Source organism: Lolium perenne, chromosome 3 (assembly GCF_019359855.2).
Source record: "Lolium perenne isolate Kyuss_39 chromosome 3, Kyuss_2.0, whole genome shotgun sequence".
NCBI lineage: Eukaryota > Viridiplantae > Streptophyta > Magnoliopsida > Poales > Poaceae > Lolium > Lolium perenne.
In genome coordinates, this window is record NC_067246.2 from 10,584,500 (window position 1) to 10,656,588 (window position 72,089).

A 72,089-nucleotide genomic window follows, 5' to 3' on the forward strand; every position below is an offset into this window, starting at 1 on the left:
CGTGATTGCAGGGTTGCTTGAGAGGGATATCTTTGACCTCTTCCTCCCTGAGTTCGATAAACCTTGGGTGATTCACTTAAGGGAAACTTGTTGCTGTTCTACAAACCTCTGCTCTTGGAGGCCCAACACTGTCTACAAGAATGGAAGCGTGCGTAGACATCAAGCTATTTTCTGGCGCCGTTGCCGGGAAGGTAAGGTAAAAGGTATTCACATCCTCCGACTACTAAGTTATTTCTTAGCATTGTTGCCGGTGTGTGAGTGCTCGAAGCTATTTCCTTTAGATCCTGCAATTGCATCTTTTTGTTTCTTGTTTACACTAGTTAGGCATAATGGAAAACAACAAAAAAATTAGTGAGCTTTTTAATCTATTTCCTGAGTTAAGGCATGGATTGTTTGATGCGAAAATTAAAAAACCTGTGGAACCTTATTTGCATGCTAGTAGCAATGTTATTAGTATGGACGCAATTACTGCTAATGCTATGGAGAAGTCTAAGCGTGGGGAAGCTAGTTTTTATGATCTTTTTAGCTTCCCATCTTTAGGGGAGAAAATTTGCTCTGATAATACTTTATCTCCCATATGCGATAACTCTAATGATGCTTGTGATATTTTAAATCCACCTACTGCAAGTACTGCTTTCAAGATACCCATGAAAATTATTGAACGTGTTATGGATAACCGCTATGAAGGGGATGGAACTGTCCACCCTGGAGATCATTTATTGTTTTTGCATGAATTATGCGGGTTATTCGAGTGTGCAGGTATCTCTATGGATGAAGTGAGGAAGAAACTATTCTCTATTTCGTTGTCTGGTAAAGCGGCGCATTGGTGTAAATTGCTGAAGAATAGTCATTCTCTTGGTTGGGAGGAAATTGTACCTCTCTTTTATTCTAAATTTTATCCTCCTCATGAAGTGCATACTGATAGAAATTACATTTATAACTTTTATCCTCGTGATGGAGAGAGTATTTCCCAAGCATGGGGGAGATTGAAGTCACTAATGCTCAAATGTCCCATTCATGAGCTCCCCCGTAATGTTATTATTAATAATTTTTATGCAAGGCTTTCAGGACACCACAAGGACTATCTAGATGCCTGTTTGGAGGGATCTTTCACAAGCAAGGAGGTTGAAGCTAGGTGGGATCTTCTTGAAAGAATTCAGGAGAATACTGAAGATTGGGAGAACGACAAAGGTAAAGAATAAGGTATAAATTATGATTATGAATGCATTGAAACTTTTATGGATACTGGTAAATTTCGAAATATGAGTGCTACTTATGGTCTTGACTCTCAAGTTGCTGCAAATCTTTATAAAGCTTTTGCCTCTCATTTTGAATTGCCTAGGAAGAATTTTGATAAGTATCATGAACCTTTTAAAGATGCTTGCATGAAGGATGAAATTGTTGATAATGATTGCAATGAACATGCTCAAACTCCTAAGAATGCTATTTCCTATAAACATGTTAATTTTTGTGGAATGCATAGACCTTGTGGAATTAATCAAATCGAAGATGAATATTGTATCCATCATAGGAATGGAAAAACTAGAAAGTGGTCTAGGGCTCTAGATGATCTTGGTAAAAAAGTTTGTGCCCTCTATCCTTTTATTTGTGAACTTTGCCATAGAGTGGGACATTTTAATTTTCAATGCTCCTCCAATGATAATTCGAACCCCATGAGTGCTGCGAATTTGTATTGTGATGATGAAATTACTCCTAATCAGCATGATGAACTTACTTTATTTTTGTGGTGTGAAGAGTTATCAAGAAAAATCTCTTTGTTACATGTGAGTGATCTTGATATTGAGGATGTCCTGCATGGGTGTTTTTCTTATTGCATTGATAATTTCCATACAAATACTTACATACAAAATATTTTAGAAGATGACACTTTGCCAAAATATGATAGGACCTCTATGTGTTTTGAACTCATTAATGAAAAGGAGGAATCCTCCCAAGTTTCTTCTATTGTTTTTGGAAATAAAACAGGTTATGTGGAGAAGCCTCTCATCAAGCCTCTCCCTCCTAAAGAAAGGCACGAGGAGAAGGAAGAGAAGAAGGAGAAGAAGAAGGGAACGAAGAAGAAGAAGAAGAAGAAGAAGAAGAGGAATAAAAAGAAAGAGGTAACAGCATATCCTCGCGTGTATGAGATAACGATAGGTAACCGTAAGTATGTTGCTCCTGATGATTATTATGATAATGAATCTGAGTACAATGATCTTCCTATGCCCTTTACCTACATTAGTTATCATGATTTGAAAGAGCACACTACTTTTGATATTGAAAATCTCTGGGAAACTAATTCTGAAAATGATGATGTTAATAATTGCCAAAGTATCAGTACTATCCATACTTCCTCCCATAATGATATAGAAAGCTCTAAGCTTGGGGATGAGGTGTTTGAAAATCCTTTTGCTACTAATCATTATATGTTTGATACATCTCCTTCTAGTAACAATGATGGTATGGTCACAGATGAACATACTGTGAAAGATAACTATTCTATTTCTTATGATTACACTATGCCTCCAACCTTTGATGATTATTATAAAGAATGCTATGATATAGGTTATAATTACCCTTATGAAACTTGTCATAGTTATGATAGGATTGCCAAAAACAATTCCCTTAGTATGCAACTTGTTTACCATGTTCAAATTCTTGATAATAATCTTGCTCCAATTACTATTAATGAGAAGAACTCTTCTTATGCCAAAATTAATGATACTTTTATGCATATGAACCATGATAAGAATGTTTTAAGTGATGGGTATATTGTGGATTTCATCAATGATGCTACTGAAAGTTATTATGAGAGAGGGAAATATGGTTATATGCATCTTAATAATATTAAGTTTCCCCTCTTTATGTTGAGAATCTTGAAGTTACTCGTGTTTTATCTTCCTATGATTGTCACTTTGTTCTTCATGAATTCATTTGTGTACAAGATTCCTCTTCATAGGAAGTGGGTTAGGCTTAAATTTGTTTTGAATTTGCTTTTTGATGCTCTCTTTTGCTTCAACTCTTATTTCTTGCGAGTGCATCATTAAAATTACTGAGCCCATCTTAATGGCTATAAAGAAAGCACTTCTTGGCAGATAACCCATGTTTTTTATTTTACTACAGCACTTTTGTTTTATATTTGAGTCTTGGAAGTTGTTACTACTGTAGCAACCTCTCCTTATCTTTATTTTATTGCATTGTTGTGCCAAGTTAAGTCTCTAATAGAAGGTTGATACTAGATTTGGATTGCTGCGCAGAAACAGATTTCTTGCTGTCACGAATTTGAGTAGTATTCTCTGTAGGAAACTCAGAAAAATCTGCCAATTTACGTGAGTGATCCTCAGATATGTACGCAACTTTCATTAGTTTTGAGTTTTCTCATCTGAGCAAGTTTAGTGCCCCAGAAAAATTCGTCTTTACGGACTGTTCTGTTTTGACAGATTCTGCCTTTTATTTCACATTGCCTGTTTTGCTATGTTTGATGGATTTCTTTGTTCCATTAACTTTTAGTAGCTTTGTGCAATGTCCACAAGTGTTAAGAATGATTGTGTCACCTCTGAACATGTGAATTTTTGATTATGCACTAACCCTCTAATGAGTTTGTTTCGAGTTTGGTGTGGAGGAAGTTTTCAAGGGTCGAGAGAGGAGGATGATATATGATCAAGAAGAGTGAAAAGTCTAAGCTTGGGGATGCCCCCGTGGTTCATCCCTGCATATTTCAAGAAGACTCAAGCATCTAAGCTTCGGGATGCCCAAAGCATCCCCTTATTCATCAACAATTTATCAGGTTCTTCTATTGAAACTATATTTTTATTCGGTCACATCTTATGTACTTTACTTGGAGCGTCTGTGTGCTTCTATTTTCGTTTTGTTATTTTCGTCCTCTGAATAAATTCATGCTTGTGTGGGAGAGAGACACGCTCCGCTCGTTCATATGAACACATGTGTTCTTAGCTTTACTTTTAATGTTCATGGCGAAGGTTGAAACTGCTTCGTTCATTGTTATTTGGTTGGAAACAGAAAATGCCTCATATTGTCTTGAATAATTTGATACTTGGCAATTGTTTTGAGATCTCAAGTATATCATGATTAAGCTCATGCACCATGTAGTTTAAACCTATTAGTGGAGAACTACCGTAGAGCTTTTTGAAATTGGTTTGCATGATTGGTCTCTCTAAGGTCTAGATATTTTCTGGTAAAAGTGTTTGAACAACTAGGAAGACAGTGTAGAGTCTTATAATGCTTTCAATATGTTCTTATGTAAGTTTTGTTGTACCGGTTCATACTTGAGTTTGCTTCAAACAACCTTGCTAGCCTAAGCCTTGTATTGAGAGGCAATACTTCTCGTGCATCCAAAATACTTGAGCCAAAAACTATGCCATTCGTGTCCACCATACCTACCTACTACATGGTATTTTCTGTCATTCCAAGTATATACTTTGTGTGCTACCTTTAAACAATTCAAAATGCTTCTTAATTTGTGTCAATGTTTTATAGCTCATGAGGAAGTATGTGGTGTTTGATCTTTCAATCTTGTTGGGCAACTTTCACCAATGGACTAGTGGCTTCATCCGCTTATCCAATAATTTTGCAAAAAGAGCTGGCAATGGGGTTCCCAGTTCCAAATTAATTAACCTTAATAGACACTCCTCCATGGTATGTGATTGATGGAAGGCACCCGAGGATTTGTTTAGCCATGGCTTGAGAAAGCAAAGGTGGGGAGGAGTGTCATCTCTAAATAAAACTAAAATAAATAGACACTCCTTCATGGTATGTGATTGTTGGAAGGCACCCGAGGATTCGGTTAGCCATGGTTTGTGAAAGCAAAGGTTGGAAGGAGTGTCACCCAAAAATAAAAAATTCATGGGAGCCGCTCTTTGAAGGTCTGTCTGGCAAGGGGGTTAGAGTGCCCACTACCATTCGTTGACAACAACAAACACCTCTCAAAACTTCACTTTTATGCTCTCTATATGATTTCAAAACTTGAAAAGCTCTAGCACATGATTTTATCCCTGCTTCCCTCTGCGAAGGGTCATTCTTCTACTTTATGTTGAGTCAGTTTACCTACTTTCTTCCATCTTAGAAGCAAACACTTGTGTCAACTGTGCATTGATTCCTACATACTTGCTTATTTTCATTCATCATATTACTTTGTGTTGACAATTATCCATGAGATATACATGTTGAAGGTTGAAAGCAACTGCTGAAACTTGTATCTTCCTTTGTGTTGCTTCAATGCCTTTACTTTGAATTTATTGCTTTATGAGTTAACTCTTATGCAAGACTTTTGATGCTTGTCTTGAAAGTACTATTCATGAAAAGTTTTGCTATATGTTATCTATTTGTTAGCAACTATAGATCATTGCCTTGAGTCACTTCATTCATCTCATATGCTTTACAATAGTATGATCAAGATTATGTAAGTAGCATGTCACTACAGAAATTATTCTTTTTATCGTTTACCTACTCGAGGGCGAGTAGGAACTAAGCTTGGGGATGCTGATACGTCTCCAATGTATCCATAATTTCTGATGTTTCATGCTTGTTTTATGACAATACCTACATGTTTTATACACACTTTATGTCATTATTATGCATTTTCCGGAACTAACCTATTGACAAGATGCCGAAGTGCTAGTTCCTGTTTTCTGCTCTTTTTGGTTTCAGAAATCCTAGTAAGGAAATATTCTCGGAATTGGACGAAATCAACGCCCAGTATCTTATTTTTCCACGAAGCTTCCAGAACACCGGAGAGAGACCAGAGAGGAGCCAGGGGGCCCCACACGCCAGGGCGGCGCGGCCAAGGCCCTTGGCGCGCCCCTCTATGGTGTGGCCCCACCAAGGCCCCTCCGAGGCTGCCTTTCCGCCTACTTAAGGACTCCGTCGCGAAAACCCTAGAGGAATAAGCCATGGTACGAGAAAAGTTCCAGAGCCACCGCCATCGCGAAGCCAAGATTCGGGGGACAGAAGTCTCTGTTCCGGCACGCCGCCGGGACGGGGAAGTGCCCCCGGAAGGCATCTCCATCGACACCACCGCCATCTTCATCGCCGCTGCTGCTTCCCATGATGAGGAGGGAGTAGTTCTCCCCCGAGGCTGAGGGCTCTACCGTAGCTATGTGGTTCATCTCTCTCTTTGTGATCTAGTTGAATATCATCTATGTGCTACTCTAGTGATGTTATTAAAGTAGTCTATTCCTCCTCCATGATGTAACGTTGACAGTGTGTGCATCATGTAGTACTTGGTATAAGCTATGATTGTGATCTCTTGTAGATTATGAAGTTAACTATTACTATGATAGTATTGATGTGATCTATTCCTCCTTTCATAGCCTGATGGTGACGGTGTGCATGCTATGTTAGTACTCGGTATAATTGCAATGGTCTATCATGCACTCTAAGGTTACTTAAATATGAACTCCGAATGTTGTGGAGCTTGTTAACTCTGGTATTGAGGTGCTCTTGTAGCCCTACACAATGAATGGTGTTTGTTATCCAACAAGAGAGTGTAGAGTAGTTTCAGTTATGTGATCAATGTTGTAATATCCCAGGTATTGGGGTTACAAAAATAGAGGAAACGGATGTGTGCATTGCATTCATGCATAGAAAATCTGGGGAATTTTCGGGCTTTAAAGTAAAACAGTCACCGTAACTAAAGTTTCACTTGACCTTGGTGGAATTGAAGTAGTTCATCAAGTCAAGCGCTATAAACCTCAATGTGACTTTGATAAAACCTTGTTTTGGGTAGAGATGATTTGATCTAAGGGGTTAGATCAAATGGAACTAATAATCAACACAACAACACTTTACTCAATGATCAATTGCTTGATCTTATAAAAGATCATAATATGGAATTCCCTGACATAACATATGAACATACAATTAATTGGAAATCAAGTAACAATATCTGGAGAAACTATTCTTCACTTATCTTTTCCATGTCTTAAACTAATCCATGATCCTACCATGAACCTCATGGTATTCATTCTACTCCAAACTTGGAAACATGACAAGGAGATCAACCCAAGAAATATATATTCTTCTCTATTCCAAATAGTTAAGCATCAAACCTAGAGAGGTGAGAGTTCTATTATAATTATTAGAGAAGCATTAACAAACCTTGAGCTAAACCTTGGATATACATCCAAGCATTTAAATCATCATCTTTAAAGAAGAACCCCAGGATATTATTCAAGTCCATCCCAAATGAGAGAGACCATTCATACTAATCCTAGCTTTATCTACTTAAGAATCAAAGACAACCATTGAATTAAAATATTTGGTTATAAACCATTTCACCATGGAGTGGTGAGATAACCTACTATCACATGGAATAATACCATATCCATGAATTAATAAAGTAAGGAGGAGATTAATTCAACCAAGATAGCCAAGTGGAGTTTTAGACTTGATATCTATTGAGATATAGTGAATACACCATAAACCCTAGAATAAACCATTCCTTTATAAGAGAGCCCAAGCTAAGGTGTTACACTCAAGAAAGTTAAAGCCAACACTTGAATGTGAGGGAGAGAACTACCCATATACCCAGATGATAATAACAACATTATTTAAGTGGAACCCTACTGGTATAAGTAGATCCCATTTCCACATTAAATTATAGGGAGATCACCAGTAAGAAACTCTAGACTTATATCCCAACCTTAACTTGTGAACCACTTGGTGATCACAATTAGAATCCTATCATATCTATATTTCATAAATTAATGAACCTAAGAAAACCTTAGAGTTAAACTCTATATTTTATATGGTGAGAAACCAATCACCCATAAAACCAAAGTTAACTATAAAAAGAACCATAACCACTTAAGTTACTTCAACAATAGATTAAGGATAATAACAATAGAAGTCTATTAGTAAAAGATAACACCAATTCTCAGATCCTTAGTAACTAGAGGAACACATGGAATACTAAGCAAGTAACCATCTTATCATGGTTAGGGGAGATTAACCCTAGCACATGCAATATGGTGTCATTTTATCTCTATAACCTAGAATTATAACTCAACCCTAGTTTGAGTATCACTTGGGTGATCACAAATAAAACCAGACCATAATTAAGATTCACACCAAGTGCCATTAAGTAACTATAATTAGAACTTCAGAATTGCACTTTAATTAAATCCTATGCTTAATTATGGAGTATAAGATGAACCTAGTCTAAACCCTACAACTTAAACCTATATGGTGGTGAATAACCACCTATCATTATATTTAAGACCAAACCATGATGAGAGTAGAATTACCCTAGGTATTTCAAGGTGTTATTGAAAATAACTCTAGTGCTACTTTTGAAATAGGGTTATACTAAAACCTACAAGACCTTAACAAATAGATGCTCACATAAAATGTTATGCAAGTAATCAAGTTATCAAATATGAAGTCAAGTCCTTAGAAATATTTAGCAGATGAAATCATGACATTAAATCACTTCTTATTAGGAATCCATAAGCAAATATTACTTTCAAATTATTTCTTACAAAGAAATACTAAACAAAACTCTACCTATCACTAAGTAACAAAACTATTATTTTAGAAAACAAATTGAATGTTTCCAATGATAATACTCAGCTTCATGTCCATATGGAAGTTTAATCCAAATATCAATACTAATTAATAAACCAATGTTATAGTATTTTATTAAAGTTGCTAATACATCACGAAATACTTTGTGGAACCCTGGACTGATATTTGTATGAATTATAGTGAGCAAGATCTGAAATAGAAAATAAATCAAATTTGAATTTTTAAAGCAGAATTCAAAACAGAAAATAAGAAAGAAAACAGAAAACAAAATAAAAGAAAGAAGCTTACCTGGACCTTACCAGTCGGCGCAGCCCAGCAACGAAGCCCAGCCCAAGACTAAAGCCAACCCAAACTCGTACCGATCGGTTGAGGAAGAAAAACGAACCCCTCTTCTTCCCCAACGTCGACAACGCACGGAGGCCACTGAGACACCGTGTTCCTCTTCTCCTCGCCGCTGGCAAGCTCTGCTCGATCGAATTTGTGACTAAGCACGCGCCCAGGCACCGTATAAATACCCCAAGACGAACCCCTGGCTCGATTTCTTCCTCCTTTGCTCCATTTCTTCCTAGCCGGAAAACCTACCTCATCGGTCTCGTTCGTCGCCGTCGATTGGAGAACCTCCGAGCCACACCGTGAAGCCCTGGAGCACCGCCAGACCTCCAGCAACCTCCTCGCGGAGGCACGCTTGCCGGGAAGACTCGTGGTCCTCGAATTGCAACCTCAGTTCCCCGCCGGTCATCTTCAATCGCCGCCATTCACCGTCGACACAGACCACCCCAAGCCTCGCCAAGCCCTCCATCAACTCCAGGTTGCTCTCGCGCATCTCCAGCACCTATTTAATTGCTTCAGAATCAATTGTATCGCAGTCCCGTTTAGCTCGCCGGAGTTGGCCGCCGCAGAGGGTTTCGTCGGAGTAGTTCCGGCGACCAAAACTTGGTAGCGTTGCTACCATCTAACTCGGCGGGTAGTGGGGGTTCGGAAAAACAACTTTGTGCATCCTCTGGTACTCGATTTTGTCATCGACGGTGATCACCGGAGTTACTCCGGCGATGCCGACGTGGCCAGTGGATCCCAGGCAGAAAGTTTGACTAGTCCACGCCAACGTGCCTGCCACGCTGGAACTTGGTCCCAGTAGTCAGTGACCACGGGTAGGGTTAGTTGGGTGTGTTTAGTCTTTTAGGTTTAATTCAAATCTCATAAACTATCTGAAACTTTGCAAATATCTAGAAAATTCATACTTACTCAGAAATATACAAATGAGATATTAAAATGTTCCTAAAAATAAACTCTACCTAATAAAAATATAAAATGAAAATTTTATTTTTAATGAAAATTCAATTATTTAATACTTGTTATTTAAGTTTTTATTTTTAATTCTAAATTCACTTAAATTCAATAATTAGTAAAAATTTCTAAAAGTAAATAAAACCAGTAAATAAATAAAGAAAACATTAAGACTAATTTTCTTTATTTGTTATTTTGTTAAATCATTATTAGAAAGATTTAAACCCTAATTAATAATTACCTTAAATATTAATTATTTAAAAATAATAAAATGCCAAATTCAATATTATTTTTATCCCCTAGTTATTAATAACTTCAACTTTAAATTGAAGTTATTAATCATAGAACTACATGATAAATATCAAACCCTAATTCCACATTGAATGATAGTACAACCCTATCATTTCATGTGTAATTCTAAAACCCTAATTCAAATTGGAACCCTAGCTCCACTAATTCTTTTGAACCCTAATTTACTTCTAAGACCTAAACCCTAGATCCTCTTATGTAATCATGGTGTTCTAATTTTCATACATAGAACCATAATAGCAATTACATACTTGCCATGCCACATAAAATTGTAGGAGCCCTATTATCAATAATTTGGTAGTCCATGTAGGCCTACCTATCCAACCTAGATGATCAAATAGGACCAACCCTAGTTCCTATACTTAGAGGCAACAACTTAAAATATCCATATTTATCAGCACACCAATGTGATGAACATTAGGAGCAATCATACCAAATCTTGAGCATTCCATAACCATACTCCACTAAACATTATTAGTGTTGGATACTTATCCACCATCTTATTTAGGAGCCAAATATTCCTTACTTAATAGAACCAATAGTAAAACCTAAACCACCTCAACCCTAACTGATATACTTCTTATTACTTAAGAAGTATGTTCTTCAAAAGTTATTCTTTTGAAGAAAATAAGGAATCATCATCAACCCTGCTTATAAGGACCTATAAACCCTAGCCAGCTATCACTAGCAAGATAAACCAATCTTGATAGCACCCATGTGTAATTAATTGCTTAGGATGCCTTGGTATAACCCCACCTGGTATTGATGAATCCAACCTTGTTTGGATCCATCTAATATCTACTCCAGAACCAACTGGAACCATAGTTAACCATAGAAACCACCAACCTAATTATCATACTTGTTCTTTATTAAAGAACATGTTCTTCAAAAGTTATTCTTTTAAAGTATATGATAATTAATCATTAACCATGCCATATAGTACTAAAACTGACCACTATTCTTTACTTGTTAACATTATGCCAATTATCATTCTTTGTGTGCTCAATTGATTACTATGCTTTATTATCCACCTGTCCATGATACCAAGTAATCCTACCTAAGTAAGAACCTTGTATGTGAATCACTCTAAAAGTGCAACACACCCTAAACCAATCATTACCACTCACTAATCCTAAATCATCGGGGTTAGGACACGCTTAGAACGATTGCATCTCATTCTTATGCATTATTGCATCCTTGCCAATCTTTTAAACATCGTCCTTACCGGACGATGATGCTATTTCAGAATTTGGAGTTATTACGCATCGAAGACCTTGTCTGCATAATCTTGCAGCCAAGAAAGGCAAGTTCATCACTTGCTCATGTCATTTGAGTATTTTTACCAAATTACTTGCAAAGTATTATGTTTATCACTATTGCATAAAAAACCAAAACCACTATTTTCATAACTATGAATATGACTATGTGGTGGGCAATGGAACCATGGATTGTGTTGATATGGTGGAGGTTCCATTGCAAGGGTTTATATCCATCTAGGATTAAACAACAAATGTCGCCAGTGATTCTTGTGCCGTAATACCCGTGTTAACCATAAGATCTGGAGTGGGACGGAGTAGTCAAAAGTGTTTCCACCTCTCGTACATCAACGGATGCGCTTACCGTAGACACTTGACCCAGGTTGGGCAAGCGGTGGGGTGGGGATCCCATTCTAATTCCCCACGGTAAGTGGTCTATGATGGGTTGCAGCTACCGGCGAAGGAGTTTGGTTAACGAGTCCCAAACTGTTGTCGTGGTCGGGGTCCATCCTTAATTGGTATAAGAGGACCGACGAGGACCCAGGGTCGGGGTATGCAACAAAGGGTGGGTGTGCGAGGTAGCGGAGGAACATGATTGGCTAGACCTTATACCGGGCCTCACACCATAGGAAGTGTGGATGGGGAAATTGCCCGGTTGGCACCAAGGTTAAGATCTCTTATGGGTAAAGCAACACACCTCTGCAGAGTGTAAAGAACCGTGACCTGTCACTCCCTGTTCCGGGATATGGAACTGCGAACGCGGCCGGAAAGGAGCTCCATGAAGTTCTAGTAAACCGGTGAAGGCTGACGGACATAGTTCTTCTGAATAAAAGCAACCTTTTGAAGAAATGATTATGAAAACCTACATTGGTATTAGAATTTCTGGTCTAATACCGTAGCTAGTGCATTAAACACCTCTTTCCTATAATGAACTTGTTGAGTACGCTCGTACTCATCCCACTCTTAAATCCCCTGCTTAGATATGGAGGCATCAAAGGAGGATCTACAGTGCAATTCGAAGACCGAGGAGTCAACAACTACTTCAAGAGACAGGACCAAGTCAGAGGAGTCAAATACCACATCCAGCAAGGAGAAAACCTAGTTTAGCCATAGAAGGGAACTAGCTTCCTAAACCTAGTTCCTACTTAGCTAGAATCTATTCTCAGCCTCTCTAGATAGTAAATACTCTACAAATAGAGTTCGTGATAAGACTAGGCTACGAGTCGTTCTTCTGGAGTTTATTTGCAGATTTACCTCATTGTATAGTAGGAGGCTGTGCTGATCTTATGTAACAGAGTCGATGTTGTAATTCTATAGACATACCTTGGACCCGCATATGTTTCTGTTGTACCACTCTGAGCGATATAATACTAGTGGAACGGTGTTTCATTGGTGTTATATCAGACTTGCATACTACACCATGCAGTGGTATGCCGGGTCACCACAGTTGGTATCAGAGCAAATGCTTTGACCTTAGGATTAAAACCCTTTAAAGGAGACCTATAGGATTGGTAGTGTCTATAGGGAGTTGTCTTAGTTAAACCAAATAGTTCTTATGACTTGAGATGGATATTCACTTGAGAATAATCCTGACACACTTGAGTCAACCTTTCTTATTTATCCTTCCTAAGTGAAGTTAGTTAGCTAATCCCAAATATGTAGCATACATTAAGTCCTTCAAACCATAGATGAGTAGATCACAGTTGGTATACAATACATGGTAGTCCAAAGAGAGGATACAACCATAAGGAAGATATCCTATTGAAAGATGTGTACCAACACCTATTATGGTTAAATAAAAATATTCAGACCTGTAATAGAAGTAATATCAAGTGATGAAGATAATTAAGATATCGTAATAGAAAATATAGACCAAGTTAAGTAATGAGTAAGTAAATTATCCAAACTTGTAAAACAACTGATAGTAAGTGATAAAAACAAGTGATATGAGGTAGTATAGACCATGATGAGTCAATCATGGGGAATAAGGAAGAGTGATTGGAGTAATATATGTCTACTTACATGGTAGAAATAGTAGTCACATATGATTCACTTGAGATTCATTATGTGATGGAATAGAACATCATAAACATTTAGGAGGAGAACAATAAGAAGTCAAGTGCTAAACAAATAGTGCAAGAATTGTGTTCCAAAACAATAAGAAGGGTGCCAGGCACATCATAACCATAGTCTTATGATAGTATAAACACTTAGAAGTATAGGAGATATGTCCTAATAAATAGGTGTTTAGAGTAGACATGATAGAACCTAGACATATTATGTGAGATAGTCTCCAATAAAATGAAAGTTAAGCAGTACTTTCAAAGAAAATTAGGTTAACCTTAACCATCCCAAACCACTTTGTGTCAAGTTTATCTCATTGCAATTGTGCAATTAAGGTAAATGTTGAGACAAATAGTAGAATCCCATACACTCGTGCTAAGTATCACGATATAAACCTACCTTATGTGGTGTTATATACTACACATCAGAGCCTGATGTTTAGAGATGTCTTACTCAACTATTATATTCAGGCTTATGATGATGTGTATTATATACACAAAGCTGAATCTTCTTGGATTTTATTGAATTTTCATTGATTGACTAGATCCATACATGAAGTTTGACTTTGGTATGCAAATGCATGTTGCAATATCAAGTCTTACTTGGTGCTATAGATCTAGAGGGTAATGGTAAACATGTGAGGAAGTGACGAATTCTGGAAGCTTCCAAAGACAAGATAAAGTTGCATCAGAAAAAGGAAGTAAAGTTGTGGGAAGCAACCACAATCCTTGGAAGGAAGTATCAATAAAAACTCATGCTTAGCCTCAACAGAGGAGTACTTTAGTACATAAGAGGCATGAAGGTGAGAAATCTGGTGATTATGGTGAAGCTCAAGAAGATCCATAGTCAACATAGAAGAGGGAATGCATGGGAAATCACTTAGGATACTATAATCATAGTGTCAGCTAGTGGTTTTCTTGCACCAATGAACCCTCGAAAACGGAAGATGACTTATGAAACCATAGAAAATATAAGAAGACCATAGTTGATATCAGAAGACCACAATGGGTATAGGATCAAAACTGCGAGATAAAGCAGAAGATGTCTCGTCCAGTTGATCATAACCTAAAATAGAATCCATTTTTAGATAACAAATAGCCACAATTGGTACCCAGTAGTCCACCATTGGATTATTTGTACCAAGAAGTTGTGAACAAATAAAATTTTGTCAGCCAAATAACAATGACCTATAATCATTTAGTCGAAGGATTCACATTGGAGGTCCACAATTGAGTGGATACACCACAGATATTCTTCGCAGAACCTTAGAAGAGTACAAACCATAAACTAGACCCAGACCAATATTCTAACCATAAGTCTAATGGTTGGAAGAAAAGGAGTTGAAGACCATAAGAAAACTCTAAGGGGTAGAGTAAAGATTGAGTTGGATGTACAATAATTCAATATTTTGAGCAAGATATAAGAAGAAGGTCTGAACTGAAAGGTAGTTCGATCTTATTTTCATAAGATTATTGAACACTACTTTCAGAAGGATGTCCGACCAGAAGCCGAGGTTCATACCTCGAGGAAATAAGAAGTGGACTATAACTTGAGAAAGTGAGTAGTATTTAGTCAGAAGTACGAAAGCTCAAGTAAGTTAAGCATAAAGAAATTGGACGAAGAAAATACCATATACCAAATACAGCTCAAGAAGGCCAAAGACCGAAGGAAATTGACCATACCAGAACTACAGACTAACAGAATGATTCCTTTCATGGAACCTAAATAACCCAAAATAGTTATAGGTATCAACTATAAACCATGATTGGATGGACTAAATGAGTCTAATCCATTCTTAGGGAAATCAACCATCACGATCATTTCCATGTTAAGTACCTTACTTAGTACCATTATTGCAGTTTTGGTAGTAAGGGAAAAACAAAGACCTATTTTATCAAATAGGAGAATGTTATCCAATTAGTCCTCAAATAAGATTGTCAGGACAAGAAGAAGTCCCAATCATTGAATATTCAATGAGAAAGGAAACACGCTTATAATATTGGAGGAAATCATGGAAGTAAAGGAAGTAATAGTTGTTTGATGTCAAACACTAATGGGTTCCAGGAAGAATCTGGACAAGGGATATATTCAATTATATCCAGTGAGATCACTACGGAGTTCTAGAAAAGTTTAAATCTGCATAAGTCAGACCCACACTCCGAAACGTGAGAGATATCAAACTTCGAGGACGAAGTTTAGTTTAAGGGGTAGAGACTGTAATATCCCAGGTATTGGGGTTACAAAAATAGAGGAAACAGATGTGTGCATTGCATTCATGCATAGAAAATCTGGGGAATTTTCGCGCTTTAAAGTAAAACAGTCACCGTAACTAAAGTTTCACTTGACCTTGGTGGAATTGAAGTAGTTCATCAAGTCAAGCGCTATAAACCTCAATGTGACTTTGATAAAACCTTGTTTTGGGTAGAGATGATTTGATCTAAGGGGTTAGATCAAATGGAACTAATAATCAACACAACAACACTTTACTCAATGATCAATTGCTTGATCTTATAAAAGATCATAATATGGAATTCCCTGACATAACATATGAACATACAATTAATTGGAAATCAAGTAACAATATCTGGAGAAACTATTCTTCACTTATCTTTTCCATGTCTTAAACTAATCCATGATCCTACCATGAACCTCATGGTATTCATTCTACTCCAAACTTGGAAACATGACAAGGAGATCAACCCAAGAAATATATATTCTTCTCTATTCCAAATAGTTAAGCATCAAACCTAGAGAGGTGAGAGTTCTATTATAATTATTAGAGAAGCATTAACAAACCTTGAGCTAAACCTTGGATATACATCCAAGCATTTAAATCATCATCTTTAAAGAAGAACCCCAGGATATTATTCAAGTCCATCCCAAATGAGAGAGACCATTCATACTAATCCTAGCTTTATCTACTTAAGAATCAAAGACAACCATTGAATTAAAATATTTGGTTATAAACCATTTCACCATGGAGTGGTGAGATAACCTACTATCACATGGAATAATACCATATCCATGAATTAATAAAGTAAGGAGGAGATTAATTCAACCAAGATAGCCAAGTGGAGTTTTAGACTTGATATCTATTGAGATATAGTGAATACACCATAAACCCTAGAATAAACCATTCCTTTATAAGAGAGCCCAAGCTAAGGTGTTACACTCAAGAAAGTTAAAGCCAACACTTGAATGTGAGGGAGAGAACTACCCATATACCCAGATGATAATAACAACATTATTTAAGTGGAACCCTACTGGTATAAGTAGATCCCATTTCCACATTAAATTATAGGGAGATCACCAGTAAGAAACTCTAGACTTATATCCCAACCTTAACTTGTGAACCACTTGGTGATCACAATTAGAATCCTATCATATCTATATTTCATAAATTAATGAACCTAAGAAAACCTTAGAGTTAAACTCTATATTTTATATGGTGAGAAACCAATCACCCATAAAACCAAAGTTAACTATAAAAAGAACCATAACCACTTAAGTTACTTCAACAATAGATTAAGGATAATAACAATAGAAGTCTATTAGTAAAAGATAACACCAATTCTCAGATCCTTAGTAACTAGAGGAACACATGGAATACTAAGCAAGTAACCATCTTATCATGGTTAGGGGAGATTAACCCTAGCACATGCAATATGGTGTCATTTTATCTCTATAACCTAGAATTATAACTCAACCCTAGTTTGAGTATCACTTGGGTGATCACAAATAAAACCAGACCATAATTAAGATTCACACCAAGTGCCATTAAGTAACTATAATTAGAACTTCAGAATTGCACTTTAATTAAATCCTATGCTTAATTATGGAGTATAAGATGAACCTAGTCTAAACCCTACAACTTAAACCTATATGGTGGTGAATAACCACCTATCATTATATTTAAGACCAAACCATGATGAGAGTAGAATTACCCTAGGTATTTCAAGGTGTTATTGAAAATAACTCTAGTGCTACTTTTGAAATAGGGTTATACTAAAACCTACAAGACCTTAACAAATAGATGCTCACATAAAATGTTATGCAAGTAATCAAGTTATCAAATATGAAGTCAAGTCCTTAGAAATATTTAGCAGATGAAATCATGACATTAAATCACTTCTTATTAGGAATCCATAAGCAAATATTACTTTCAAATTATTTCTTACAAAGAAATACTAAACAAAACTCTACCTATCACTAAGTAACAAAACTATTATTTTAGAAAACAAATTGAATGTTTCCAATGATAATACTCAGCTTCATGTCCATATGGAAGTTTAATCCAAATATCAATACTAATTAATAAACCAATGTTATAGTATTTTATTAAAGTTGCTAATACATCACGAAATACTTTGTGGAACCCTGGACTGATATTTGTATGAATTATAGTGAGCAAGATCTGAAATAGAAAATAAATCAAATTTGAATTTTTAAAGCAGAATTCAAAACAGAAAATAAGAAAGAAAACAGAAAACAAAATAAAAGAAAGAAGCTTACCTGGACCTTACCAGCTTCAGTAGCCCAAAGAACGAAGCTTGACCCAAGACTAAAGCCAACCCAAACTCGTACCGATCGGTTGAGGAAGAAAAACGAACCCCTCTTCTTCCCCAACGTCGACAACGCACGGAGGCCACTGAGACACCGTGTTCCTCTTCTCCTCGCCGCTGGCAAGCTCTGCTCGATCGAATTTGTGACTAAGCACGCGCCCAGGCACCGTATAAATACCCCAAGACGAACCCCTGGCTCGATTTCTTCCTCCTTTGCTCCATTTCTTCCTAGCCGGAAAACCTAGCTCATCGGTCTCGTTCGTCGCCGTCGATTGGAGAACCTCCGAGCCACACCGTGAAGCCCTGGAGCACCGCCAGACCTCCAGCAACCTCCTCGCGGAGGCACGCTTGCCGGGAAGACTCGTGGTCCTCGAATTGCAACCTCAGTTCCCCGCCGGTCATCTTCAATCGCCGCCATTCACCGTCGACACAGACCACCCCAAGCCTCGCCAAGCCCTCCATCAACTCCAGGTTGCTCTCGCGCATCTCCAGCACCTATTTAATTGCTTCAGAATCAATTGTATCGCAGTCCCGTTTAGCTCGCCGGAGTTGGCCGCCGCAGAGGGTTTCGTCGGAGTAGTTCCGGTGACCAAAACTTGGTAGCGTTGCTACCATCTAACTCGGCGGGTAGTGGGGGTTCGGAAAAACAACTTTGTGCATCCTCTGGTACTCGATTTTGTCATCGACGGTGATCACCGGAGTTACTCCGGCGATGCCGACGTGGCCAGTGGATCCCAGGCAGAAAGTTTGACTAGTCCACGCCAACGTGCCTGCCACGCTGGAACTTGGTCCCAGTAGTCAGTGACCACGGGTAGGGTTAGTTGGGTGTGTTTAGTCTTTTAGGTTTAATTCAAATCTCATAAACTATCTGAAACTTTGCAAATATCTAGAAAATTCATACTTACTCAGAAAAATACAAATGAGATATTAAAATGTTCCTAAAAATAAACTCTACCTAATAAAAATATAAAATGAAAATTTTATTTTTAATGAAAATTCAATTATTTAATACTTGTTATTTAAATTTTTATTTTTAATTCTAAATTCACTTAAATTCAATAATTAGTAAAAATTTCTAAAAGTAAATAAAACCAGTAAATAAATAAAGAAAACATTAAGACTAATTTTCTTTATTTGTTATTTTGTTAAATCATTATTAGAAAGATTTAAACCCTAATTAATAATTACCTTAAATATTAATTATTTAAAAATAATAAAATGCCAAATTCAATATTATTTTTATCCCCTAGTTATTAATAACTTCAACTTTAAATTGAAGTTATTAATCATAGAACTACATGATAAATATCAAACCCTAATTCCACATTGAATGATAGTACAACCCTATCATTTCATGTGTAATTCTAAAACCCTAATTCAAATTGGAACCCTAGCTCCACTAATTCTTTTGAACCCTAATTTACTTCTAAGACCTAAACCCTAGATCCTCTTATGTAATCATGGTGTTCTAATTTTCATACATAGAACCATAATAGCAATTACATACTTGCCATGCCACATAAAATTGTAGGAGCCCTATTATCAATAATTTGGTAGTCCATGTAGGCCTACCTATCCAACCTAGATGATCAAATAGGACCAACCCTAGTTCCTATACTTAGAGGCAACAACTTAAAATATCCATATTTATCAGCACACCAATGTGATGAACATTAGGAGCAATCATACCAAATCTTGAGCATTCCATAACCATACTCCACTAAACATTATTAGTGTTGGATACTTATCCACCATCTTATTTAGGAGCCAAATATTCCTTACTTAATAGAACCAATAGTAAAACCTAAACCACCTCAACCCTAACTGATATACTTCTTATTACTTAAGAAGTATGTTCTTCAAAAGTTATTCTTTTGAAGAAAATAAGGAATCATCATCAACCCTGCTTATAAGGACCTATAAACCCTAGCCAGCTATCACTAGCAAGATAAACCAATCTTGATAGCACCCATGTGTAATTAATTGCTTAGGATGCCTTGGTATAACCCCACCTGGTATTGATGAATCCAACCTTGTTTGGATCCATCTAATATCTACTCCAGACCAACCTGGAACCATAGTTAACCATAGAAACCACCAACCTAATTATCATACTTGTTCTTTATTAAAGAACATGTTCTTCAAAAGTTATTCTTTTAAAGTATATGATAATTAATCATTAACCATGCCATATAGTACTAAAACTGACCACTATTCTTTACTTGTTAACATTATGCCAATTATCATTCTTTGTGTGCTCAATTGATTACTATGCTTTATTATCCACCTGTCCATGATACCAAGTAATCCTACCTAAGTAAGAACCTTGTATGTGAATCACTCTAAAAGTGCAACACACCCTAAACCAATCATTACCACTCACTAATCCTAAATCATCGGGGTTAGGACACGCTTAGAACGATTGCATCTCATTCTTATGCATTATTGCATCCTTGCCAATCTTTTAAACATCGTCCTTACCGGACGATGATGCTATTTCAGAATTTGGAGTTATTACGCATCGAAGACCTTGTCTGCATAATCTTGCAGCCAAGAAAGGCAATTTCATCACTTGCTCATGTCATTTGAGTATTTTTACCAAATTACTTGCAAAGTATTATGTTTATCACTATTGCATCAAAAACCAAAACCACTATTTTCATAACTATGAATATGACTATGTGGTGGGCAATGGAACCATGGATTGTGTTGATATGGTGGAGGTTCCATTGCAAGGGTTTATATCCATCTAGGATTAAACAACAAATGTCGCTAGTGATTCTTGTGCCGTAATACCCGTGTTAACCATAAGATCTGGAGTGGGACGGAGTAGTCAAAAGTGTTTCCACCTCTCGTACATCAACGGATGCGCTTACCGTAGACACTTGACCCAGGTTGGGCAAGCGGTGGGGTGGGGATCCCATTCTAATTCCCCACGGTAAGTGGTCTATGATGGGTTGCAGCTACCGGCGAAGGAGTTTGGTTAACGAGTCCCAAACTGTTGTCGTGGTCGGGGTCCATCCTTAATTGGTATAAGAGGACCGACGAGGACCCAGGGTCGGGGTATGCAACAAAGGGTGGGTGTGCGAGGTAGCGGAGGAACATGATTGGCTAGACCTTATACCGGGCCTCACACCATAGGAAGTGTGGACGGGGAAATTGCCCGGTTGGCACCAAGGTTAAGATCTCTTATGGGTAAAGCAACACACCTCTGCAGAGTGTAAAGAACCGTGACCTGTCACTCCCTGTTCCGGGATATGGAACTGCGAACGCGGCCGGAAAGGAGCTCCATGAAGTTCTAGTAAACCGGTGAAGGCTGACGGACATAGTTCTTCTGAATAAAAGCAACCTTTTGAAGAAATGATTATGAAAACCTGCATTGGTATTAGACTTTCTGGTCTAATACCGTAGCTAGTGCATTAAACACCTCTTTCCTATAATGAACTTGTTGAGTACGCTCGTACTCATCCCACTCTTAAATCCCCTGCTTAGATATGGAGGCATCAAAGGAGGATCTACAGTGCAATTCGAAGACCGAGGAGTCAACAACTACTTCAAGAGACAGGACCAAGTCAGAGGAGTCAAATACCACATCCAGCAAGGAGAAAACCTAGTTTAGCCATAGAAGGGAACTAGCTTCCTAAACCTAGTTCCTACTTAGCTAGAATCTATTCTCAGCCTCTCTAGATAGTAAATACTCTACAAATAGAGTTCGTGATAAGACTAGGCTACGAGTCGTTCTTCTGGAGTTTATTTGCAGATTTACCTCATTGTATAGTAGGAGGCTGTGCTGATCTTATGTAACAGAGTCGATGTTGTAATTCTATAGACATACCTTGGACCCGCATATGTTTCTGTTGTACCACTCTGAGCGATATAATACTAGTGGAACGGTGTTTCATTGGTGTTATATCAGACTTGCATACTACACCATGCAGTGGTATGCCGGGTCACCACAAATGTTGAGAGTGTCCACTAGTGAAAGTAGGATCCCTAGGCCTTGTTTCCGAACATCGAATCTCCGTTTATTTACTGTTCCACAGCATGTTTACTCGCTGCCATATTTATTTCAGATTGCTATTACCACTCATATTCATCCATATTACTTGTATTTCACTATCTCTTCGCCGAACTAGTGCACTTATACATCTGACAAGTGTATTAGGTGTGTTGGGGACACAAGAGACTTCTTGTATCGTGATTGCAGGGTTGCTTGAGAGGGATATCTTTGACCTCTTCCTCCCTGAGTTCGATAAACCTTGGGTGATTTACTTAAGGGAAACTTGATGCTGTTCTACAAACCTCTGCTCTTGGAGGCCCAACACTGTCTACAGGAATGGAAGCGTGCGTAGACATCAGCCGCCTTCTCGGGAGAAATCGGTTGGCCATTATGATTGATTTCAACGATGTCGAACCTAGCACCTTCGGTTAACTTTTTGGCTGGGCCTCACTTCGACATTACAGAAGATTGGCTCGATCCGGAGGGCTAAAAAGAAAGAATTCATCGTCAATATATATATATACAAATCAGTTCATGCATCTAGTTAGCAGCAACTTAATTTATATACCTCGGTGGACTTTGTAATAACTAAGGTTCAATCACCAGAGCCATTATCTTCTTCCTCACCGGAGCCATCATCTTCTTTTCGCTCAAGATCCTTCGCTCCCTCACCGGAGTCATTCAGATACGTTGCGGTGACATCGGCATCTCCACCGTCGGCTATGAGGTTCGCCATCAATTCTTCTTGTACTTCGTCTCTGTCAGCGTCCATAGTTTTTGCAACGACTTGCAATTTATAGGAACCATCATATAATCACATATATAGATATTAATTAAGGATAATGCACAGAACAGAGATTGGAGTTACATATATAGTTATTAATTAAGGTTAATGTAGTGCTCAAAGCAGATATTGCAGTTACGTATTAGCTCGGGTCCATTTTTATTTAATCCTAATTCTACACCCGTTTCAAGGAATAAGACGCACGCGTATTTCAAGACGAACTTTGACCATAAAAATTGAGCAATAAAATTTTAATTTTATTATATGTAATTAGCACCGTTGGATTCGTACTGAAAAGCACTTTCTAATGATGCTAATTTCATACAAACAATCTTTATATATTTAAAGTTTTTTTTGGGTCAAACAAAAAGCACGTAAAAAGATGACGCCTTATTCGTTGAAATGGAGATAGTACATCACTATAACCTCTCAACGCTGACCGGCTGCTGAGCCGCGGGCAGTGAACACCCAAAGTCACGGAACAGTCAAAAGATCATAGCTCACGTGAGGTCCCTGCATAACTGACCAGCCGTTCCTATACATGGTGTCTAATACATGCAGGTAACGGCGGACGTGCTCGTCCTCCTCTCTAATGCGGCGATCTACCACCTCCTCGGGGGCTGGCTCCCTCCGCACTGATCGTGGCCCACGCGACCGCCACCAAAGAAGATCCGGGTCGACGATGGGATCCGGATTCCGCACCAAGGTGCGCGCCTCGGAAGGTAACACCTCCCAGTACCAGCCCGACGGAGCACAGTCCCGAACCTCGGTCATCATCATCTGGTCGAGAACATGCCCAGAGCCCAGTCCACGACGCGGACGCGTCATCGTAGCTATGAAAATATAACATACTAAAAATACAATATTTACATACTAAAAATATTTACTAACTATTTCTAACATTTCTAACTATATTTCTAACAAATAATTTAGTAACTATTTCTAACATTACTAACTACATAATAAAAATATTTCTAACAATAATACAAATAAGTACTCAGAAAAATTATTTACTATTTCTAACTATTTCTAACAAAACTATTTCTAACTATTTCTAACAAATTCTATTTCTAACATATAACAAATAACTATTTCTAATATTTTCTAACTAGAAGAGAGAGGAGGGCCCGTGCATGTGGCCACCGGCGCGACGGAGGATAGAGAGGAGGCCGGCTTACCGGCGGGGGCGGCAGTTGGCATCAGCGTCAGCGGCGATCAGAGGCACGACGGTCGGCAACGCGGTCGACGGAGATCAGCTTGGGAGGGTCGGGCGCGTGCAGTGGAAGGAGAGGTCGGTGCATGCGGAGAGAGGTGGCGGGGCTAGCAGGCGGCGGCGGCGCGCAGTGGCAGTCCGCGGCGGTAGGGCGCGCGAGGGATTTGGCCAGCCTAGTGGCGCTGTAAGCCCCTTCTCCGCGCGATTGATCTGCGCGGAGAAGGGAGACGAGCAGTTAAAGGCGAAGACCCTTTGGTCCCGGTGCGTGCCACGAACCGGGACCAAAGGCCCCCCTTTGGTCTGGCATGCACGGGACCAAAGGTCTAATTCTATGTTTCATTTCAAATTATTTCGTTTCCTACCATATTTCAAATCAGAAAATAACATATGGCATATCAAAATATTCAGAAAAGAAATTTCTATGTAAGAAAAGTATAATTTATTCATTATGAACATTTAATTATTTAAATTCCTTATGTTAAGTGTTTGAATATGAATTTGAATAACTTATGTATAATTTTGAATGTGCAAAACTTTCAGCATGAAAAGTGTTTTAATTTAGATAATTAATCTAAAACCATTTTATGTTTTCATAAATAATTATTCTAACTATTCAAACTACTAACCATTTTGCCATTTTGAATTTAAAATGCATTAATTTATATATTGTGCATAATTTCTATTACGATAAAGTTTTCAACATGAAAAGTGTTTGAATTTGGATAATTAATCTAAAAGCATTTAATGTTTGCTGAAATAATTATTGTAACTATTCAAACTATTAACCGTTTTGCCATTTTCAATTTAAAATGCGTTAATTTATATCTTTTTTCATTAATTTATTCGTGGATGACGTTGATGATGATGAGGAGGAGGAGGAAGAAGAGGAAGCCAGAGCTGGTGGTGAGCATATGAGGGACAAAATGATCTATGAGAGGATGTATTTATCGTGGATGACGCCGATGATTATGAGGAGGAAGAATAGGAAGCCAGAGCTGGTGGTGAGCATATGGGGGACAAAATGATCTAGGAGAAGCATGGATTCATTGTGGATGACGCTGATGATGATGAGGAGGAGGAACAAGAGGAAGCCAGAGCTGGTGGTGAGTATATGGACGATGAAGAGGAAGCCTAAGCTGGTGGTGAGCAGAGGAGGAAGAAGAGGAAGCCTAAGCTGGTGGCTTCATCATGGCTGACGCCGATAATGATGAGCTGGTGGCTTCATCCTCGAGCATCTCTGACAATGGCGGCAGCGTCTTCTGGAGTGGCTCTCTTCGGTACGGCCGTGGTGGCATTTGAGCCGGTAGCGCTTGCCGCAGCGCTAGCTGCGGTGGCGGTGCCTTTTTTCTTAACCATCTTGGCAAGGTTCCTTAGAGACTTTGGTGGTTTGGGCGCGGCGGCAATAAGGGCGCAGTAGCAGCAGGTTGCAAGAACGAAGGAAGAAGAAGAAGATGGCAGGGAAGAGTTGAGTAAAATCTCTAGGTCCCCGTTATAAAGGAAAAAAAGTTACTCAAGATTTGGGCCGGTGGATTCGTGCCGTAAAAAATGGGTACAGATCTGGATCAACACGTGTCAAAATAATAAGTAAGCCAAATGACAATTACCTCCACTACACACGGAAATCGAGGAGACGTCTCGGTTAGAGCGCAATGTTTCGTCATTTCCAAAACTGACTACTCAGACATGGGATGGGCCCGTTAGGTCACTTCCCATCAGACTCGCTGCTGCGGTTACAACATCAGTGATGATGTCATCAAAGTTATCGACTCCCTTTGGCGGAGCATCCGAAGAAATCCACAACTTTCGGCTACTCGACTGAGTCTACGCACGGTTGCAAACATCCGTCCCTAGACTCGGGGGCTACTCCTATCGGGAGCATTGGACGCGCACCCGATAAAAACAGCAAGACCATCGATAATCAAGTGTATTTAGAGAAGAACGGATCCGAAGGTTCCAACAAATTCAGGATCGATCCCGGAGACTTGATTTTGCGTAGAGCAACGATGTTTTGCCATCGGCAGTTAACTAGCATAGATTTATCGAGTAAGACTGGACTCGTTACTTTTATCCCTTACGTACAATCGATTGCCTGATTTCACCCGAAGTCTTAGAAGACCCGATATAATGAAAGTATCAGATGATGAACGAAGTTCAGAAAGCTTCGACAGCAAAATCTTCGACTGTACAACTTAAGTCTACGCACGGTTGCAAACAACCGTGCCTAGACTCGGGGGTTACTCCCATCGGGAGCGCTGGACGCGCACCCGATATCGAGCAATTTCGAGCTCATAGTAACCGAGAAGACTCAGTTCTCTTCGACTGATCAAGATATTCGGATGAAGATAACTATAGTTACTGCCCAACGCTTCGCTTCGGGCAGTCCCTCGGGGGGCGACTAATGTGGGCCTCGGGTACCCGACATTAGTCTACCTCCCTTGGCCCAACTAGGGGCCCATGAAGATTGCCCAAGACCAAGGTGGGCCCGTACGTCGGTTGCAACGAAGGAGACCTACCAGGAGACGAATTCTTGATGGACAAGGCAAGAAGGCGTCGATAAAGGAAAGATTAGATTAGATATCGATGTAACCTAGTCAAGTTCGGACAGAACTCTCGGGACCGGGTCTGCTATATAAAGGCCAGGAGAGGGCCCGCCGAACATCAGAAGAACAGTACACAGAACCACCGCAACTTAGAGCACAAACCCTAAAATCCTTGCCTCCCGGCGAGTTGACCATAGCAGCCTATCGGCTACCCCATTGTAACCTGATATATTCGGTAAATCAAGTTCAAACAAGCAGGAAGGGTTTTACCTCATCGAAGGCCCCGAACTTAGGTAAATCTCTCGCCCCGTTTGTTTGGTATCTGATGTCTCGTGCTAGCCTGTAGGATTCCGTCAACCCTAAGCCCCTCATGGTGGGCATTGCCGAAAAGCTCCCTCGTCAGGGGTACCATCGGAGCAGAGCACAAGGAGGGCGAGCTCCGCGCCTTAGCGGCCGGAAGGAGCTGCCCGAGTCCCGGCTGCAGAGCACACCCGTGCAGCATGGAGGCGGAGCTAGGGGAGCGCGGGGGAGGAAACAGTTGCCCCGCGGCCACCGTCTACCAGGGACAGCCTCCTCCCCTTTGACATATTAGATGTGTTTATGAGCGCCTCCACTCTTTAAATGGCAAAAGTGATTGCCTCCACTCTTTAAATGGCAAAAGTGATTTCATATTAACGGCAGAGAGTGGACGAAATGGCAAAACTGGGAAGTACTCTAAGGGACTAGTAAGGGACTAGTGGCAAGATGAAGATTTCAATCGGTCAAATGGCAAAACTGAGACTAAGGTTGGTCATAGTAGCAGAAATGATAAAATCCCCTAATCTTTCCCACCGAGAATTAATGGAATAAACGGGACCTAGAAAAGCTCACATGAAGGTTTGGTGAGACCCAAATCCATTTCCATGCATCATGTTGCATGTGTTGCATAGGGAACATCGAAAACCACGGCTAGCTACCGCTGCTGCTGCATGCATGCATGCCGACACTGCGGCTTTCGCTCACGAGGGACCAGAAGGAATCCTGCGCATTGCCCGTATGGTTAGTAAAATTCGATGGGATGGGAGTTGGGCGAGGATGGATTGACGCGATTATAGGGATGTGATGGGAGTGGGACGCGCGATTAATGGAAAATCCCATCTTACTTGAAATTTTAGGTCATGGGGATGCTGGTGGGGTCGAGCTCGGCTCGCGTAATTGGCGGCGGCTACATGCGATGAACGCCCGTGCACGCTCTGCGTATAGCGCCGCGGTTGTCGGCCATCGTGGATCGCGGCGATCGCCTGCGTGAACAGAAGCACCGCCGCTGAAGCATTGTTGGCGTCCAGGCTGAAGTTCTTTTCGTCCATGCATTGCTCTCAAGCAAACTTTGGCCTGTCCGGCTCGCCCACGGATGCAAGATGAAGCTGGCCGGGACGGTCGGCCATGTTTGATTTGGAGACGAACTGGAGAGGAGATCAACTATGTCTCGAGTATGTCCCGATTGTTTCTCGTACCCGGTTTGGTTTGTGAAGAGAGCAGTCCGAATTCCGAAACCGGGTCTGATTGATTTAGTTTGCTTGGAAATCGCTAAACCTCAGTCGATTTAAGCAAGACATCTAACTCCAAACCCGATCGACTACCCACCGGCCGCGACACGCGATTCGCTCCAGCACGTACTAGTAGAAATCGAAGCAGTCCGTATAGACGTCCGGCCGGCCAGCACCGCCGCATCCAATGGCGTCGTCCCCGTTCACGCCGGCGCCGTCGCGGCAGCAGCGCTCCCCCGACGAGGTCGAGGACATAATCCTCCGGAAGATCCTCCTCGTCACCCTCACGCCACCATCCTCGCCCAACCCCGCCGTCGCCTACCTCGAGCTCACCGCCGCCCAGCTCCTCTCCGAGTCGCGCCCCCTCCTCGCGCTGCGCGACAACGCCGAGCGCATCATCATCGGCCGACTCTCCATCCCGGGCCCGCCCGCAAACTCGCCTCCGCCGTTCGCCTTCCTCGCCGCCGCATTCCGCCGCGCTGCCGACGAGGCGCGCAAGATCACCACCATCCGCGACGCCGGCCTCCAGGCGCGCCTCAAGGCGTCCATCGCCCACACCCGCGCACTCATCCTCTCCTACGCGCGCATCGTCGCCGGCAACCCGCACACCTTCCCGTCGCCCCCCAACGCGCCCCACCCAGCCGCGGAGCTGCTCGTCTTTCTGCTCGCAGAGGCCGCCGACCCGCTCGACCCTACCCCGGCCCCCGGCGCCCCGCCGCCGCCGGGTTTTCTCGACGAGCTCCTGGGGGACGAGGCCATCAAGCAGGCGATGGGCGAGCTCTACGAGCGTCTCAGGCAGACAGTCGACAAGGTGTCAGCGCTTGGCGACTTCCAGCGGCCGCTCCGCGTGCTCAGGCGGCTGGTCGGATTCCCCAGCTGCGCCAAGGCTCTAGTGCACCATCCCAAGTGGATTCCCAAGAATCAAATCATGCTCATCGGGGAAGGGAGGGCCATGGAGCTCTCCAGCTTGCTCGGAGCCTTCTTCCACGTGAGCGCCATCCCCGACCGCGAGTTCGCAAGCCAGCCTGATGTTGGGCAACAGTGTTTCTCCTCGCGCCGGCCAGGTGACTTGGTGTCATCTTTCGCTGCTATCAAGAGTGTCACGAATTGCTTGCAGGATGGACTCACGGATGTTCTTCTGGCGCTGCTTAAAAATCCGGATACTCGAGGCAAGGTCCTTGAGTATCTTGCGGAGGTGATCAACAAAAATGTGGGGAGATCTGGCATGCATGTGGACCCTCTAAAATGCGCTAGCTCCGGTATGTTTGTCAATCTTAGCGCTGTGATGCTCCATCTATGCGAGCCTTTTCTGGATCAAATGGAGTCTAAGAAGGGCAAGATCGATGTCAAGTACCTCTTCTGCAACCACAGGATCAATTTCAAAGATTTGACCGCGATTAATGCCTCTTCGGAACAAGTGTCTTCATGGACAGGGAGCTGGAGCCATGCGCATGCTCAAGAGAATTTCTCATTCATTTGCGAATGTTTCTTCATGACGGCCAGGGTACTCAATATGGGGTTGATGAAAGCTGTAGCGGATTTCAAACACCTCTCTGAAGATCTCGCAAGATATGAAGATGATTTGGAAGCAAACATAGCATTCAGAGAACAATCAGGATGTTCGCCACAGCTTGAGCAAGATATAAAACGTTTGGAGAGGACGGTCGCGGTTTTATCACAAGAGAAGTACTGCTATGAAGCTCAGATACTAACGGACGGTGCGTTTCTTCAGCGTGCGCTGTTTTTCTACAGACTAATGATATTGTGGTCAGTAGATCTTGTTGGTGGATTTAAGATGCCTTTGCCATCACAATGCCCTATGGAGTTTTCTTGCATTCCGGAGCATTTTCTTGACGATGCAATGGATTTACTTGTCCTAACCTCCAGAGTTGATAGTAAAGCTTTGGAAGGATTCCCATTGGATGACTTTCTCAATTTCAACATCATGTTCATGGCCAGTTCTTCTCACATTAAAAATCCTTATCTGAAAGCAAAGATGGTTGAAGTTTTGAACTGTTGGATGCCACGGAGAAGCGGCTTGACATCCACAGCCTTGTTATTTGAGGGGCACCAACTATGTCTTGATTATCTAGTACCAAACCTTCTGAAGCTTTATGTGGACATCGAATTTACTGGCTCCCATACACAATTCTTTGACAAATTTAATATCCGACACAATATTGCTGAGCTTCTGGAATATTTATGGGATGTTCCCAGTCACCGAAATGCTTGGAGACAAATAGCTAAACAAGAGGAGAAGGGTGTATACTTGAACTTTCTGAACTTCCTTATCAACGATAGCATCTATCTTCTCGATGAGAGTTTGAACAAAATTCATGAACTCAAGGAAATAGAGGCTGAAATGGCTAACACTATTGCGTGGAATAGCAGACCCGCTCAAGAAAGGGAGGAGCGTTTGCGTGTATTTCATCAATCAGAGAATATTGTTCGTTTTGATATGAAGCTGGCAAATGAGGATGTTGGGATGCTTGCCTTCACGTCAGAACAAATTCCAGCGCCTTTACTTCTTCCAGAAATGGTGGAAAGGGTGGCAAGCATGCTAAATTACTTCCTCTTGCAACTTGCTGGTCCACAGAGGAAATCACTGACCGTAAAGGATCCCGAGAAGTATGAGTTCAAGCCGAAGCAGCTATTGAAACAGATTGTTACCATCTATGTCCACATAGCAAGGGGTGATAAGGAAGCTATCTTCCCTGCTGCAATCACAAAAGATGGACGATCATACAATGAGCAGTTGTTTGCTACTGCAGCTAATATTTTGTGGAAGATCGGGGCAGATCCACAAAACATACAGGAGTTTACGCAACTCGCCGGTAAGGCAAAAGCTGCAGCCTCTGAGGCCATGGATGCTGAAGCTATCCTTGGGGATATACCAGATGAATTTCTTGATCCAATTCAGTATACTCTCATGGAAGATCCTGTGGTACTACCATCGTCGCGGGTTACAATCGATCGTCCAGTTATTGTCCGGCATTTGCTCAGTGACAGTACTGATCCATTCAACAGGTCCTATCTCACACAAGACATGTTGTTACCAGACACGGATCTTAAGTTGCGCATCCAAGAGTTTATCAGGTGTCAGCAGTTCAGGGCACGGCCGGCTGCGGACTCCGTGATGGAGGAGCCTGATGGCAGTTCAGGCATCAAGTCAATTATCTTGGTTCTCCCCTACTTCAGTCTCTGACTTAATTCTTTGTAAATGTTGTAAACTGATCTCCGCAAATATAAGTTTAGCATACAAATCTAATGACTCGGCAAGAAAAAGAACATGTATTCTCACTGGGTGCATTGGTCTTTGGTTATGGGAAGTCCATTTGTTTTTTTTTTTGTTTTACCCGTTTTTTCTTTGTTTGTGCAACCTTGCAAACCATCTGGTGATGTGGAAGTACGACTGACTGGGTCACTGAATCCAATTTCTAGTCGTGAAAAATACCTCATTTGTACAATTTTATTGTTGTGCGCATATAAGGTACACTGTCATGTGTTAATAAACACAAATAATTTGATATGTGAACAAGGACACATATAAGGTACAGGCCCAAGAGTAGATCATTGCAACAGAGCTTAGTTACTCTGTAGACCTGGGAATTGCAGGTCCGAAATACTGACAAGTGCGTTGCGACTAAGATTTATATGGTGAAGCGTGCAACTGTCGATACTTCACAACTGAGCTAAAATAAGAATAGATAATTTGTTGTTTAATTAGCAACTCTTAGCTTCAGGATATGGCATGTGTGTTTGGTAGACCTACTCTTAGCTTCGATCATTCATCAGGCATCAAGTCGATTATCTTGGTTTTCCCCTACTTGTGCCCCCCGCCTCAATTCTTTGTAAATGTTGTAAAATGATCTCCGCAAATCTAAGTTTAGCATTAAGATCTAACAAATGGCATACTGTTCCATGGAAGTAATATTCTGTCAAACAACATAATTAATTAACCGCCCAAAAAGGGTCTGGACAGGACAAACAAATATATTTATGCCATTGCATGCTCGCCATGAACGATGCTACAAAAACCACCCAATGCCTCTGCATATTTTCCCTTCAAAACCTATCATTTAATCGAACCTCCAAATAATGACATACCCTGCATCATCGTTCCTACTACGGTGAGCCTATCAATCATCATCCAGGTGCCTTAGATCGGTTGAGTGAGCATTTAGTCTCTCCAATGTATGTCCTTCTTTATTTTGTAAACCAACCATTGGCTTCCGGCCACCATAAATAAAGAAAGAACCCCTGCGGCCTTGAAGGCTTTTGGATTGAATAAGCTGGTTGCACAACATAAGCCATGGACACAGTTGTTACAAAACAAAAATAAATGTCGAGTAGTATCTGCTTTGATCACCGGTCCACAATGTTATTACGGGATAAGTGTGTGATTTGATATCTATGTTATTTTTGTTGTCTGTCTTTAAAAAAATACAAGATTGTTTCATGAAAGAAACTGAGATGGCGAGGAGGATTTATAGTAGTTGTAACTATAGACCGGTCTCTCTCATTCAGCTTCCAAAGTGAGTATATGTAGGATTAGATATTCTTTGTGAATAATACTGAGTTTGGCCAAAAGTGCATATGAGTGGGTCTAGAGCAAGCTATACTGAAATTTCCGTACTCAGGACCGACATGAAGTTTCCGCTCCATTCACATCCCTATTTGTTTGTGTTCAAATTAACCTAGAAGCATATAAATCTGCATATTTATGTGGTTCCCAGAAACCTTCTATATTTATTTCTTGACGAAGCCAGTGGAAGCTCCAGTTAACGACCCACATGTATAGGTAACATACAAAAAATATAAATACGATGAATGTGGCTTTACGTGCCACATGTACACAATTATTTTCGCCCAGAGTGTTCGCGGCGGGGAGAGAACTTGTCCTACAGAGAGTAGTGTCCAATTCACAAAACAGAGTAGACTTCAGATGTCAAGCTAAGTACCGTGACTCAGGTTTCAATGCAGGTGGCCATGCGAACACCAAACATTACCTAACACTGAAACCACTTAGGTGCTGAATTTATTTATGATCTAACAACACTACAGAAATAAACACAGAAAAATTAATAACGAAAGAGAAACAACTATACAAGCTGCACCACAATGATCAGCCTTAGAACAATTATTTTCCTTAATACAACTGCAGAAAAATTCAAGCATAACAACGACAAAGTGTAAAACTGAAATGAGTTGGACAATAGAGGCACAATGATGATGATAGCCCAGCATAATAATAAAGGCCGCCTCCGCCGCTGTGAGTTGAGCACGATATGGGCTACTACCAAAAGTATACAGATGTGTGAATCAAACAATATACAGTTCGTTGTGCGCGCAGCCGTGCACGGGTTTGAGAGAGCATTCTCGGCGGCGGCGTATACATCAGCCCTCCTCACCGAACTCTTTGGTGAACTTCTCGTGCACCTCCAGGTCCTTCTTCCCAACCGTCGGTCTCTGCCTCGCAAGGACCTTCTCGAAGTCGGTCTTTGAGATCGGGGGAGGGAGGATCTGCAAGCACACAATACATCTTGGCGGTTCAACAGAGGCCTCCATAACAACTAACTTGGAGGAAATGGCATCTTATCTTAGCCTATCTTACCTGTGCAGCGAGGCCTTGGGACGCAAGATCCTGCATCGTGGTCTGCACGGCACCTGGCTGCTTCGGTCCACAGGGCATCCACATGCCACCGTCCGTCTTGAAGAAGAACATGGCGTCCTGCGTCTTGCGCACGGGTTCAAACAACACATCCTTAACCTGTTAACAAATACTAGCAACGATCAGACACACATATGTCACAATGTACAGACATGTGTGACGGTGTGAGGGCTTTGAAATAACTACTTACGCAAACTGCAACATCGGAACCGGAAAACCCCTCTGTCCGACGACCCAAGACCTCAAAATCACTTTCTGATAAGCTGTGCGGCGTATCCCCAAGATGGACCTGAATGATTTCAAGTTCCCAGCATAAACAAAGGATCAAGAAAACTTTTCTGGATAGAACTTTTATGTTATGCTGGCCAAATGATTTCTTAAATACCTTGAACATATGCTGCCTTGCCTTCGCGTCAGGTAGCGGAATGTAGATACGCTTGTCAAACCGTCGCCGCACAGCCTGTAGTAAGGAATATATGTGAAGTGCCAAACTGTTCGAGCAAGTCCAAGAGTCTTGTAAACTATATAAGTGACAACAGTGTGATTGACAAATTTCCAAAAACCTGGTCCAGAGCATATGGTGTATTCGTAGCAGCAAGAACAAGAACTTTATCATCGTTGTGGCCAACACCCTGGACAGTTACAGGAAAACAAAGAAAAAGTATTAGACAAAACTATTTAGGCAAGGAATCTATACTACTGTGTCTGGTACCAGATATCCAGTTGTATGAAATAGCAGGTCCAGTATTAGCCAAAACTGTGTGCGAACTGCGAAGGAATATTTGGGACTAATGTGAGCCAAAACTGTGTGTGAACTGCGAAGGACTATTTGGGGCTAATGTGAGCCAAAACAGTGTGAGAAATCTGTACTACTGTTTAATTGTTTATGTTACCAGATATTGAGTATTAGCTACAGCAGGTCCAGTATTAGCCAAAACTGTGTGCTAACTACTAAGTGCTAACAAATCTGTGGGGCTAATGTGTGCGAAAACTGGGTGGGAATCTATAATATTTCAGCACCAGATATACTGTTATTAGCTATAACCGGTTCAGTATTAGTCAAAACTGTGAGCCCAGAAAACTGTGGGGCCAATGTGACCAAAATCCAAAGAAAATTTTCTTTTTTTCCCTCTCGTTTTTTTTACTTAACAAGCACAGTAATGGCAAAGTACAAAATCCAGGCTTCAGTAATATTTCATAATCTGGACACAGAATGTTGTCTGGCTATAACTTCAATATGTTTACTACTCAAATCATTTTCATCCTAAGTAGAACCCACGAATAACACACCCAAGGATTTCTAGTCACCAGATTCTACAGCAAAACGCATGCAGCAGAACACGCATACTCAGAAACAGTTCATAACATTATACGCTGCAAGAACTCACCTGCATCTGTACAAGAAGTTCAGTTTTGATTCTACGAGAGGCTTCGCTTTCATTGCCTTCTCCACGTGTACCACATAAAGAATCAATTTCATCAATGAAGATGATTGAAGGAGCGTTTTCACGCGCCATTTGAAAAAGATTAGCAACTAGCTTCTCGCTCTCTCCCATCCATTTTGAAACAAGGTCTGATGAAGATATACTGCAGGTAAATTGAATGCATTAATATGAAATAACATGAAGAATATTGCATTATCATCCGTTAAGAGAAATGGAAACTAAGAGGAAATGAACATTTGCACCATACATGGAGATACCAAGTCCAGAAAAGGAAAATGCAGATTTTTTCAGACATATTTACATGTTGTAAATCCTACAATGTGCTGTGGCATGAGAAGCCAACAAAAATTTGCATGGTACAGTAGCCAATCCACATGTCGCTAAATGTTTTATGGTGTGGCTAGATATATATTAGTTATTACTTGGTTTTAACCTAGCAACGGCTGTGCACTTAAGCCACTCGTTTGGAACTTTGAGTGCCAATCTTTGGAAGGATTTGGGAGTCGGAAAATATTCAAATTGGTTTGGGTGTCTGGCTTAGCACAACTCATCTGGTAATGTCTGAGAAGTTATAACTCAAAAGAGTTGTTTTACTATACAAGTGATGGCAAAAGTATATTTTCAATGCATAGATAATTTGAGACATCAACTAATACAGGACTATATTATGATGACTTTTACTTTTGCAATGCATAACAAGTGGAAGCATAACAAATCTTTGAACAAAAATATGCTAATAGCATGGCTACTGCATCAATTTTTTTGAAACAATTCCATGTAGGCATCAAGAGTTCTAAATGTATCATACTCTATGGTCTACCATGACAAGTCACAAGGGACACACAAACCAGGTGTAACTATGATCAAGGATTCAAGCTGCCATCTTAGGAAACACCTTGAACTTGAGAACTATCCCATTTGGGAAAAATACTTCCTTAGCAAAAACTGCATACAGGATAATTGAAATGCTATTTTTATGAAGAGGGCATCTGCCTTTAATCTTTTATTATGATGTTACTATGCAATAACAGGATAATTGATGTACCGCTAGTGTGTCAAGTTAATGACTTTCAATTCATTATCCAGACATGTACACTTAGCAATATGCATGCACTCTTGCCAAATTTACCAACCACGCTCAAATAAACCATGAGAAATTCATAATGGTAATGAAATATTAAAACACTAATTAACTACTCCCTCCGATCCATATTACTTGATGCTAAAATGGATGTATCTAAAACTAAAATGTGTCTAGATACATCTATATTAACATCAAGTAATATGAATCGGAGAGAGTACTACAAAGAGGCATTTTGGAAACTTTAGCAATACCACAAAATATGAATTACAGGGCTGCATGTCCTTGTTGGCACATAAAAACAGTTTCCATTTTGTGAGGTTTGCATTAATTACGACAAAGTCAATTATCAACACATGGGAAGATAATTAAAAAACATCAGACCAATGATAGTCTAAGGATTGAAATCAGCAATAATAAACGGTAACACGTATGAAATACAATTATAGCTACCTGAAGAACGTCGAGTCAGCCTCGGTTGCTACAGCTTTAGCCAGATAAGATTTTCCTGTTCCTGGTGGACCATACAGAAGAAAAGCCCTCCATGGCCTCCGCTTGCCTAAAGAAAAACACCCTCTGTTAGTTACGTACAAGCACTTACCTACAGAATAGCACTCTCCAGTACATGATAGTTAGTACACAAAATCCTAGAACAGACACCAGTTGTGATAGTGCTCGGGATTTGGAAAACTAATTAGTTAAAAGCTAGTACTTAGAAAAGTGTCCTTGATTTTCAAATCACATAAAGTAGGATGCTGGTGCACAAGGCAAAGAAATAGTTAGGAAGTGAAGCTAACTATCCATATCAAACAATCAAAGACCCATACAAAGTAGTTCAGCCTCAAAAAAAACAGTTATTATGAAAAGGAATTTAGTTCTACTCTATATACTGTTATCTGTTACAGAGCAGGGTAAATTATAAGTTCAGAGAGATTCTTTGCTGGGATAAGAGTCAAAAATATCCTAAATGTAACTTGTCAACATCCCTACATTGCACCAACCAATTAGGTTACCATCACTCATTGATAATCTGGTATAAGTGCTCATGGTGACTTCAAAACTATGCCCATTTACAGACAAAATAAGTATGTGTAGCATGTTTTGAACAATCACTCATCGCAATCTGGTATAAGCGATCATGGTGTGTGAAAAAAGATGCACACCTACAGACCAAAACCAGTATGTGTAGCATATTTTTGATCTGCGCTCCAGAACCACATTATTCATCTCACCCTATGTATCAGATAGAGTCAAGCGAGCTCAAGATTCATAGAGCTTATACGGTCACTCATCGACAACCTAGTATAAGTGCTCATGGTGACATCAAACTATGCAATCATCTACGACAAAAACCAGCACGGGTAGCATGTTTTCAGCCTGCTCAATAGCCACATAATAATCCATTCTGACCCTAGCTATCAGATAGATTCAACCAAGACGCATATTCATAGAGCGGAGCCTAAACGATCCATGACAATCGCAACCACTAAATGTAGGCAACAGATAAGATAATATTGCCGCCTTCCAATGTGATATGCTCAGCTGAGAAGAACTAATTGGTTTGTGTACTAATCAACAACCTGGTGTAAGCGAACATGGTCCATTAAAAACTATGCGAAAAAAACCAGCATGGTTTGGACCTGCCCTCTAGAGTCACGTAGTAGTATTTAATCCTGACCCTATCGGATGGGCAACCTAGTACAAGAGCTAATGGTGGGTTCAAAACTATGCTCATCTACAAACAGAAACCTGTATGTGCAGCATGTTTTCGACCTGCGCTCCAGAACCAAATGATTCGTTCTCACCCTATCAGATAGATAGATTCAACCAAGATCAAGATCCATAGACAGTTGCCTCATATTTGGCAAGAAAAAAAAACCTGTGAAGAACTGTGGGAACTTGACGGGCAATATGACGGCCTCCTGCAGGGCCTGCTTGGCGCTCTCGAGTCCGGCGACGTCGTTCCACTTGATGTTGGGCTTCTCGGTGATGATGGCGGAGTTGAGGCCCGCCCTCAGCTTGGACTGCTCCGAGTCCTCCCCCCCTTCCCCGCCGCCGTCCTTGCCCTTGGTCTTGGGCCTGGCGACGACGGCCGCGTCGCCCCCGCCGTTAGGGGCGCCGGGCCCGGCGCCGCCCTCGTCGAGGACGGCCCGGATCTCCTCGGCGCGGCGCAGGTACTCGGTGAACTTGGCGGTGATGGCCTCCTTGATCTTGGGGTTCTTCTCGTACTTGAGGTGGGTCTTGAAGTACTCGAGCGCGTTCATGTAGAGCGGGAAGGCCTTGACGTAGTTCCCGGCATTGTCCTCCTGCACCGCCTGCTTCACGTACTCGATCGCCTGCTCCTTGAAGTTGCTGTACATCGGGGCAAAAAAGGCGCCGCCTTTGCGGCGGGTTCCGCCGGATCGGCGCGGGGGATCGTCCGGGGCGGCGCGGGCGGGGCTGGCGGCGGCGAATTCGGGGAGGTGGGCGGCGGCGGCGGTTGCTTGGGGCTGGGGTTTGACGAGGAAGATGAGGAGGAGGAGGGGAAGGGAGACGCGGTGGGGAAAAGGAAACGGAGACCAGCGAGAAGCAAGCGTGTTTCCTTTTCCGATTTCTTTTCTTGGTTTTTTGTTAATTGGGAGGAGAAGAAAGGGATTCGGTTACTCTATATTTGGATATAGGTCCTTGTTTGGGCTTTTTATTTTTAAGATGAGTCCTTCCTAATGAGAAAGTTGTACTTGTTGGTGATATTGTGTGGAAGTTGAAAAATGCATCTGAATTTGTTGTAGCACAATTGTGATGTTGGATTTTGAAGCAAATGTGGATGTTGATATAGATATGGATATATTCTCGTAGCATGATTATCCAACATAAAGAATAAATAGGTGGTCAAGTGTGGGCATAGATTTGCAGCACCAGGGCAAACTGGTGCTAGGTCGAAAAATTTAAGTTGGCATTTTGAAGTTTCAAAAAATCACAAAAAAATCGTGAGCATGTAACCATGTCCTGAATACTCGCATGAAGTTCTAGTAGAGGTTACATTGTATATTGACCTACAGGGAAAAAAAAACATTGTGATTGTATAGAGGGTAACAAAACTCATATTTTTGTCACAAATTTGTCTTTTTTTGGCTCAAAATACAACATACATTTTCCCAAAACTCGGACGGACCTTTAAATATATATATGTATGCCCATATTTATCTTCAGATTTTTTGAGACCCCAAATTATTTTTTTCAATTTGTTCAAAAAATGGGCACACTGGTGGTCATGGTGGTTTTTAGTCAAGTGTTGGTTTTATAATAGGAGCTACAAAATGGTAGGCATTATTATAGTAGTATACTTATCTACGTTGCACATATAACCACCTTCTTGTAGTACAACACTATTATCATCATAAGTTTATTATCATGCGGCGGGTAGGTACTGAATTGTATTCCTTTACCTAACATTATATGAAGTTGTAATAGTATATACCCTCCGTTTCTAATGCTAGTTCCAAATTTCGATGAACATGTAACCATGTCTTAAATACTCGCGTGAAGTTCTGGTAGAGGTTACATTGTATATTGACCTACAAGGAAAAAATGTGATTGTATATAGGGAAAGAATATTCATATTTTTGTCACAAATTTATCTTTTTTGTATAGCTCAAAATACAACATACTTTTCCCTAGATTTCTGACATACCTTTAAAGTTATTATGTATGCCCATATTTATTTTCAGATCTTTTTGAGACCCCAATTTTTTTTCAATTTGTTCAAAAAAGGGCACACTGAATGGTCAGGGTGGTTTTTAGTCAAGTGTTCGTTTTATAATAGAAGCTACAAAATGTTAGGCATTATAATAGTAGTATATTTATCTACGTTGCACATATAACTGAAAGGATCGTATGGCACCTACAGGGGGTGAATAAGTGTTTTATCAATTTTTAATTTTTTTTTCAATTTAGGCTTGACACAAAGGTAAATTCTCTAGATGTGTAACTATGTGAATTTATCTATATGACAAGATGCAAGCAAGCAATACATAATACAAGATACAAGTAGTAAAGTACGGTAAAGGATAGAAGTAACCGAGGTAAAGCACGCTGAGACACGAGGGTATGATTCCCGTAGTTCCTTCCTTGTAAAGGGAAGTATGTCTACGTTGGAGGGGTGTGGTGCCACGAAGGCCTACCAACCCACAAAGGACTCACCCTATTCTCCGGTGAGAAACACCACAAACTCCTAGCTCACGCTCCACTAAGCGGTTTCCTTAAGGTCGCAACCGTCACCTTTACACAAAGGTTGGGGCACACATCCACAACTCAATTGGAGGCTCCCAACAAACGACCACGGAGCTTTTACAACACAAAGCAAGCTTCGAGAGCGACTTCTCACAAACCTAGGGTTTCACAACATGAATCTCCTACTAACAAGTAGGATACTCAAATACCTTTGGCGGAAGTGTAGATCTAGGGTTCCTCTCTTGATTCCCAAGAGATCAACAAGTTTGAGTGGCTAGGGAGGGAGATCTTGGAGTTTCAAGCTTTGGAACAATGGAGGAGAGAGAGTGCAAGCCTTAACCTCTCCATGTAGAACAAGGGTGCCTTTTATACCCGAACACCAAAAGTAACCATTGCAAAACAATTGGGACAGGAGTCTCCGGTGTAAAGACCGGAGTCTCCGGTGTAAAGACTGGAGCCTCTGGTGTTTCTTCATTTACCCCGGAGTCTCCGATGGAGTTTCCGGCTGAGTTCCCGGACCCGCATACTGAGAGTGAGGCATACGGGCCAGCTTCCACAACTTGGGAAGTCCGGATACTTGTCCGGAGTCTCCGGCCTGGGGAGACCGGAGTCTCCGGTGTGCATGGTCCGGAGACTCTGGTAAAGTCCCCAACCAAGATCCCGGACCCCCATACTGTGTGTGAGGCACACTGGCCAGCTCTTCGAATTGGCGGTCCGGAGACTTGTCTGGAGTCTCCGGTGTACAAGGTCGGAGTCTCCGGACTGGAAAATCTCACTTGTTTCTTTTTCTGTGGGTTTTCTCCACTATCATTCCCAGCCAACCCCTAATACCATCTTGAGCACCTGGAGACACTTCACCACAAAGCTGCAATGCACCATCGTGTTCGTTTCACTTTTTAGGGGTCGGCCACCGTGACAAGCTTAACACATATATCTTCTAGAGTACATAAGCACACGGTTAGAGATCTTCATGTTGACAACAAACACACAAAACCATATTAGGAGGGAAATGGCCTTTCAATCTCCCCCTTTTTGGTGTTTGATGACAACATAGAGATTTGCAAGGATATTATGATAGGCATATCAAATAATTTAGTAAAAGAGAGGTGAGATCCCCCTACATGTATACATCATATGATTTGCAATGAACAACAAGAATATGCAAGAAAGACAAGGTAAACAAGAGAACATAACTTGTACAAACTAGAGACAAGATAGGTAAAGACTAGGAGCTTAGAGATCATACCATATAGACGATGATTACAGAACTTAGGAAATGACATAGTCTTTACCATTCTAATGACATAGTATCACAAATATCACAAACCACACATAACATAGTTTAATACAAGCCAAATATTAGAAGTTCAACGCTAAGATAACTGGGCACAAGCAAAGAAGCATAAGATAGCAAGTGAAAACCGTCGAAAGCATGTGCCCGACCCAAGCAAATCTCGTGGACAACCTAATAGAACTACGTCTTACCGCCAGTACCTGATCAAAGATACCACTGCGGACCAACTCCACATGGCTATGATGTTGCTGGGGTGAATCAAGTTATGGATGGGTATGCGCCGCTGAAGCTTGACTACCCTAGATCGGGAGGGTTCTGAAGCTCATGTCGGCACCCTACCGGAGAGGGAGATCATCACCGGAGGCCTCTACATCGCCATGCCTGCCTCCGAAGTGATGCGTGAGTAGTTCATCTCTGGACTACGGGTCCATAGCAGTAGCTAGATGGCTGTCTTCTCCAATTTATGCTTCATGTTTAGATCTTGTGAGCTGCCTATCATGATCAAGATCATCTTTATGTAATGCTACATGTTGTGTTTGCTGGGATCCGATGAATATTGAATACTATGGTTGAGATTGATTATATACTTGTCATATGTTATTTGTGATCTTGCATGCTCTCCGTTGCTAGTAGATGCTCTGGCCAAGTATGCGCTTCTGACTCCAAGAGGGAGTATTCATGCTCGATAGTGGGTTCATGCCTCTAGTAATCTGGGAGAGTGACAATAACTTCTAAGGTTGTAGATGTGATGTTGCTACTAGAGAGAAAACAACAATGCTTTATATAATGATAATTCTATTGTTTACTTTACACACTTTTCGTAATGCAATAATTTGTTGCTTGCAACTTAATACTGAAAGGGGTGCGGATGCTAACCGGAAGGTGGATTATTAGTCATAGACACAGTTGGATTACGGTCTACGTATCATGTTGTATTGCCCAAATGAATCTCATAGTAATCATCTTGTCATGTATGGTCTTTATTTTGTCAATTGCCCAGCTATAATTTGTTCACCCAACATGTTATTTATCTTTATGTAGAGACACCTCTAGTGAACTGTGGACCCCGGTCCTTTCTTTTACACTGCAAATACCTGTTCTTTTTATTGCCAATGCCCACATCAACAACTCTTTATTTCACTGCAAACAAACATCTCTTTCCACACTATACGTTTAATCCTTTGTTTTTAGAAAAACCGGTGAGATTGACAACCTCAATGTACGTAAGTTGGGGAAAAGTATTTTGGTTGTGTTGTGTGCAGGTTCCACGTTGTTGCTGACACCGGTAGTGCGCCCTCCCAAAGTCAGCTAGCAACAGCTTTAGAAGTGATTTCTTTCTCCTACTGGTCGATTAAACCTTGATTTCTTACTGAGGGAAAACTTGCTACTGTGCTCATCATACCTTCCACTTGGGGTTCCCCAACGGTGTGCTTTGTAGAACATCACCCGCATACTTTGTTTCTCCCGAACCTTCTTCTTCTTCAATGACATGTGCTTTCAAAGCAAGATTTCCTCATCTCTTCATCCCAATGGCACGGGCACAAGTATCATCTGCAATCTTTGACTCAACCTTGAAGGCATCCATCTATTGCATGACATCATTGGAGGTCATTTTCTCAAATTTGTGCTTGTTCTTGAGGATCCTTAGATCGACCGGCTCAAAGGGGAGAAGAGCATTGATGTACTTCCTCTTGATCCAATTATCATCAATATAGGTGGCACCAAGGTCCCGAAAGGAGATAGCAAGGGTCTTGAGGTGGCGGTACATGACTCGATGATCTTCACCATCTTCCACGTAGAATCCTTCGGTTTGATTGCTAACTTCGGTGAACTTGTGCCTCATGCTTGTGCTTCCAAGGAACACTTTGGAAAGAGTGTCCCAAGCCGTCTTGGTGGTTGTGGCATTCTCGATGTAAGGTCTATCATCCTCACCGATGGCTTGTTGCATCATGTATAAGGCGGTGGGATTGAGTTGGCAATCAACCACTTCCCTATGAGTCAAATTGTTTGGATTGTTAGCCATGTATCCTTCCATAACAATCCTCCAAAGTTCAATAGAGGAAGAATTTAGATAATACTTCATCTTGGTTTGCCATAAATAAAAAACATTAGGTGTAAGATTAAGAGGATCTCCTCGTTGATTTATGCGAGGGTGGGGAATGGGTGGATCCGGAGAGTACACGCGCGGAGGAGCAACTTCTGAGTACACTCCTGGAGCATTAGGATCTATCTTGGGAAGGGTCCCACTACCACCTCCCTCTACTTCCGTGGTATCGGTTTCCGAAGGAGAACCACGAGAAGTGTTGTGCACAATGGGAGTGGCAACCACGGTAGTGGTGGCAGGAGGGATAGTGTCAACACCCGGATTTTTAAGTCCAGATGCCTATTATGCCATACATCGCAATCCCAGGAAAATTGTTGTTGCGAGACATAACAGTTGATATCATAAAGTCATCATTCATCACCATCCATAGTTGTCTTACAAAAGTAGATCACATGATCCAATATTACACAAATAGTTGATCTAATGATCAACAAACATTACAAGTAGCGGAAGCGAAGTAGTAGTGGACTATCTAATCCACAGGCCAACGCTTGACGTTAGAGAGGTTCCTAGTTGTTGTAGACGTCCTGCTGGCCGTCATCTTCATACTGCTGCTCCTCTTCATAGTCTGGCCATTTGAATAGCCAGGGACAAAGCCATGAGTACTTTTAAAGTACTCGCAAACTAATACAAGTGTAAGTACTCTCAATTTTAGTAATGGGGTGCTAAGCTCTAGGTTTATTTGCATAAAGCCAATTTTAGTTCATAAGCATTTATTGAAAGACTCTTCATTTGCTAACTAACTCAAGTGGGAACATTAGTGTCATTCCCACAACTTAGTTGTGATTCAAGTGAAGTTCACCATTTACCTTTCAAGTTCAAGTCACAAGTCACCCTTCACATGTCACATTTTTGAAAATTGGTCTGATGACGGAACAGTATGGCCTTTCCAACCGTCCATAACCGTGGACACAGCTATTCGAATAGATTTACACTCTGCAGAGGTTGCACACTTGTGCCTCAACATTTGATTACATCCGTCAGGGATAACCCTGAATAATCGTAACTCAGTACGCAGATCATCAACCATAACCTTTCACTTACATATCCTAGTATAGGCACCTCTCCCCATGAGCTTGGCCTCCCAGTGAAGACAAACCGTCAGCCTGGGAACTGCACAGGGCTTGGCCGTACATTCACTTCATTTCACCTCATTTCACTTTCAACGGAGGCAGCCTCGGCATAACCCCTATGACGCTTGTTTAGAGGGAACCCATACTAAGACACATAAACTTCTAGTTAAGCCCTACCCATAATCAGGTATTGTGGGGGTACTAAATAATTGGAATGGTATCGCATCCGAACCCAACCATCAGTTTTGATCAAATTCATCATTTCATTCAAGTCATATTCACCTTCAAAATCTTTCAAAGTCATTTCATTTCATATGTTCCCATCTAGAGTAGTCAATTTTATTTGTTAGCACTAGCAAATAGTCATGAGGGGTGCTAACGAGCTTGTATTGGTTTAGGCTAAGTTTGATACTCTTGTAGTACTCTATACTTAGACCAAAGTTAACTATAAAAGTAAGCTTCTAATAATCAAGGTAAAAGCTTGTAAGAATAAAACTTGGGATTGGCTCATGAAGCAAAAAGTAATAGTGAGTGTGCCTTGCTCTGGTAGAGCTTTGCACTTTGCAAGAATATTAGCTTGCCTTGGTTGGTGTACTGATCAAAGTGGTCTTCTTCTTCCTGGAAGTAGACCTCCTCCTCCTGGTACTCCTCGGTACTAGCGTCTAAAAACGGATACGAGGTAACAATCACCAATCAAAACTTAAGAGCTAGACTAAGCACACACAAGGTTCACACAAGCTAATCTATCATCACAACATTGCTATCATGTTGGTTGACTTTGTTTTCTTCTTAAGACAAATAATTTCCTCTCATGACAAATTTGGTTAGGGTTTCTATTTTGTTCTTTGAGGAAATAATTTCCTCTCATTGAATCTTGTTAAGATTTAATCTCCTCAAATAAATAATGTATGAACCCATGTTGACCAAGGTCAACACTTCATCATCATCATTTGGGAAAATGATTTAAATGAGGTAATACCCCTCATGCAATTTAATAGTATCTCATTAACAATTTAATATCACCAAACAATATCACATGAGATAATGTAGACCAAGGTCCCTACCTCATGTTGAGTTACTTGAGACAAGATTTAAATGAGGGAAAACCTCTCATATGATTTAATAATTATTTTTGGATAATTTAAATGGACTAGAAAATAGCCATGGAGCCATTATTTAATCTAGACCATGATCATACAAACAACTATGTCATATTTTTACATAATCAGATAGAAAATATGAAATGTGATTTTCGAGAGTTGGAATCAACTCAAAAGCATTTTTGGTTGATTTTTAATAATTGTTTGAAGTTGCAAAAGTCCCTGACTTGTTATTTTTGTCACATTAATTATACAACCAATCTAGTACTGAGCCCAGTGTAGTTAGTTGGGGAATTTCATAAGCTTTCCAACGATATGAAATTCATACAATTTGGTTTAGCCGATTTGATTCTATTCAAATTTGAACAAAGCACCTGCAAGCAATTTGGATTTAAATCAAATTAACGAATTTGAATTTCTGGGCCGCGCGGGAAACTTTACTGGGCCGAAATGATTTAAACATGGAAATCCAGCCCACCATGCATCTCGCATGCGTGGGCTGCCTGACGAGGTGGGCTCCACCCGTCAGTCTCATTTAAAGAGTGAACCGGTAAGTTTTAAAGGTAGTCGTCGGATTAGGACGCGATCGAGCGGCTGAGGCTCGTCGCCATCTCCGGCGAGAAGGGGTCACTAGCGCGGCGAGGCTAGGGGGTGGGAGGCTCACCGGCGACGCGGCGAGGGTTGGCAGTGTGCGTGATGAAGTTTTCAACGACGGCGAGTCGTCTGGTACCAGCGGCGCTTCCTGGGGAGGCTCCAATCGACGGCGGCGTCTGCGGCGGCTTCACGGCTCCGACGATCAAATTGAGTGGCTACAGCGGCTAATCGAGAAGGGGAGGTGGTCGAGGAGGTTGAGGGATGAGAGGGAAGCACGGTGGGGTGAAGAAATCGAGCGGGGGAGCTCTCTATTTATAGCGGCGGAGGGAGACCGTGTGCTGCGGCGAGGTCGACCACGACGACATGGCTACAGCGGCGTAGAGGGGTAGGCGAAGGCGTGGCGCTGTTCTAAGGTTCCTGGTGGTTCTCCTGGCGGCAACGGCGCGGCTGGGCGGTGCCTAACTTGGTCGGGGGCTTGCGGTGTGCTGCGCGTCCGTGGCGGAAGGGTTTCTCTTCTCAGGCGATGGCGGGCGCTGGTCGGGGAAACGAGGGTGTCCGCGATGTTCCTGGTGCAGTGGGGAAGCTCAAGGCGGAAGAGGGGGTCTAGGGGAGGTCTGCAGTGTCGAAGTGACGCGTCCCCTTGGCGTGCCCGTGGGCGGCGCCCATGCCAGCATCGGCATGTCCTGGACGTCTTGGGCGCGACGTGTTCCGGAGGCTGTGGTGTTTTTCTCCGACAAGGGCTAGCCCAGGATGGTCCAGTTGAGCAAGGAGGAGCATGGTGGCATGGTGTGCAGGGTTGGAGATGAAAGGAGTGGGAGGGGCAAGTGACATGTGTGACATGGCCGGCATTGCAATGGCATTGCCATGTCTGCCTAATTCTAGGGTTTCTATGCAGGGGCTTGGTGTTGCAGGGGACCAGGGGACTAGTGTGAAGCAAGTGGAAACCAAATTTGGGCCAAACACTATTTGAAATAGTGAAGTTTGATTTCATTTGATTCTTGCTCACAAGGTGTTTGACAAAATGGCCGCATGAAAGTTATTTTAAAAAAATTGAAAGAAATTTGGTGGAGTTGATTCATATAATCAAAGGCACACAATGGTGGTGGTGGGGTGCAAAATGGAATTGGTTTGTGAAATTTCAAATTTGGCACCATCTTGAATCTGCTTCAAAGTCCCAACTTTGCTTGAGCATAACTTTGAATCTAGCAAGAATTTGCAGGGGTGTGCTTTACCAAAGTTGTTCACCTTGATGTGGTCTTGGATGAGGTGCAAAGAGTTGGAATTGTTTGGTTTGAAAATCTCTAAATATAGAGGCTCAAAGTAGGCATCAGGTTAAAATTGGCAGTTTTGACCATTAGTGCATGTGAGCACAAATTGCATTCAAATTTGATTTGATTTGAGTTTCTTTGATTCCAAAAGTGTTTATAAGTGTTCAGTAACATTCTCCAATTAATGGCACAAGCCAAATTGACCTAGGTCAAAGTTTTATAAAAATGGCCATAGCCTCATATATGGATTTCCTATTTTTATTCTCTTTTCTTTTTCTTTGACCCAAGGTCATGGTTTTGAGTTTATGGAGTGTTAGATTAAGTTTAGTAAGGGTTTCAAACCATTTGGGCCAAGTATAATGGCATAGGTCAAGATTTGGTATTATGGCTAGGTGCCACATATGCCTCTATGCATATTTTTATTTTCTTTTTATTTCACCTTAGATCTAGTTGGTAAATGATAGGTTGGGTTTGTTGAGGTGTTTCAAACCATCTAATAAGGTAGAACATGGCATAGTTGATTATTTGCAAAAATAGCCATAGGCTTACATAGGCCTTTTCTTTTTAATTTAATTTCTTTTTATTTTGTTTTATCTTGGATGGTAGAAAGAAAAGTAAGATTTAGGGTTGTAGGAACATTTGATAAGCATACCAACAATCATCATGGCAATAACACAAGGTTTAAGTATGAGCACTATGCATAGTCATTGATTTAATAAAAGTTTTTGTTGGTTCTCATTTTTGGAAAAAGGAAATTCATTTTCTTCTTTGTTTGAAAATTTGGGATGTTACAGATAGGAGGTTTGTTGGCTTGAATGAAGTTCATAATCATCTCCCTTAACTCACCTATGAAGGTGTTCATCGAGGAAATGGACGATTCAATTCTTTGATGTCCTCCATAGATGTCGGCTCCGAACTAACCTGCCCATCGACCATATTCTCTTAGGAGGTAAAGCCCGAAGTAAGAGCCGAGGCTCCGATACCAATTGAAAGGATCGTATGGAACCTAGAGGGGGGAGTGAATAGGTGTTTTATCAAATTTTAATTCTTTTTCCAATTTAGGCTTGACACAAAAGTAAATTCTCTAGATGTGCAACTATGTGAATTTACCTATATGACAAGATGCAAGCAAGCAATACACAATACAAGATACAAGTAGTAAAGTGCGGTAAAGGATAGAAGTAACCGAGGTGAAGCATGTTGAGACAAGAGGTTATGATTCCTGTAGTTCCTTCCTTGTAAAGTGATGACTGCAAGTATACAGATCAGCTGTAGCTAGTTTCGAAATAAGAGTATCGAACCACGAGGAGATACTAGTAATGATCTTGATATCCCTTGCTACTTTCTACTAAAGATTACTTAATAATTGTGTTCTAATCTCAAAATGATAAAGGGGGTGTTGTAAATGTTTGCATGAAAAGTAAATAAAGAAGTAAAAACGTTATATAAAAAGGGTTGGAACTTTATAAGATAAAGTGTTCTCAGGGATTATTGGATCCACCTCTAGCACTAGGTCGGACTCATGTTAATCAAGATGAAATATGGTTTCAAGTATGTTGTGTGTGGGAGAGCTCCATAATAAGATGCGCCCAGAAAGCCATCGGTCATCGCATCTCCAAATAACCACAACATCTAGCCTTCTGCGGCCACATATGGACTAGTGCTATTAAGGGGTAAACCCCATGGTCATCGATATGAGCTTTATGAATCCCTTTATTCCCCTTATTCATGTGTCAAAGCACCGATACGATAATGTCACTTCTCGTTGTTCGCTTTACCACACTTCAAAGAGTAGTTCCCTCTCAAGACCAATAGGCAATATTACATGGTGGTGCACAACATGTAATAACAAGAGAGAAAACTAACACACATTAATACTTGAAACTATAAATCATCATTAATTCATCTCATATTCATGCTAGGGTTTCTCCATCTCCCCAAGAACTAAGACTAATAACACATGGAGACAATCAAGAACATCATCATAATCTTGTGGAATGAATTAGAGGGATGGAATGAATTCGAATACAAATCCACAATAGCAATCAAGATTACAACTATGGATTGAGGATGATGGTGATGAAGGTGCAATGGTTGATGATGATGAGGTGATGAAGGTGCAATGGTTGATGATGATGAAGGGGATGATGCCTTGTCCTTCGAGGATCCACGTAGCAGCCCGGATCTTGTCTTCTCCAAAAGTTCCTTCTTGAGATCCGATCTGGGATGGTGTTTCTCGATTTCACGGAGCTATGTGTGTCTGATCTCTGATCCGTCTGCGGGAGGTGAAAGTATTTGAGGAGGAGGTGCTCCTGGCGGGTGGTACGGGCGAACGGTCGAGAGGACTCTGCCCATACTGATGCCCGTTAAACTCCCTAGAAGCTGTCCTCGCAGCCCTTTCGCCCAGGCGCATTATTAAGTGCAAAAATAATTTCTATCATGTAAAAATGCCAGAAAATGACAGTTCTCATTGATATTTCATTATTGACATGTTATTTTAAGATCCTGTGTAGACAAGCATAAAAGGTCGCGGTAGCGCAGTGAAATACAAAAATCCTACCACTACTTGATGATAACTTGATGAAATAGTAATGCAAAAACATGCTAAAAATGCACTCATCAACTTCCCAAGCTTAGACTCTTGCTCGTCCCCGGGCAAGATCGAGCTTAATGGACAAAGTCATCTTTGTTCATGAAACGAGAGTCGTTAAAACAAATGAGGCATTTTTTTTAAGAACAAGGGTTATAACATCGGATGTAAAACTAGAGCATGAATGACACCATACTATTCTCAAAGTCAAATGTCTTAAAGGCCTCCACACCTTGCAAGGTTTAATAAAAGACAAGAATATTACTTTATCTAAATATCATAAAATCATGAAGTTAGTTTTTCTTCATGGTTTTTGCTAATAGCTTTTCTCTTTTTTGCACTTGTTCTCTTTGCACTTATTTTTATTTCACATTCTTCTTTTCTTTCTTTCTATGTTTATCATTTTTTCACACGAAGGAACCAATGATTATAAAATACTTATAAGTAATTTTCCTATATCCTATCAAAGTTTTCTGGTGTGTAGGACCATAAAATCATTATCATGATGCAAGTACAATTATACTCTTCCTAATTCATACATCTAATTAATGCAATAACCATAATGCAATCATACTTCAGATAGGATAATGACTCAAGATTTATTGGATAAAAATCATTCACTTTTCGAGGGAAGCTAAATAAGTGCTAAATGCAATTCTTATCGAATTTTGAACTAAATGCATACTGAAAGTAAATACTCGAACTAAAGGGATAGATTACAAGGTGTTATAGATATCCCCAAGCTTGGAATCAAGCTAGGTGGGATCAAATAATCATTGCAATTATTTGATACCGTATTTTATCCTTTTATTTCAAAGGGGCTTCCCCTTCGAGCTTACGGATCTTGTTGTGCAACGCAACGGTGAAGGCTTCAAGATAGATGATGCGGGCAGAACACTTTTTAGCCAGTTTCTCAAGAAGGTTGATGTAGTTCTTGCTTACTTCCAGTATCTTCTTCTGCGTATCAAGAGAACAAAGAAAAATATCGAGGTTCGCCTCCAGCCCTTTGATGATATTTTCATCCATCTGGACCAGGTAGCGTTGCAAAAGCCGCACGTGCTCTGCGGATCCGGGGGCCTTCTCTTCAATCCTCTTGATGCGCTTGTCCAACTTATCTAGCGACTCATGCATGTCCCGATATTCCATCTTCAAATTGTTAATGAGGCAAAGTCCTTCGTCCTCCTCGAATCTCATATTGATTTCATCATAGTCATCATCCCTGCCTACAGCCAAGCCGAAAGTCTTCGACCTTCAATGGTCTTCTCTCTAAGCTTAAAACCTTCTTCTGGATCACTTTCGTCTCTCCATCGTTCCGCCTCTTCCTCCCTTGTGACATCCTTCTTCGAGGCATCATGGATGCCTTGCTTGCCATAAACCGATGATGCAATGCTCCAATGATGATGGTTGCGGTGGCCGTGATGAACTTGTATGAGATCTGTTAGAATATGAGAAAATGCTTGTCTCGAAGTTATGAAGGGTTAGAAGAGGAAAATATCGTCTAATTAAGGCTATGGCCGTGTGGAAAAAGAATCCCATCAAATTGAAAAGAGATAAACTTGAAAAAAGGTAATTTTGGGCAGCACGAAGGTTCGTGGTACGGGCGCAGACCGTACCGTGTTACCGACATATGAAGAATCGGATTTTTTTTTCATCTCGCGAACAAACGTAAAAATGAAAGAGAAAACCTACTGTAACTTTAGCGACCGTCCGTACGGGCACATATGACCGTACCGACCACCCGTACGGCGGACAAGGTCGAAAAAAATTCGTTGGGAGTTTCTAGTGAGTTTAACGACCACTGGTACGCGCATGTCCGGTCGTACCATCCACCCATACCGAGGTCGAGAAAACTCTAATCTGCTTAGAAAATTGTAAAGACCTCGAAAATTCAAACAAAAGACCAAAAATCTAGAAACTTCAAACCTATAAAATCAAAGAAAAACTCTCTTGCAGTAGTTAGAAGGAAAGGGTACCGAATTTCATGGATCATCATATTGTTCTCTCCTTCTTCCATCCATGGTGGGCAGCAAATGATTGCTTGCACCATCACAAAGAATAGGGGGAACTTCTTCACAATATCAAAGCATCCCTGATGGAACATAGACCATAGATATGCTACGCGACAATGCTTCTTTGCCAATGGAACCTCGTTCTTCGAGTTGTGCTTCACTTCTCTTTATAATCTGCAAATCAAATTCTTGCAAAAGCAAAATCTAGAGGATCATCCTGGGCTTGACATCAATTCTTTCAAGAATTTCTTTCAAACCCATACGATCAGTGTAGACTCTAACTTTTGAGTCAGCGATATATGATCTAAACTTTTCACAAGATGAGATAACTGCAAATAACTCTTTTTCTACTAAGGGATAATTTATTTGTGCATCATTTAGAGTCCGGCTAGCATGATGGATGATATTACTTCATCACCATCTTGTTGGCACAAAGCGGCTCCAAATGATTCATGGCTTATTTCACAAAGTAAATCGAAAGGTTTCTTCCAATTAGGTGGTTGTATTATAGGAGCCTTAAGGAGAGCTTGCTTAAGAGTGTTGAAAGCAGTAAGACATTTTTCATCAAACTTAAACTGAACATCCTTTTGTAAGAGGTTAGTTAGGGGTCTTGCTATCTTAGAAAAATTTCTAATGAATCTTCTGTAAAACCCAGCATGACCAAGAAAACTTCTTATACCTTTGATGTCTCGTGGGGGTGGTATTTTCTCTATAGCTTCCACCTTCGACTTATCAACCTCTATGCCCCTTCCTGAGATCTTGTGCCCAAGTAATATCCCTTCTTGAACCATACAATTGCACTTCTCCCGGTTCAAGACTAGATTAGTATCTTCGCATCTCTGCAACACTTTAAGCAAATTACGCAAGCAAACGTTAAATGAAGTTCCATAGATGAAGAAGTCGTCTATGAACACTTCCATTATATGCTCAATATAATCGAAAAATATAGTTGTCATGCATCTTTGAAAAGTAGAAGGAGCATTACATAATCGGAAAGGCATTCTTTGGTAAGCATATAATCCAAAAGGACAAGTAAAAGTTGTTTTTAGTTGATCTTCCGGATGAACAGCTATTTGGGATAACCCAGAATATCCATCAAGATGACAAAAATGTGAATTCTTAGCCAATCTTTCCAGAGTTTGATCTATAAAAGGCAATGGGTAATGATCTTTTCTAGTTTCTTTATTCAATTTTCTAAAATCAATGCACATCCTATGTCCTACTATAGTTCTGGCTGGGACCATTTCATTGTGTTTATTGGGTACTGCAATAAATCCTCCTTTCTTAGGAACACAATGAATGGGACTCACCCAGTCACTCTCTTTGTCATGATAGATAATAACTGCATCGAGAAGGTGGATTATTTCGTTTCTTACCACTTCCTTCATTTCAGGCTTGAGTTTCCTCTGAAAATCTGCAACTGGTTGGGATCCATCCTCCTTGAATATTCGATGAGTGGTTATTGAGGGACTGATCCCTTTCAAGTCATCCAAAGAATACCCAAAGGCCCAACGATGCATTTTAAGTACCGTCATTAACTGATCTTCCTCCTTTTCTTAAAGATTCGTACTTACAATAACTGGATATTTGTTTGTATCATCTAAAAACTTATATTTTAAGTATAGAGGAAGATGTTTCAGTTCTAGAGGTGGTAAATCTTCATCCCCTTTCTTTCTGGTATTTCATACTTTTCTTTAGTTGAACCATTAGTTATGGAGAGATTCCAAGTACTCCTCGATATCATTATCGTCATTTTCAAGTAAACTTACCTCTAAATCATCTTCAGGAGTATTATAAAGTATTGTGGAAAGAGTAGAAAGATCAACTTCCTCCTCGAAGTCTTCTTCTTCAACAATTGGTTTATGAATGAACTTCGAGAAATGGAAACTCATTGCTTCCTCCCCAAACTTAAGAGAGATAGTTTCCTTCCTACAATCAATATTAGCTCTTGCAGTGTTTAAGAAAGTTCTTCCAAAAATGATTGGACAATGAGAATCAATTGGCATATCAATAACAACAAAATCAATGTCATGTCTAGCATTATTGTCATGTCTGTGTCTTTTATTTGTGAATGCTCAAGTTCATCTTGAATACTGCAGTAAAATCTATGGGGAATAACATTAATAGCTGTACCAATATCACAAAGTCCATAGTAAGAGGATCCACCAAAAGTACACGGTAAAACAGGTTTACCCGCACTTGTGGCTTTAGCCATACCTTCTACAAACTGTGAAGCTTCAGAATCGAGCTCAACTACGTTGCAGTGTGCAAACATAGCTAAGATACCTTCCTTTGTTACCTACTTTCTTCATTTGTAGTTTCATGAGTAAGTTCCTCATTACTAACTTTTAACTCTTGTGCTTTAACTTTCTTGCCTCCTCTTCCTTTTGTTCAGCGAAAAGTTGAGCTCGGATATGCCTCACCACTGTCATTGGGTACGGTAGTGGCTCATTGTAAGTCAGCATTTCAATGGGTACCACTTTGGGAACTTCAGCTTCAACTTTCATTGCTTTAATTAACAACTTGAGGTGGCGGAGTATAATGGATCCATTGTTTCTTTGGTACTTCAATGAATTATGTAAAAGCTTGAAGAACATCCAATAACATAACATTCATCAAGATTAAGCTCATTAGCCGTTTGTTTTAGTTTCCCGGTGTTTTTATAAGAATTTAAACAGTCATGTTCGATTCTATTTCTCCCTCACTTCCAAAATCAAAGCCCCATGATACTCTATTTCTATGAACTTTAGCTAGACGCATCCAAGCTTGCTCTACTGTGAGTTCCATGAAAGATCCACCCGATAACAAATCTAATTATCTTTTATTATCTTATTGTAGTCCTCCATAAAAGACATGTAAAACATACCAAGGTAGTAAATCATGATGGGGCATTTTTGAACAGTACCTTTGAACCCGAGATAGGCTCTCATTAAGCTTTCACCGCGACGATTCTTGAAATTGGTTATATCTCTTCTTGCTTCCACGGACTTGACTTTGGGATAGAACTGAAATATAAATTACTTCTTAAGATGCTCCCAAGTATCAATCTTTTCTGCAGGTCAAGTTCTATACCAAGATAATGCAGTGTTGGCTAGAGATTAAATAAACAATTTAAGCTTAAGTTCATCATCAGTATAGTTTCTCAATTTGATTGTCCAACACAACTCAGTACAAGAATGTAAATGAGTATAAGGATCCTCATCGGGATCATCTCCTGCAAGACTATTCTCCTTCAAAATAGCAATAAAGCGTGGATGAATAGAATATTCAATGTCATTCCCATTTGAGAATTCCTTACCAAACCCTTGGTTGAATCTTCCGAGATATTCAGCTGCATCAATCTTATTCATAAGCTCTAGAGCGGTCATGATACTATCTGAAACTATCAAACAAATTTTAGTAAAAATAATAATACATAAGCAACTAAGAATAAAGACCAGAAGCGATGAGCTCCCTGGCAACAACGCCAGAAAAGCTTGATGACTACAAGTAGACACATCAGTTGTAGCTAGTTTGAAAATAAGAGTATCGAACCATGAGGAACCTACTAGTAATGATCATGATACTCCTTGCTACTTTCTACTAAATATTTCTTAATAATTGTTTTTTAATCTCAAAATGGTAAAAGGAGGGGTGTTGTAATTGGTTACAGGAAAAGTAAATAAAGTAGTAAAAATGTTATTTAAAAAGGGTTGGAACTTTATAAGACAAAGTGTTCTCAGGGATTATTGGATCCACCTGTAGCACTAGGACTCATGTTAATCAAGATGAAATATGGTTTCAAGCATCTTGTGTGTGTGAGAGCTCCGTAATAAGATGCACCCAGAGAGCCATCGGTCATCGCATCTCTAAATAACCACAACATCTAGCCTTTTGTGGCCACATATGAACTAGTGCTATTAAGGGGTGAACCCCATGGTCATCGATATGAGCTTTATGAATCCCTCTTATCTCCCTTATTCATGTGTCAAAGCGCCGATACGGTCATGTCACTTCTCACCGTTCTCTTTACCACACTTCAAAGAGTAGTTCCCTCTCAAGACCAATAGGCAATATTACATGGTGCACAACATGTAATAACAAGAGAGAAAACTAACGCACATTAATACTTGAAACTATAAATCTTCTTAGATTCATCTCATATTAATGCTAGGGTTTCTCCATCTCCCCAAGAACTAATAAGACTACTCACACATGGAGATAATCAAGAACAACATCATAATCTTGTGAATGAATTAGAGGGATGTAATGAATTCGAATACAAATCCACAATAGCAATCAAGATTACAATTATGGATGGAGGATGATGGTGATGAAGGTGCAGCGGTTGATGATGATGAAGGGGATGATGCCTTGTCCTCCGAGGATCCACGTAGCAGCCCGGATCTTGTCTTCTACAAAGTTCCTTCTTGAGATCTGATCTGGGGCGGTGTTTCTCGATTTCACGGAGTTGTGTGTGTCTGATCTCTGATCCATCTGCGGGAGGTGAAAGTATTTGACGAGGCGGTGCTCCTGGCGGGTGGTACAGGCAGACGGTATGGGCGGGCTCTGCCCGTACTGATTCCCGTTAAACTCCCTGGAAGCTGTCCTCGCATTGTCCTTTAGCCCAGACACATTATTAAGTGCGAAAATAATTTCTATCATGTTAAAATGCCAGAAAATGACAGTTTTCATTGAATTTCATTATTGACTTGTCATTTTAAGATCCTGTGTAGACAAGCATAAAAGGGCGCGGTAGCACGGTTGACGTGGGAATTACCCTTCGGGTAACCAATGTTGCTCTACCCTACACGGTCCAACTGGAGGCCCATGAAGGTACCCGATGGCAAGATGGGCCACTAGGGCGGTGCGACGGAAGATTACTTGGAGTACAAGACACGGAAGAAGCCGAACAAGGAAAGATTGGAGATAGATCTACTGTAAACCTATTCGTACTCGATTAAGACCTCTCGGGACCTGGCCACCTATATAAAGGTCAGGAGAGGGGCTATCGAGACACACAATCAACCTTAGCAATACTAGCCAGCAGAAGCTTAGAACTAGGTTACCCTAGCAACTAGCAACTCGACGAGATCACAGCCGAACGATTCGGCACCCCATTGTAACCTGTTTTCATCATAATCAAAGAACAGACAGGCAGGACGTAAGGGTTTTACCTCATCGAGGGCCCCGAACCTGGGTAAATCGCTCTCCCCGCTTGTCTGTGTACCGATGTCTCGTGTCAGCTTGCAGGATTCCATCAACCCTAAGCCCCTATCGGAGGGCATTGCCGAGGAGCACCCTCGACAATTGGCGCCGTCTATGGGAACGCTGTCGGCACAAGGAAGGACATCGGCAGATCCAATCAAGACATCGGCAGCTTCACCAGCAAATTCACCGGCAACTTCACCAGCAACTTCATCAGCAACTTCGTCGACACCATCGTCGCCAACCCTGGGAAGCCCGATTCGATTCGGCTCCTACGAGTTTACCCCACACAGCGATTCCTCCCGCTCGAACTTTTCAAATCTACAAGGGAACATGGAGATGACCTTCGGCAGCGTCCACTACAATGTCAACGCAGAAGGAATCCTTCGATTGCTGGAATCGCCCACGTCCGGATCGACGAGTTCAGGCGCATCATCGTCACTCGACCTATCGGCTGGTCTGATAGGATCGACGTGCTCACCCGCGCCCTCGACTCCCCGCTCGGTGTCCTCCATGTCGGTAGGGTCTGACGATCCCACATCTTCGGAATTAACTTCGTACTACTGCCTGAACTGCGACACCAGGCACGGGCTGGGATCGAGCGACACGTCATTCATCTGCAACGTCTAGTATTCATCAGGAGAGGACAGTATCGACAGCACCGTCCAGGGAACCACCCGAAGACCGGCACACCATCAGGTTTATGTCGCCAATAACACGGGAAACGCAAGGCGTAGAGGTGACGAGGATCATACCCCCCGTTCCAGTAGAAGGGCGAGTTTTGAGAACAGCGCCAGCAACCGCGACAGCGATTATACCATCGCAGATGAGGAGTGGGCAGCAGCAAGGGCAGCAGTACTCAACAACTCGCCGCTCCCCGCGGGGACTTCGGTTGGAACCCTCAATGCTTATCGCTCCATACTAGAGAAAAACCGGGAGCACCTGTCGAAAGAGCAAGCCACCCTCGAGAGACGCTTATCTGCAGCGGATCGATCCAGCGAACGGCGAAGGGGCTCGCAAGGGAGTGCCTCCCGAAACACCCAGGGAGCAGGCAAGCACCGGTCAAGGATGTCCAGGCTTTCGGAAGATGACGCCAGAGAGATAACATCGAATCTGACTAAATCCTTTATGACTACGGATACCGCGGGCATGCCACGGCCGAAAACCGTTGCAGGAGCAACGGCCAACCTCGCCGCTTACCTCATCAACCAGCGCCCCGAAGGATCCATGGCTCAAGCCCATCGAGGTGCCCTGGAAAGTCTCGCAATATTGGGGAACAACCTAGTCCCGTCAAAGGAAAAGACCACCTTCGAAGGCAGTGGATCGAAACATCATGCGAGAGATGCTCGGGACAAAATCACCCAGAGCAAGATCGACAAAGCAAGGCGACGACGCGCCGCTAGGAAGGACGACGACAGCGATTCTTCGGATGAAGACCAGGAGTACGACGGCGAACTCAGGGGAGCCGACTGTCTAAGTTACAAGATCCGCGAAGCAATGCCGCCCAAAAAGTTTAAGCCTACCCCTACCGACGCTGCCAAGTACGATGGGCAGCAAGAACCAAGATCCTGGATAGACGACTACCTGCAGACTGTGATCCTGCACAAAGGAAACCAGATAGCGGCAATGCAATGCTTACAGCTTTACTTGAAGGATTCAGCACGGGCCTGGCTAAGGGGGCTGCCGAAAGGTTCTGTCAAATCATGGGACGACCTAGTAGACGCCTTCGTTGCCAACTTCCAAGCAACATACAAGAGGCCCGTCGGGATCGAAGAGCTACGGAATTGCCGGCAGAAGCAGAAGGAGTCGATGCGTTCATACATCGGGAGATTCACAAAGCTCCTGAACGCTGCCGAAGACGTATCTGTCGACAGAGCAATCGACGCTTTCAGCGACGGCGTTCAGCGGGAAAGTTACATAGAAGAACTCGGGCGCAAAAAGCCAAAAACCATAACCAAGCTAATGGAAATCGCCAACAGCTAGGCTGATGGTGAGGACAACGTACGAAGGCCATGGCAGCGTAGTGATGACGAAGACGATGACCAGCCAAAGCACGACTCAGGTGGCCGAAGGGATCGTCACAAGAGAAGGAAAAACCGCAACTACGATGATAACAATCTGGTAGCCGCAGGGTATTCCGATCGGTAGGACGATCGAGACGACAGGCACGATGGTAACCGGAACAACTCTGGGAACCGTGGTAATTATAAACCACGACAGCAGAGGACTCCCGAACTACCCTACGCTGAACAGGTCAACGCCCCCTGCTACCTACATTCGTATGTCGATTCCAAGGACGGCAAAACGAAGTCAAGTCACCTGCTCAGGGACTGCCGGCAGTTCCTTGACATGCACAAACTCATCCAGCAGTCAGGCCAGCAACAGCTACCACCACCACCCCCACCTCCACCGCAGCATCAAGTCCAGCAGGCTCAACCCCATCAACCCAACGAGGCGTTCCCACCACCACGTGGGCAGATGAGCATGATCCACGGGACAGGTGTTTCGAAAAGGGAGATGAAGAAGCTCACACGAGAGATCAACTTGGCAGAAAGCATCATGGCAAACATCCCCGAGTACGTCGAGTGGTCTTCTCAGAACATTACGTTCAGTCGAGCAGATCACCCGATGACCATACCAAAACCAGGACACGCCGCCTTGGTAGTCGAAGCACAAATTGGGGGGTTCAAGATGAGCAAAGTCTTCATGGATGGCGGAAGCGGACTAAACCTGATATTCGTCGACACAATCAGAAGCATGGGGATCACCATGAGCATGCTGGAAGAAACAGACACCTGCTTCCACGGAATCCTTCCAACCGCACCGGGCTACTCTCTTGGCAAAGTCTACCTGAATGTCATCTTCGGTAGAGCCGACAATTTCAGGAAGGAAAAAATCGAGTTTGAAGTTGTGAACTGGGAGTCACAGTATCACGCTATACTCGGGAGACCAGCGTATGCCAAGTTCATGGCTGTGCCACATTATGCATACCTCAAGCTGAAAATGCCTGGGAACAATGGGACAAACATCACAGTCTATGGAAGTTTTTCACGCTCGGACAATTGTGATCGCGACTTTCAGAGGATTGCTGCAAAGTTCGGGCCACAGCGAGAAATCGTCGAACCTCCGCCCAAGCTGTCTTTACGAGAGATCAAGGAAGAAAAAGATGGCAGGGAAACCAAGAAGAAGCCAGCCACTCTCGCCCTTACAGCTTCGGCAGCAGAAGCTTCGGCAGCAGAAGCCTCGGCAGCAAAGGGTTCGGCAGTTGATGGCACAGAAGGCTTAGGAGATAGCAAGACGATGGCAACCACCGCTCAAACCCCTGATGAAACCAGCAATGCTGCGGCAATCACTAACGCGGTGAAGAAACCAGAAGAAGAGAAGAACCCCTTCCTTGCCTAAGCAGTTTACTAGCCTTTATTTTCTTTTTTCCTTTATTATAAACAGGGCCTTCCCCTTTTCGCCCTCTAGCATCGAGCTTACCTTATTAATAAGAACCTAAGCTTCGATTCTTTGTTAAGCATTGCAGTAACTACAAAACTTCTAAAGCCCCATCACTATGTAAAAATAGTACGAGGCAGAAGATCGTGCTCCAAAAAGCCTCTACGAGTGCTAAAGCGACGTTGACCTTTCCCTCTGCTATAGATGCCTCTACGAGTGCCGTAAATAGCAAGAGTTTGGAAATACATATAAAACCCACCTTCGATATTTTACTTATGGAAATATCAAAGAACAACGGGCTCATCGGCAGAATCACTACACCCGAAATATTCGGGAGTGCCTGTCGAAATTTAAAACGGTTGAAAGCAAAGTTGCGCATACAACAGGTTTAGCAAGACCTGCAACACGAGTTGATCACTCACATGATTTGCTAACCAACCAATATACATACATCTAAACGAGCAACTAAGATTCGCTCAAAACTTGCCAACGGCAATAACATGGTAAAAGTACATATGCATGTATCTACCGAATGAAAAGGCATCATTACATAATCCAAACACTTGGATAAAGTAGCCAAATTCTCCATTTACAAAACGAACATTAAATCTCTGAAATCACCCTTGCGGAGTTCCTCTTTCTTCAGGTACCCTTGAGTCTTCCTCGAGTCTGTCGACAACTATGTTGGCAGGCAATAATACCTTCAGGTACAGCGCCTCCAAGTCTCCAGTAGCGTTGGCAATCGACAGCAAACCTGCCGAAGGATAACGGGCAAGTACAAGGGCAAGTGTAAACCTAGCCCCTGCAAAAACTTGCGCACGTACCAACTCTCGGACCTTCTTGGCGTTACCAAATTCAGACATCAAAGCAAGGAGAGTCGGGGGAACTGCGTTCAAAGGGAACATTGTCTTCCAAACCACCCTCATAGCCTTGTAGCACTTGTCAAAAAAGTGATGGACCTGCTGAACCCGATCCTGAAATCGCGCGACAGCCGACGCCTTCGAGTGCTCCCGCCAGAAAATCTCTTCGGCTGAGGATAGCTGGGTCAATGCATTCACACGTTCGTGAATCCATTTGTTCTCCTCCGCACGGTTCAGAGCTATGACTGGCACAGAAGTAAACAAAGGATCAGATAAGATTCTATCAATCAAAGGGCGCAGAGATCAAAGGACTCACAGTTCAAGCTCTCGGTAGCCTTATGTAGCTCAGTAAGAGCATATCACTCTACGTCGGCTGCAATCTCGCTCTTCTTGTTGACAATCGTAGCCAAGGCGTAAGTGCTGCGCAGGTCCTTCTCCGTCTGGGTGATCCGATCCTTCATTCGTAGGACCCGATCACCTTCGGGAAGAACGCCCGAAGAGTCATCAACAAACGAGGGCACCGGGAAAACCTGCAGGCAACAGCGTCAAAAGGATGATGGTTATGGACAAATCAAGCATCCAACGTAACTCCCATCGGGAGAGGTACAAGAAATTCCTATCAGGAGAAGTGCAAATGAAGATATTATGACAAAAGTGTGTTGGCAACATTGCCAGCACAGTGTTCATTACAAACTTAAGTTCTCGCAACAGAATAATGTTTCATACTGGCCCAAGGATAAAATTGTTACAACAATCAAGGAGCCTGAGTCTGAGTCGACAGGCTAGGGCCAGTCGATGCCTTTCCCGACGAAACTAAATCGAGGAGCTGGCGAGCACAAGTACGGGCGGACGCTGTAAAGGCGCTTAAGTTAACAAGTCGCCCATCTTTCTCCTTCGGCAGCTCCTTAGTCATTTCTTCGATGTTAGCCTTACAGCCGTAACCCATCATAAGTTGGAAGGCAAGGAGGGCACCATAGGTACGTGAGGTGCGCTTGAATACCTCGATGACTTCCTTGGTGTCGACTGCAAAGGCATCAATCAGCTGCCCCAGAGTCTTCTCCTGCTTGGCCTTGGGGAATATCATTGAATGCATCCGCGCTAGAGCACCCTTTCCCTTGTTAAGCAGCTCCCGGGTAAGCTGGTGGGTGGCGAGAACCATCGACACACCATTTGCCGGGGAGTTGCTCGGAACTTTGTCCAAGGCAGTAGCAGGGATGCTGGCGGCTTCTGCAAGAAATTCAATTGGAGGAAACCATTGATGAAGAAACAGATCCATAAAAAAGTAATAATCTACAAGAGATGTGGGAAAAGCTTACCAAGTAGAGCCAAGGCAGATTGACGAAGGAGCTCATCCTTCTCTGCTGCTCGAGCCTCCTCTTCTTTCAGCCTCTCCTTCAGCTTGCTCAGCTCTTCTTTCAGGGAGTCGACCTCCTGGCAAGCTATGGCGGCCTTTTTGATGGCGCCATCCAACTTTGAAGAGGAAGACTTAGCCTCCTCCTGCAGCCGAATTTTGTCCGCCTCCAGAGAGGTGAATTGAGAGGCGAAGGCCTCTAAAGAGGATATCACACCTCGTAGATCCTTGAAGAAAGGGAATGTTTTACAAAGATCATTAGGCAAAGACACATTCCAAAAGATTCCTGTTAGACTCGACAAAGACTTACAGAAGGAGGAGCTGTGGCAGCAGCGGGAGCATCTTTCCCTTTGGAAAGGGAGGAGGCAGTCGATGCTTGCGCCGCGGGAGCCGCCTTAGGAGCCGAAGCTTCGGAAGCTACGGCGGCTGGCGAGACAGCATCAGACCTGACCCTCTTAGGCGGAGGCTCAATGAAAGCATCGTCACTACAAGAAAGGTTTGATCGACCAAGTTATGAGAAAAATGTGAAAAGACCAAGGAGTTGAAAATAGTAAAAAGAAGAAAAACACTTACATATCAAGGAGATCATCTTCATCGGCAAAGCCGCCGATTGATCTCTTCGAAGGTAGAGCCCTGGTCTCCACCGCAGCTGCATTAACAAAGGCATCGTGATCAGCGTCATCATCACGCACTGATCCCTCTGTGTCGCAAGTGTCATCGGCTGATGGGGGGAGGTTGGTGTGAGCAGTTTCAGAATCTATCGGGTCATCGTGATCGCTTGTTGGGTTTGTATGCTCAACGGTACGAGAGTCAACGGGTTCTGAAGAGCCTCTTCCTTCGGAAGTATCATTTGGCAAGATATGTAAGTCCCCGGAAGCTACGAGGGTCTGTCAAGGAAAAGACGAATGAGAACAACAGTAATTAGGTCAATTAAGTAAATAGCAGCATAACAAGAATCTGATGAGGGAAATTACCTCTGGTGGTGGATGATCGGCATCGAAAGGATTATACGGAGACATCAATGGGATCGAGTCTTCTTGGCTGAAGAAAGTGAGGCGACGGACTTCATCGAGCAGTTCTTTTTCTGACAGTTCGGCAGCGTTAATTCTGGTCTCATCCTTTGGACCCGAATACAACCACATTGGACGAATTCTAGCCATAACTGGTTGGACTCGACGTTTCAGAAACACTGCCGCTACCTCAGTACCAACCATGGTTTGGCCATCAGCTTCTTTAATCCGAAGAAATCTAGCAAATAGTTCATCGGCTGCTACTTTTTCATCGGGAGAGAGAACATTCTTCCAGGAATTCTTAGGCTTGGCTTCAAGGGCATCGACAAAGCAGGGATGCTGAGATTCGGGTGATAAGGAATCCTTGATATAGAACCACTTCAATCTCCACCCTTGCATGGACTCTCTCATTGGGAAATTGAAGTAATTGACATCCGAACGAGCTACAAATCCCACTCCTCCGGTGACAAAAGATCCGTTACTACTGCTTTATCTTTTCACATAGAAGATCTTTTTCCACAACCCAAAATGAGGCTCAACGCCCAGATATGCTTCGCAGAGGGTGATAAACACAGCAACGTGGAGGATTGAGTTGGGAGTGAGTTGCCATAGTTGGATTTCGTAAGTTCGCAAGAGATGGAGGAGGAATTCGTGGACGGGAAGCGAAAGGCCTCGATATAAGAACGATAAGAACATCACGGTAAAACCGGCAGGGGGATTAGGTCGATAAATCGCACCTGGAAAGATCACATTCCCCTCATCGGAGGAGATCAATCCTAGGCTTCGGGATCTTTTTTCATCACGCTTGGTGACGGTAGAGGCTATCCAATCTCCGGGCCTGGCTGCTGAACTTGGTGGCGCCGGCGGTGCCGGAGCTGGGGGAGGAGCGCCGGGAGCGCCTTCCTTCGAAAGAATCAAGGAATATTTGGCGGCGGCACCGCCGCTCGTGGAACTGGAGGCGGCGCTAGAGTTCTTCTTCTTCACCATTGTGAGATCTGGGAGAAATCGGAAGACAGTGGTGGCGGCGCGAGCGGTTGTGAATAGGAGAAGAAGAAGAACAGCGAAGGGATGAATGAAGGAGAATGCTAGGGATTTCTCTCTCTTGGGGAACTTAAGGAAGGCTTCGTATTGTTAATGGGCCTTTTCTCCAGTTAATGGTTGCGGAAATCGAGGAGGTGCCTCGCTAACCGTGTAAAGAGGAGCAGGAATTGCTCGAAAACAGGGCTGGCAGGTCGCGTCTTATCAGTCAAAATCAAGGGGACAGAAAAACGTCATCAATGACATCATGAGGAATGATTGCATACGAAGAGATAAGAAAGTATCGAGTGATCAACTTAAGCCTACGCACGGATTGCGAGCATCCGCACCTAGGCTCGGGGGCTACTCCCATCGGGAGCGCTGACGCGCACCCGATAGAATAAAGGTTCGAAGGAAAAACTCGGGGGCTACTCCCATCGGGAGCACTGACGCGCACCCGATAGAATAAAGGTTCGAAGGAAAAACTCGGGGGCTACTCCCATCGGGAGCACTGAACGCGCACCCGATAAAACTTTTTCGCACTCCAGGATCATGCCCGAGGACTTGATTCTGTGTAGGGTAACGTTGTTTTGCCATCGGCAGTTAACCAACAGAAGTTGGGCACGTTATTCATTATCCCTTGCATAAATAAAATGTATCGGATGGACTATAAAGACTTGCAGGAAAAAGCTTCGGCAGAAGAAAATGTTCGAGTGGTACAACTTGAGTCTACGCACGGATTGCAAGCATCCGTACCTAGACTCGGGGGCTACTCCCATCGGGAGCGCTGACGCCCACCCGATAGAAAATAGACGATAGAAGAAACGCAAGAATAATCGAGGAGAAGGACTTCGGAAGAAGACATGCTCTAGTCTCTACCCGAACTATGTTCGGCTAGACACTCGGGGGCTACTGACGTGGGCATTACCCTTCGGGTAACCAATGTTGATCTACCCTACACGGTCCAACTGGAGGCCCATGAAGGTACCCGATGGCAAGATGGGCCACTAGGGCGATGCGACGGAAGATTACTTGGAGTACAAGACACGGAAGAAGCCGAACAAGGAAAGATTGGAGATAGATCTACTGTAAACCTATTCGTACTCGATTAAGACCTCTCGGGACCTGGCCACCTATATAAAGGTCAGGAGAGGGGCTATCGAGACACACAATCAACCTTAGCAATACTAGCCAGCAGAAGCTTAGAACTAGGTTACCCTAGCAACTAGCATCTCGACGAGATCACAGCCGAACGATTTGGCACCCCATTGTAACCTGTTTTCATCATAATCAAAGAACAGACAGGCAGGACGTAAGGGTTTTACCTCATCGAGGGCCCCGAACCTGGGTAAATCGCTCTCCCCGCTTGTCTGTGTACCGATGTCTCGTGTCAGCTTGCAGGATTCCATCAACCCTAAGCCCCTATCGGAGGGCATTGCCGAGGAGCACCCTCGACAGCGGTGAAATACGAAAATCCTACAACTACTTGTTGATAACTTGATGAAATAGTAATGCAAAAACATGCTAAAAATGCACTCATCATAAAGGGAAGTACATCTACGTTGGAGGGGTGTGTTTCCACAAAGGCCTCACCCTATTTTCCGGTGAGCAATGCCACAAAGACCAAGCTCATGCTCCACTAAGCGGTTGCATTAAGGTCGCAACCGTGACCTTTAGACAAAGGTTGGGGCATAGATCCACAACTCAATTGGAGGCTCCCAACAACTGACCACGGAGCTTTTACACCACAAAGCAAGCTCAATTGAAGACTCTCGACTGAGGCAGCGTCTAGTTCAGCCTTTTCGCGAGCTTTTTCGCTTTTTTCCAGCTCGAGAGCAAGATCATCGGCACACTTATTAGCTATGGCGAGAGCCTCTAGCAAAAGAAAGAATGACAATGTTACAACAAAACAGCAAAGGAAAATTTGTTCGACAGGAAGAGATAAGAGAGGAATACCTTTCAAATTATCAGCATAGTCACGGTACCCAATAAATTGAGTATCCAGGCGAATAAATTCTTTCATCAGAGGCTGAAAAAAGAAAGAGGATGGAAAGGTCAAAAAAGAGGAAAGTTCGATAGTACAAAAAGAGCGGTAAGGGTTCTTACATCGTCCATATTAGAAGGAGTCGCCGAACTCCCAGTCAGGAGGCTTGGTTCTTTGCCAAGTTCAACCCTCGCTCTCTTCGGCGAAGGGGAATGGGGGCTGCCGATAGGAGTCAGGTTCCCTAGGCCCCGATGAGGAGGCAAGGTTTCTTCTGTAGCAGGGCGAGTCTCGGAGAGAACCAAAGTATGAGACGTGCTTGTGGGAGCAGTCACATTAACAGTGGGTTCTTCTTCTTCGTCGCCACTATGCATCAAAAATAGTATGAGAATACTACAAAGCAATATATCGATTGAAAAGACGACAGAGACTTACGAGCTAACGAGGGCATCATTGTAAGGGTTGAAGGTTTCCTCCTCTTCAGGGGAAGTTTCTTCGGTAGGCGATTCGCCGGCTTTGGAGGTGCCGGAGTCTGCAACCTCACCCCGTTTCCTTTTGTTCTTCGGGGAAGCAGCAGAAGGGAGAGAGTGTACAGACTCGGAAGCCTCGGATTCAGCATCTCTTTCAGAGGAAGCTGCGGATCTGTGAGAACCCGCAACTTCGCACTCAGGGCGAGAAGTACCCTGGGTGTCGTCGGTAACGACGGTTCGTTCCTCGACTTCCCCACCTTCAGGAAGGGGAGGTAGACATGATATAACTTGATGCTTCTGCACGAAGAAAAGACATATCGACGACAAGTTACACCAATGAATTCAGCAAAATAGTAGTCGACAAAGTTAAAATCGGGAGAAAAACGATAGTTTACCTTTGGGAGAGCGTTGGCGCCGCTATACGGCTCCACGCGACACGAGGTTGGAATGGTGTCTTTCTTGCTTAGCGATGAAATTTTTCGGACAAGCTTTTCCATGTCTTTTACCGACAGATCCTTGGAGAAGCGGTCCACGTCTTTCTCGCCAGCGTATATCCAAAGAGGGTTCTTGCGAGCCTGCAGAGGCTGCACCCTGATCCTAAGGAAATACGCCGTAATCTGAATACCCGACAGCTCTTTGCCGCGGGTATTCTGGAGCTCGTGGATGCGCTTCATTAGCGCCTCTGTCGCCTTTTTCTCTTCATCGGTAGCTTCAGCATCCCACGACCGACGCCGGAGGATCTTCTCGCTACCATCAAAAGGAGCGACGTTGTACTCTTGCGAGTCGACGTGCTCTTCGTGGATATAAAGCCATCTTTTGCGCCACCCTTGAACAGAGTCAGAGAATTTGACATTGAAATATTCGACATCTGGGCGGACGCAGATAACAACACCACCCACATTATAGGCGGTGTTGTGGGAGCTGTTGCGGCGGACAAGGAATATGCGTTTCCACATGCCCCAATTGGGAGGGGTCCCGAGAAAGCATTCACAGAGGGTGATGAAGATAGACATGTGGAGAATAGAGTTGGGGGTAAGCTGGTGGAGCTGTAGCCCGTAAACAAAGAGTAATCCACGAAGAAATTCATGGATTGGAGTAGCCAAACCGCGGATGAGGTGGTCAACAAAGGTTACCCGGTATCCGATGCGCGGTGTGGGGAAGCTTTCCTCGCCAGGGAAGATCAGCGCCTTCTCCTGCTTCATGAACCCAAGCTTCTTGAGCAAGTTCGCGTCCTGGTTGGAGATCTTGGATCTCTCCCACTCCGATAACAGCTGGTCTTATGTCGCCATTGGGGAGGTGTGCTTGGTGAGCCTTGAACGTGGTGGCATTCGATGGGTTGGATGTGATGTGGGAGCAAGCACAGGCGCAGGAGCGTTGTTGTGGCAATGAGGGATTTTGGAGAGAGACAAAGCAAAGGTGCGGCGTAGCGAAGGGATGAACGGAGGAAGAAGAAGGTCCTTTATAGCAAACCTACGAATCGACGCGCCGTTGGATGCATCAGGAATGGGCTTGATGCCTTACACGTGTCTCCATGGGTAATAAAGTATTTTTACTATGATGGAACTGGACAGGCGCTACAGCGCGCGTGCCAGAAAAAGCGGAGGACGTGTGTCCCCCACTTGCATAACGTGTCAAAGTGCCGCAGATTTTGGGTCCACAGGTCAGTGACAGGACAGAACTCGCGTCTTCCCGACACAATTGTCGTGGCTATCGTCAGCACTGATGTCACTTTAAAAGGAAAAACTCGACTGCGGTGTTATGAAGATTGGCGACAGCGAAGGAATAATGATAATTTCGAGAGCCTTTGATCAAATACAAGTTTTTGTTCAAATGCTCGGGGGCTACTTTTTAAAGAGTTTCATCAAGAGTATCGACAGGGAAACTTCGGGCATCGCAATAAAGAAAAGATGAGAGCCCATGATCAAATACAAGCATTTGTTCATATGCTCGGGGGCTACTCTTATCAGAAGTATTGTTTATACTTTTGATAAGAGATAAAATATAGAATTCTTCATCATTAAAGCAAGTTGAGCCTACAACCAAGTATTAATACTCGACTGTAGCCTCGGGGGCTACTCCCATCGGGAGCGCTGGTCGCGCACCCGATAAAGATGGAAGAACTCGAAAAGGTGACAATATAGCGACAAAGATGTTAAAACGGTGAGCCTACAACCAAGTACAAGCACTTGGCTGTAGCCTCGGGGGCTACTCCAATCGGGAACGCTGTTCGCGTGCACGATGAATTTAGAAAAGGCATGGTGAGCATATTTCGAGTTATACAAATAACTCTTCATATACTCCCATCGGGAGGACAAGATAAAAATACACAAGTCATCTGGTGACTCGAATAAATGTGCTATTCCAGCAGCCGAAAAAGGCACTCGACAATATATTCTCAAAGCGCCTCAGTCGTGAATTAATCTCTGAATGCCGTAAAACTTTGCGAAGGTAAGTCCCCAGGATCTGTCCTGTGCGGCGTGGCATCGCCTCTGACGGCGCTTCGCTACTTTTTCCGTATCAGCAGATACGAAGAAAAATCCTAACGGACGCGTTAGGTACCCGATAAAACATGACTAGAATTCGGCATCTGGTAAGACCTTAAGCGTCACACGTCGAATTACGCCAGTATCCCGAGATCATGTCCAGGGACGTGATTTTGAAGTAGGTTTTTGCGGATTGCCACAAGAGCAGTTAACTAGTACCTGATCCGTCAGATGAACCAGCCCCAATTACCGTTATCCCTGTACAATATATAATTGCTTACAAAGGTTATTTATTGATTCGAAGAAGTCATTTGGTAATTGTAAAGATGGAGATTTTCCCTGATTCTTTGACTTAAGCAAAATCTCGGGGGCTACTGACATAGGCATCCCCAATGGGCCTGCCGAAGATGGTACCCGGGGTTTACTGAAGGCCCACGACCCGAAGTTTATGAAGCCTGGAAGCCCAGTCAAGAGATAGTTTGGAAAGATAGAGTTGTATTAGGAATATCGACTTGTAACTATGACGGGACATATTCAGATAGTCTCCCGGACTTTGTAACTTGTACATCACGAAACCCTCGGCTCCGCCTCCTATATAAGGGGGAGTCGAGGGATAAAGAAAGCATCGATTTCATTGTCAATACAACCCTAGTTTTCATAGCAGCCGAGTACTTTTCCGGCTGAAACTTCGAGATCTACTTGCCTTTTACTTCGCTGAAAACCCTAGTCTACAATCTGTAGGCATTGACAAGTCGATACCTTGTCACTCACCAAAAAAGAATAATTCACTCTTATATAAATTGATTTCAACCCACATAATTGCTCAAAAGCTCATAAAATTAATGTCAGATTTCTTGCTTTCTCTAGGTCATGTTCCGTGAACCGAATCGTATCAATGGTGTATTGGAGAACATATAATGCACCATCAAAAAGATGAGGGACTACCCCTCCAATTTGCCCATCAGCCTTAGCACGCTCGATACAGACAAGTAAAATATCAGCCACATTGTTAAATAAAATGGGTGATCATGTTCTCCTTGCCTTAAACTTTTTTCATCTGGAAGTACCTACCAGTGTCATCGTTGACTTCAATGGCAACGCTTTCTTCGAACAAAGTTATGGATAAGAGTGTGCCACTCAGTTGAAAAACATTTCATCTTGAGTGTCCGCTGAAGAAAAGACCATTTGACTTTATCATAGGATTTTCGAAAATCAATCTTTAGGATCACCCCATTCAACTTTTTACAATGTAACTCATGAACAGTTCCATGCAAGGTGACAATTCCATCTAGGATATATCTTCCTTGCCTGAAAGCGGTCTGAGTACGGTGAACCACATGATAGCCACTGAATTAAGTATAACTGTAGTAGTCTTGCTAAAGATCTTAAAGGATCATTAAGGGGATAGATCGATATGTATTGTTGAATCCTTTCTGCTTCATTAACCTTTGGTAACAGAATGATTTCACCAAAATTAATATGAAATAGCTCAAGTTGTTCATCATGGAGCACATTGAAAAGCTCCAACAAGTTTGTTTTGATTATCTCCCAAATGTTCTAATAGAACTCACGAGGGAAATCATCCGGAGCTGGTGCATTATTGTGTTCCATTTGAAAAACCGCTTTCTGTACTTCCTCCTCAGCATAAGGGGCAGTAAGAAAACCGTTTTCCTTGACGGAAACTTGAGGAATGTCATCAATCCTGGATTCATCCATCCTCACTAGATTACTATCCACTAGATCACCAAACAAACCTTTATAATAATTAT

General features: G+C 42.3%; 2 protein-coding genes across 3 annotated transcripts; one reads left to right on the forward strand and one right to left on the reverse strand.

The window, feature by feature from the left end:
• Positions 1-28,836: 28,836 nt before the first annotated feature.
• LOC127325781 (probable ubiquitin conjugation factor E4) lies at positions 28,837-31,287 on the forward strand. Its single transcript, XM_051352603.1, has one exon. The coding sequence runs from the start codon at positions 28,852-28,854 to the stop codon at positions 31,285-31,287; it is 2,436 nt and encodes an 811-aa protein (XP_051208563.1). The 5' UTR covers positions 28,837-28,851.
• Positions 31,288-33,163: 1,876 nt separating this feature from the next.
• LOC127325821 (protein SUPPRESSOR OF K(+) TRANSPORT GROWTH DEFECT 1) lies at positions 33,164-38,841 on the reverse strand. 2 transcript variants are annotated; one of them, XM_071827786.1, is made up of 8 exons: positions 38,159-38,841; positions 36,733-36,838; positions 35,142-35,340; positions 34,317-34,385; positions 34,139-34,213; positions 33,944-34,042; positions 33,692-33,852; positions 33,164-33,611 (listed from the first exon to the last, which is right to left on the reverse strand). In XM_071827786.1, exons 1-8 carry the CDS (start codon positions 38,637-38,639, stop codon positions 33,185-33,187), a joined length of 1,617 nt encoding a protein of 538 aa, XP_071683887.1. In that variant the 5' UTR covers positions 38,640-38,841; the 3' UTR covers positions 33,164-33,184. The 2 variants fall into 2 exon arrangements, with proteins under 2 accessions (XP_071683887.1, XP_051208599.1); XM_051352639.2 differs by having other exon boundaries at positions 33,252-33,605; positions 33,697-33,852; positions 38,159-38,837.
• Between the last annotated feature and the right edge of the window lie 33,248 nt (positions 38,842-72,089).

Coding starts and splice junctions, on each gene's coding strand:
- LOC127325781 (XM_051352603.1), top strand. CDS start 28,852: ATGGGCGAGCTCTACGAGCGTCTCAGGCAGACAGTCGACAAGGTGTCA.
- LOC127325821 (XM_071827786.1), bottom strand. CDS start 38,639: ATGTACAGCAACTTCAAGGAGCAGGCGATCGAGTACGTGAAGCAGGCG. Junction 35,341..36,732: donor GCTGACTCGACGTTCTTCAG/GTAGCTATAATT, acceptor ATTTACCTGCAG/TATATCTTCATCAGACCTTG. Junction 33,612..33,691: donor GGCCTCGCTGCACAGGTAAG/ATAGGCTAAGAT, acceptor TGTATTGTGTGC/TTGCAGATCCTCCCTCCCCC.